The 66285-nt window shown below is 32.0% G+C and overlaps 2 protein-coding genes across 2 annotated transcripts; one reads left to right on the top strand and one right to left on the bottom strand.

Moving 5' to 3' along the window:
- The first annotated feature begins 11085 nt into the window (after positions 1-11085).
- Positions 11086-13745, top strand: LOC109815312 (glucan endo-1,3-beta-glucosidase 14). Its single transcript, XM_020380003.3, has 3 exons — positions 11086-11354; positions 11604-12661; positions 13111-13745. The coding sequence occupies exons 1-3, from the start codon at positions 11282-11284 to the stop codon at positions 13186-13188; spliced, it is 1209 nt and encodes a 402-aa protein (XP_020235592.1). The 5' UTR covers positions 11086-11281; the 3' UTR covers positions 13189-13745.
- Positions 13746-28700: 14955 nt separating this feature from the next.
- Positions 28701-30790, bottom strand: LOC109815305 (gibberellin 2-beta-dioxygenase). Its single transcript, XM_020379987.3, has 3 exons — positions 30240-30790; positions 29541-29895; positions 28701-29185 (listed from the first exon to the last, which is right to left on the bottom strand). The coding sequence occupies exons 1-3, from the start codon at positions 30638-30640 to the stop codon at positions 28934-28936; spliced, it is 1008 nt and encodes a 335-aa protein (XP_020235576.2). The 5' UTR covers positions 30641-30790; the 3' UTR covers positions 28701-28933.
- Positions 30791-66285: the final 35495 nt, after the last annotated feature.

Below are 66285 nucleotides of genomic sequence, written 5' to 3'. Positions count from 1 at the left end.
CTACGCACACGAAACAGCCTTAGAAATTGCAAACCTCAAACTCAGTAATCTACTCGGTAATCGCTGAAATCATCGCGAGCGACGTTGTTCTCGACCCTCTCGGCGATTCTTTCCTCTTTGTATTTGAGTCCCTCTTCAAGAGCGAGGCCGCCAAGGGCTCCAGCAACAGTGCCGACAACGAGTTTGAGGTGGATCTTGACGTGGGGACGGCTGGAGGGGCGGGAGAGGGGGAACTTGCAGAGGCGGGAGGAGTCGTGGAGGTCTTTGAGGGGGAGGCGGAGGGTGGCCACGAGGGGTTTCAGGGTGTTGGAGGGTTTGGAGTGAAGGAGGAGGGTGTGCTTGAGGCGAAGGTCAGAACCAAAGAGAGGGAGTGAAGTTAGGGTGTTTTGGACGGAGTCAAAATAGGCACCAAATTGATAACATATACCTACGTGTGTAGTAAGTTTTTTACGTCGGACACCACGAGGTCCGACGTAAAATTTGAAATCTACGTCGGGTCTCACTAAAATCCGACATAGATATCAAATTTTACGTCAGACCTCGTGGTGTCTGTCGTAAAAAACTTGATTATAATTTCAAAAATGTCACTGCATTTTTTTTACGTCGGATTTTTCTTTGTCCGACAAGAATACAGTGACGTAAATTCCATATTTTGTACTAATATACAAAAAGTGTCCCTATAAGTATAATATATTTAGGTATATATCTATTTGACATATAATTACACACAATTTTAACAACATATTTTGTGTGTCATTATAATTTATACTTACATTTTTTAACAATATACCAACATATGTTATGTTTATTATGTAGGTAATAGTAGTTTTTAGTGACATTTATTGTATCACTATAGGATGTGTGTTACTATACGGCAATTTCCTTGTAGTGCGAGTACGGGAGCGAGGACAGGGCACATATTAACATCCATGTCCCCGCCTCCATCCCCGATTTTAACAATCAGGAAAAATTTGAACCCGAACCTGAACTCGGTCAATACAAGTTTTTCTCATTCAAATCAGGGCGGGTTTGAGCGGGTGTTCATGGGCCGAATTAGAATGTGATGTTTACAAATACGTAGTGATCAATTATCTTTAAAGATTTCATTTTCTTTTTTCTTTCTATTGACAATAGAAAATTTCATTCCTATGCCTAAAATTCGTACTTCTCTCTACGCTTATTCCTTTGAGAAAAAAATCATGAAAAATGCGGATAGTGAGAGCTAGCCATTTTTTTTTCTTCTTTTAATTACGATAATTGAGTGCGTTAGTGTTCATTTAGTTCATATACTGAAACATGAAATTGGAATTATGATGTTATAAAGCATTTTTTTCCCGATATTAGTATAAAAAAGACTTTTAATTAACATTAGCAATTTGCCTAAGTTTATGTATAATTAAAATAGTATTTTTTTTTTTACAGAAATTAATGTAGTATGTTAAACGGTAATATAATTTTGCAATATTGAGATAAATATTTTAATTGATTTCTATAGTGATCAATTTAAAACGTATTTTCTAAATTGGTTATTTAGCCACCAATGTAGAATTTTATCCTTCTTTTACAATTTTTCGAGACTTTTGACAATACATTTTAGATTGATTACTCTACGACTTATGTAAAGAAGATTTTTTTAGATTAATTCTTTATACAACTAATTTATAAAATTTATATTTTCTAAATTAGTTGTTCTTTGAATCATTAGGAAAATATTTTCTATAATAGATTTTTGATTTTTATACAATAGATCTAGAAAGTACACTGTGTGTTATATTCATTGACTAACATAATGTTTTTCATTAACAAAATTTTTCATTTATTATTTTAACTACATATTAAAAGTTAAAGACTAAGTTTTTGAACCACTAAATTATATTCAAGAGAATAATCTCTCACAACAAATATTTTTTTATACATATGAACTATAGATCACATTCTGATCACATGCTTAAAGATCGATAAAGTAATTTATTAACTATACTACACTTTGTTGGTAATTAAAATTAATTTAAATGTACACTTTGGTTGTTTTCTTAGTTTACATATATATATATATATATATATATATATATATATATATATATATATATTTAATTAAACTCCATTCATGTGAACAATCATAAATCAAATGCATTTTTTTAAGATTTTACTACTGTTTGAACTTTCCAAATTGTCATCTAGCTTAAATGTGGTATCACAAAAATTTGTAATATTTTAGCATCTCGTTGATTGATGAATGATTAGATATAAAGTACAAACAAAGAATACACGATGCATGAATATTCTCTTCACCAAGACTATTAATTTCCATTATATTGCTTTTAACGTCGGTGACGATTCTCTCTTTCTAATGATTTTCTTTATCAGATCTCTAGAATAGTAGAATATATATCGTCTGAAACTATATTGGATCTGTAAGATGTTATACCTTTCGTCAATGTTTCCTCGATATGCAAATAAGAAATATGGGCATAAATCATTCTTAATGAGAATTATTAACAAAATGGTAGTTCCACAATCATTAAGAAATTGTGCAGAATCTAGACTAATAAAAAATCATTTAGTGACTCAAAATTTTTTATAAAAAATAATATTTGTTCGTATATAATATTACTGTTTAGAGAAAGAAGCACTTTTCACATTCTAATTCATTTTGACATTTTTTTTTATCATGTACAATATTTGAAAGAAAAATGTCCGATCACTATGTAACTCGAATTTATCCACTTGATAAGTGTTTCATTAGGTAGTAATTGTAAATATATACCATTATTAATTAGATTTACTCTCTCTTGATCGAAACTATCAAGATCCTTCGAACTTAAGATCAATACTATCTCAACTGTACCACTACCAGTAAGATTAATTTACTCTTTTTGACTGAATTATAATTAAGAAGAAAAAACACTTATATATGCTAATTGAGGGAATTCGTTAACCTTATTTGATTTTATTTAAAATATAAGTATTTTAAAATATTTTTATTAGAACTTATTAACTTAATATCGAGAATAATTTTGTTTTATTAATTAAAGGAATCTCAACTAATTAAAAGATTTTTTTTTTTAAAGATGATATCAATAGTTTTATATTATACCATAAAGTTATCTTTGTTCATGACTAATATTGATTATTCTATATTTTTTTAACAATAAATGATTGTTAAAATGCTTATTAAAAAATTAAACTGTGGTAAGAATATTAGGCTCAATCTAGTGGTGGAAGTTTAGGTAGTTTGTATATGGTTATTGATAATTCAAACCTTTCACATATTGTACGAATAAAATAATTAAATTATGGTAAGAATATTTTTATTTTAATTTTTATATGACATATTCATATACAAAATTGTGATTATCTTTTTCTAATAGACATGTGTTTAGAGGTTTTTTTAAACATGGTGGATGCTTTAGGTGAAAATGGAAGCTTTTATTAGTCACAAGGACCTCCAATGAGAAATTGAATCTACAAACACTTGCAAAGATATTAGAGTGTTTAAAATGGTTGAGCTAAATTAAACTACTTGTTAACTAATTAAAAGAACTATAAAATCTACACTAAATTATAAAAGTAATTCATCTAAATTGAATTAAATATAAAATAGTTTAGAAAAACTAAACTATTTTTTAATTTAGTAAACTCTAGTTTTAAAAGTTCAAATTATACTATAATTTAAACTAAATTAATCTTTTTTTATTATAAATTTAACTAAATTACATTATAAAAAATATTTTTATTAAAAGTTAACTCTTATTCCCAAATTATATATATACTAATAAACTAAAATATGTCTAACGCAATTTAATTTAAAAAATTAAAATTCTCCGAGTGATAACTCAACCAAAATTAATTTCTTATCAAAACACAAAGTCAAAATATTTTAAACTCACATATGATATCACTAATCGATGTTCCATCTACTTAACTATACTTTATATTTAATTAAACTATTTTTTATTCTAAATCAAATATTTTTCTTGTGATTTGAATTGAATAAAATTATTTTTTATAATAATTTAATTTTTAAAATCGAAATTATGTTCAATTTAGTTTTTATAAAACATAGTTGAGTATTTTTTTTATAATCTAGTTCAATTTAGTTTTTTAGTAGTTTAGTTTAAAATAATTTTTGAATGACCCTATCAACATGTAAGAATTTTATTTCAACTTAATTAATCATTTTGAGTTATAAATATGTAGCTATGTTAAATATTTAGAGGAAAAAATGTGACTTCTAAAAATATCATTTTTCTTTTTATATTTAACTAAAAATAATAAAGACAACAGTAAAAATGAGTCATACGTAGACAAAATATATTAAAATAAAAAAAAAACATGATTTAATTAAAACTACCATAAGAATTTTCTAAAGTGTTAAATAATCTGTTTTATAATCAATGTATTTTAAGAGAAAATTTAATTTTAATACATTGTTTACAGTCAAATTAATTAAAATTATCATAAATACAATTTATCAAATAATTATTAAAATTTAATATTTTAATTATTCATGTTAATGTATAATTGTATAATTGCATTAGTTTTTTTTTGTTAAACATATTTTTTTATTTATAATAAAAATCATTCTTGGGTAGATTAAATACAACAATTATATAAAAGTCATTATAAAAAAAATCACAACTAAAGTACAGTAAATTACATTTTATAGTAGTTTAATTTTTAAATTAAACTTAAAATATAGTTTAATTTAATTTTTATAAAAATAATTTAATTTCAGTTTTCAAAATAATTTTATAAACATCCCTAATAAACAATCTGACATCCCAAGTCAATGAATATAAAAAATGTGTAAAATAAGCATTAATTAGTTGCATATTTGTAGAATAAAAAACATTTTATATTTGAACTTTTATCATGGATAAAGGCCACATACCACGTGGCAAGCTTTAAAAAATGGGTACATAACAATGGCTCCCTAAAAGGGATCTAGTACAACATGAAATACTAAAAGACCTATCAAACTTTATAAAAATTAATCATGAAAAATAATTTAACACAATTTTTATATAATAAAATCATGCAAAATCTAGCATATAAGAATATTTCTCCACTGAAAAGGCAAATAATCAATATCTATTAGCCAAAGGCAATATCTAAAAGCGCGTTTAACAAATGAATATAGAAATCAATCCATAATTAAAATGAAATGTATCCAACATTCAAACTATAATAGTTTATACTAATTTTTTTAAAAAAAAAACCTCAACAATTAATAAATTCATCTTTAAACCAAATCTGTTTAAATGGTCCTCACACAAATCCATTCCTTAATTGATAATAACAAGAAGGATTGTTATACCATCACGAATCAAAAGTGGAGAACATCATCGGGACCAATTTATAAACTTTATAAACTCATATTAGCCATAAAAAATAGAGCACTCATTTGATCTTCTTTCACCACCCTTCATAATGCACTTATATATCCTCCAACATGTTGTCCAACAATTTTCTTCAACCTCTTGAGAAGGAAATCTTTCACAATATGGGTAGATATATACTCTAATATATGTATCATTCTTATAATAAATCCAATAAAAACATAGTAATATATATATATATATATATATATATATATATATATATATATTAAAAAATGTTACATACGGTAACATATAAAATATATCATTATAAATACAATATATAATTATAAATAATTTTAATATTAATTTTGAATAAAATTTAATAATATATTTTATAAGTTATTATATTTTATATTTATTATTTTTTTAATAATAAAAATAATTTTTAGTGATAAGTATTATATAACAATTTTTTTTATAATAATTTTAAAAGTAAAGGGATCGGTAATTCACTAATGGTTGTTGCTAACATAAGAATTTCATATTACTTTATCCACAAAGGACACATATTGCCTACATACAGTAATTGAATATCGCTAACAAATTGTAAATGCGCACGCTGAGACTTGGACCGCTAGATCCCTTAGATATGTGCAAAAGAATTACGACCACTATAACAAAATATATATATTTAAAATATTGAATAAGATTATATATATATATATATATATATATATATATATATATATATATATATTTATAATATAATTAATAAATTTAATTTAATCAAAGACTCACTAGTTTAGCTTGTGATCCAATATCGCAATCATGTCAATGACCAGTCTAATTTTCATAATATTAATTAAAATAAAAATCATAACATAAATAATTCAACTAAAAGAATAATATTATAACACATACAGTATCTTCATATCACTGAAAATAAATTTTATTTACTTCTATAGGACTCTAGTAATAGTTCCCTAGTAAAATGTTAAAATTAAATAGTCTACAATATCAATTAATATAAAAAAGGTAAAATTCAGCCATTATTTTCTTTTTCATTTAGTTGATCAATAAAAAATTATGATTAAAATAGATCATACCACATCAAATAGTTGAAGTAAAGGTATAAATCCAAGTTTGGTCTATTAGGCTGGCCTGAATAGTCTCAAATAAGGTAGCATTGAACTTGGAAAATGACTCAGATGAAAATGTAACTTTTTTTCCCTAATCCTACATGATAAAAAATACATTAAACTAACACGATAAAATGATTTGGATAAGACTATATTATATCATGTTAACATAACAAAGAAGAACTTAAAAACAAGATATAATTTTCCTATCCTGTCATACACATCTTCGCCATCACATGAACCCTTAATATACTTTTTTTGTGGGTCCTTTAATATTATATAAGATTTAAGAATTTTTTTAATATTTTTTATTCAAAGAAAAAACTTAATTTGAGTTTTTAATTTATTTTATGTGGTTCCATAATGCACCCTACTATTTTACATATTTTTTTAATTTAAAATCATTTTGTTAAAAATCATTTTTTATTATTAAGAACACATTGTCATCTACGTTAGAATGCTCAAATAATACAAATTGTATAGAAATATTCTTGTATATAATAACTCAATTATAAGAATTTTTATTGGAGATGTCCCAATTGTAATTGCAAAGATTCGGAAACCTTTGATGTAGCAAATGAAAATTTATGCCTACATGGGTCTGTTTTTAAAACCTTGCTATCATTTTATTAAATTATGTTATTAGTAAGGAGTATTTAATTATTTTTTTAACGAAATCTCTATTGAAGAATCTAATTGATTACTATCCTTCCAACTATATCTTTGCATTTACAAAACTTGAACTCAAAAGTTTATTTAAGGAAACTAAGTTCGGTACCACTCAAATAAAAAATTAAAAAATTAATGTTTTTCGAGTACATTTCAAATTCACTACCTTGCTATCATCTAATTAAAGATGTTGTTAGGGTGCCTTTAATGATTGAGAGGTTTTGGTGTCTTTTCTAACGTGTACTGTAACGCTTAATTTATATAATATTGAATATATTTTTCTCTTAATATAATATATAATATTGAATATATTTTTTCTATATGATATTATCACAATTATATCATTAATAATATTTTTCACAAGGACAAAAAAGATTTTGTGAACTTATTACATTACATATTATTCTAAAAATATTTACAATAATGTACTATTTTATACATTATTCATTTCTTCCACTTCTATTACAATATTTACAATGATAATGAAAATAAATTTACAATTGAATTAACATGATTGACGGGAAAAAAAAATTATAATAAGTCCATTAAACAGTCTTCACATTCCAATTCCCTCCACGGAAGACAACAGTAATAACAAGGACCTGGAATTGCAGGTAGATCCATCTATTTTGTAATATATTTAATTTAAAAAAATAAAGAAAATAATGAGTGAGAACAAATATCCAATAAATACAAATAATTAAATAGAATGTACAGAATTATCAATATTAAACACACACACACACACACATATATATATATATATATATATATATATATATATATATATATATATTGAATTTTCATGTTACAATAAAATTTGAATTATACTTGTAGTGACTAGTCAGGATAAATGAACATCATCATAATATCAACCAACAAAATAATATTTCACCTTAACCAACAAGAGAATATTTCACCTTCATTCCTTACTCATTTAAAATTTTAAATTCTCAAGGTCAAACTTCCAACTACAAATTAATTCAAACTTTATTTTCTATGGTCATAGAATAATATTTATCTTCATAAACACATGAAGAAATAACAAGACAAGTTAAAGAGACTTTAACAAAACTATATTATAGTTAATCAAAAAATAATATTTATGTAAAAGGAATATATTAAGAATACCAATCACGTAAATGAAAAATGATAATCATTATAAAATAATTAAACAACATAAACTATGAATACCTTATTAATTATTATAGGTAAAAATGATCATAGGTTAAGCAAATAAATGAAGTTAGGGACACTTCACAAAGTAGATAAAAAAATAACATAGATAAATAAACATAATATTATATAACATTTTAAAGAGATAAAGTTCTCCTCCCTTTAGAATGTCGACTTTATCAATTGCGTAAAAATTTCACAATCCTCTTCCTGCTCATTTTTTTTTCTCTCTCCCTCTTTCTTTTTTTCTTTCTTTCTCTCTCTCTCTCTCTTTCTTTCTCTCTCTCTCATTTAAATTTTCACCTCCGTTTGTTTTCATTTTCTACAGCCCCCTCCTCCTATTTATAAAAGTCTGGAGTGGCCATTCTGAACTCTAAATGGTCCGTTTTGGACTCATTCGATATGTGAAAATTTTACATCCAGAACGGCCCGTTTTCAACACTAGAACGACCCGTTCTGGGGTTGAATTTAACTCACAATGACGTTGTTTGGAACGGTCGTTCCCAAGTAGAGTTTTTAGGCCTTTTTAATAGTTTTGAACAGCACATTCCACTTTCGGGAACGGCTCGTTCTGGGGCCTGGGCCTTTAAAACACTCTTAGAATTTTATGCAAAAATAATTTTTATAAATATTTATTATTTAATTAACATACTCATAATTAAAAACCTCTAAAATTTCTATAAAACCCCTTTAATTAATTTAAAATAACTATAAGAAAATAATCTTCATAAATATAAAAATAAATAATAATTAACTATTGTATTAATAAAATTTTTGGGATGTTACATGTAGCAATAAAATAAATACATATCATTTAACGAAGTTACATTAATATTTTAAAAAAAATTATTTTTATTTAAAATTTTATATTATTTATGTTTAACTCCTTATTTATGATGTTTTAAAATAAAAAAAATAATTATTGGTTTAAAATTGTTGAATTTGTTGAGGTTGCAGTTTTTCAATCAAATATGTTTTATGCGATTTTTCGATCAAAAGGTGAGGAGAATGGGTGTAATTTTTTGATCCCAGTTTTTCGAAAGGGCATGGAGTGCGGGTGCAATTTTCGATCAAAGGGCACGATTTTTATTTTTATTTTTATGAAAGGATGTTGTAGCAATTTGTCGATCAAAGGATTTTGTACGTTGTTAACGTTAAAACTCTACAATTATTTTGTCCTATTTTTCGTTCTATTCAAACTTTGTGTTTTTTGTTCTGTGATTTTATCAGGTGATGACATCGAAGTTTTTGCCTTCACTATCACCATTAAAGTGCACCAAAAACGCATCACCAACACAATACTCAATTATGCCTTGGAAATTTGCTCCTAGTTCAACCTCATCCTGCATTTTCCCAAAAATTTCTTCACGCCATGGATAGAATTTATTTAGTTCAAATCTCCTCCATAAAATTAAAAGGAAAAATTAATATAATTATTTAGGGACTAAATTAAAAATATAATAACTTAATATTAAAATATAAAATGACGACACAAATCAAAATTAATGACGTAACATGATTATATAAAAGTCTTTCAAATAATGTTAGATATCGTAAAAATTCTCTTATTAATAAAATAATTTAAACTTTGTGTTCACCAATATATCATTTGAGCACAAGTTATTTTAATAATATGATAATAATTTAATTAAATAATATGAATATTAACTTTATTTATTAATCAAAATAAAGTTTAAAATAACAAACAATGCTAAAAAATGATTGCTCAAATTATATTTTTTAATCAAAGATCAAAATTTGATTCTTGTATTGAATATAAAGTCGTGATCAGAGATAACAAAATAATGAATATGAAGTCGTGATTAAATAATATGAATATTAGCTTTATTTATTAATTAAAATAAAGTTTAAAATAATAAAATAATACTAAAAATTGATTGTTCAAATTATGTTTTTTAATCAAAGATCTTGATTCTTGAATATGAAATCGTGATTAGAGACAATATTTTATTTTTAATAAAGTCAATCAGAGAAAAATGAATTATATATATATTTTTTTTAAAAGCAACAAAATAGTTAGACCCCTAAAAAACTTTACTAACTAAAAGTATAGTTTGTGAAATATTGGGTATACCTACATTTCTCAAACGATACTTTCGGTTAAACTAATATAAGCTAATTCTCGAAAGATCAACAAGACTTGCAACACTACAGCCACGTACAAAGAATTAATGTCACCAAATCTAATTAAAATACTAAATGGATTTCTGAAGTCAGACACACGATCTATGCTTTAGTTTGAAAATGGTACATTTTACATGGATATGTGATTAAAATGACACATTTTACACCGATGAGTGATTGTATACTGCGCAGAAAAGGAGCCATATGCATAAAATTGCTCAAAATTTTCATTATACAAGGCATCTCCATGTCAAAAAGGGTCACTTCCAGCAGACCTATTATTGCCTTTTTCCCACAAAAGCACTACATCTGCACGGCTCCTCAGAGTGGCGTATTAAAAAATATGTACACATAATAATAATAGTAATATAAGTCTGTATAATACAGAATCTCTCATGATTAAGGTGGTTTAAATTTCACCTTACCTAAAATTTTGGGATCCTGCAATGTCTTGGCTCAAAGGCTCTAATATTTAACCAACCAGTGGGATTTCTCTTTGCTTTTGTGAGAAGAAAGTGGCTAAAGGGTATTGAGGTCAAAGGGAAATTTGGAAGTTGACGTAGGTTGGAAAGAGACAACCTTGTCCAAAAGACTCGGCGTTAAGAATATATAAATAAGGAAACCATGCCAAACGGAAAAAGCCCCCCCAAGAGTAATAGCAAATGCAATACTGCTAAGGCAAGCTAACGAACCAAACACAAATCCTCTCATTTACCTTGTCTCTCTCTGCCTCCAAAATATTCAAACAAGAAAAGAAAGGAATTACACTGCACATAATAATACCCCTATATCTATTCTACAATCTCAGATTCTCTTCCTTGGTCTCAAATGCTCACAATGGCAACATTCATCACAAAAATTGCCATCATCTATGCTTTTCTCGCAATTTTTCTCTCTGCAGGTTCCCTGTTTGTTCTGTTTTGTTTTTGCATACTATTTATGTTTTTATAATATTTAGCTAGCTACAAGGTTTTAAAATAGCCACTGCAATTTTGGTAGTCACAATTGCAATTGCATTTGTCAGCAATTTCTTGCCATATCAAGGATCGTGACTATCGCAACCACGTTTAAAACCTTGGCTAGTTCTAACAACTTGAACAATATAAGTAGTACTAAGTACTAACACATTTCATTGATCGTGCAATTACAGATATTGGAGTTTTTCAAGGTGTTGAATCATTTGGAATCAACTATGGGCAAGTGGCTAACAATTTACCTCAGCCAGACAAAGTCCTTGAATTGTTGAGCACCCTTAAACTCACAAAGACAAGAATCTATGACACCAACCCTGAGATTCTGAGTGCTTTTGCCAACTCAAACATTGAAATCATTGTGACAGTGGAGAATGAAATACTAAGCCAGTTAGATGATCCTCAACAAGCACTTCAATGGGTGAACAGCCGCATCATACCCTACCTACCCGGGACAAAGATCACAGGTGTTCAGGTTGGGAATGAGGTCTTCACTGATGATGACACGACTCTCATTCAGCACCTTGTACCAGCAGTGGTGAACATTCATAATGCTCTAGCTCAGTTAGGCTACTCAAACATCAAGGTTTCAACACCTAGTTCCCTAGCAGTGCTTGATCAATCTTACCCTCCTTCAGCTGGTAGTTTCAAAAGTGAGATCTCAGGGATCATGTACCAGTTTTTGAACTTCTTGTCAAGCTCCAAGTCCCCCTTTTGGATCAATGCCTACCCCTACTTTGCTTACAAGGATGACCCTAATACCATTCCTTTGCAGTATGTGCTGTTTAATCCTAATGCAGGAATGGTTGACCCTTACACCAACCTCCACTATGATAACATGCTTTATGCTATGGTTGATGCTGTTTCATTTGCCATTGCTAAGATGGGGTTCAAAGGGATAGAGGTTAGGGTCTCTGAGACTGGTTGGCCTTCAAAGGGTGATGCTGATGAGGTTGGTGCCACACCAATGAATGCTGCAACTTACAACAGGAACTTGCTGAGAAGGCAAATGGCAAATGAAGGGACACCTCTGAATCCTAGAATGAGGCTGGAAGTGTACTTGTTTGCTTTGTTCAATGAAGACTTGAAGCCTGGACCAACCTCAGAGAGAAACTATGGTCTCTTTCGGCCAGATGAATCCATGACTTACAATGTGGGTTTGTCTGCTCTTGCAACCTCGTCAGCATCAACCTCCTCCTCTTCGATTTCTCTTGCTTCCTCTGGCGCTAAGATTAAGGTAAAACCATAGATTGTAAAGTTATTTTTCATCATTATATTAGTTGCTTAGCTTATAGTGCAAAACTTATGTCATAGAGAGAGAACATGTGGGAATAATAGATCCTCTCTATTGTTGGAATAAAAACTTGAATCGTAATCTAACTGTTTATTCTTTTCAACTTCAACTTTAAAACATAAATATATTGAAGGGTTAGGATCTCGTGAAACAGCAATGTCACTGTAGATGATATATTATGAAAAGTGGAAACATGCATATAGGGATATATGTGTAATTTCCAAATTGACCAACTTATAATTAACCAATTGTACATTTTATTGAAAAGCTTTCTACTATTCTATCTTGTAATTTTTATGTAGGTAGTTGGTGCATATCTTCTAATTGAATCAAATTATTTTCTTTGATCCTTTTTGTTCCTTCAATTTAAATCAAAATTTACATTGAAATAGGTAGCAGCACCATGGGAATGCAAAAGCTTGGTGAACTTGATGTTTGTATATGTGCTGATTTCAACCCTATATGGGTGAAGAATATCCCTATAGTACTGTGGAATTCATGTCAAAATCCCCATTCAGTACAGTTGGGATTTTACTTCCTGAAAGGAGATCCACCACTTAAACAAAGGCATTCATTATGGAATCTCAAGTTTGAACATTAAAGGTACCCTATTTTGCAGAAAATAGAGACCAACACAAATTCCACACAATTGGGCAGTAAAATCATAAAAAATACAGCATAGGAAGAAAGGAATTGAAGTGGAAGAATGGAAGATTACCCAACGTTTAATCAAGTGGCTGTGCTTACGTCCACTTACCCCACCATTAGTCAGTAGTCACATTCTAGCAACTAGCCATGTGGCGGTGATGGGAAACTGAGCTTATTTTAGGTAGACAAGGGACAAAAGCCATCTCATTCTTTCAATGCAAGATGTTGCACAAGAATAAATTATAGTTTCAATTTAATTGCTTTGATTATGTAAAGTTAATTTTACTTTCCTTTGTTTCCTCGACAAGATTATGTTACTAAAAAATGACAAGTGAAGAATCTTTTATTGGCCTTACTTAAGCCAACTTTACATGTTTAAGATGGTTGTATCATGATAATTGTTGTTATGTTTACTATGTCACATGTTATCAAATTATTATTAGATAATTTATAAAAACAATTTTATTCAATACATATTTGATTTTTGGTTTGAAGAATGTATTAAAAATGTCACATATAATAAATCAAAATAGAATATATAAGTAAAAACAATCTTGGCTTTACAAACTGATATTGTCAGATAAAATTAAGTTAAAATCAAATTTATATTTTTAAAATGGTATATAATAATCGATGTTGAGTTTATTGTATCATTTGAAATAGCTATTAGATTATTTGTAGATGTTCATTCATATTATTTGACTAAATGAAGAATGCATATTCGATATCTAATCTCAAACACTAATGCAATTAAAATAAATTTTCATATTTTTAAAAATTGAGAATTAAATAATGGACAGGTTTCCAACTTTTACTTTTAACGGACGTAGCATACAAGTAGACATAACCAAAAGTAAAAAATTCCTAACTTTTAATTTCATTAATGTAAAGCATATATAACCAAAAGAGTTAGTCCTTGAATTATATAGAGGCTAGCCGTCTCTGCGGCTCTACCGCTTGCAATATGCATCACCTTATTGGTTGTTAAGAATGCTCTTCATTTGGGAAGGTGGAGTCCATGACCGTTTCTATTTGTACATGATTTTATAATTATAATATGTCCCAAGATTATTTGTTTTTTTTGGTATATTTTAAAAGAGGTACATTTTCTAAGATTATGATTCCTTCTCTCTTTTGCCGCTTTTACGATCTTGAGTATGCTATAGTATAAAGTTTAATAAAAAAATTGTTGAAAATCTAAATATAATACGCAAAGATAAGGGTTTGTTTGTTTCTATTATCCTCTAGACGACAATGGGGCGGTCATGCTTTATTCTCTCTGCCAAATAGGCATCAGCATAGGGTCATTGCCCCTCCTTTCCCAAAGGTGCCTTTATCAATGGTTTATTTGTTTAATTAAAATATTCCTTTTCCTTTAGACCTTCTATTTTTCTTCTCTTAATTAAAGAGGGATAATCAAACCTCAGCCATATGAGAAAGTGATGGGATTGGTCTAGCTCTTTGACATCATCTAACGTGGTTCACATGAACCCCTCAAATTTAGTATTTCTTCTTTTCATTTGGAGGCATAACAAAGAATCCACCAAGAATATTTGTGTTCTCGTATTATATATGGAGTTGATCGAACATTCTGATTTGAAACTGCGTCCTTCAGACATGTGATGTGGCAACATTTTGGCCTTCTACCGGTTGGATTAAAGTATTATAAGACGTATCCCAAATAAGGGTCCCATGGCATAGAACTTAAGCATGTGAAGTGCTCGTCTATTATTGATGACCCTGAAAAACTTTTATCCTTGTAATCTTAAGGCTATGCTATTTCATAGTCTCTTTCTTTTGCCAGGTTGCTAACCCATCCATTCATACTCAACAAATAACTCATAAATGATTTTGTCTATTTTCTGTGTTCGGGATATGTTTTCTATTATTTATGATCTTTTGAATTGTAGTATTATACAACGCTAGATCAATCTATCACCTTTTGGAACTTCAACATGGCCCTGCTGAAATTTTAGGGCGCAATGGTGATAAATGTCATAATCATTTTAAAACTAGATACGTGTAGTAGCTTTCAAATATATTGACTTATCGAAAATGGATAATGTGGGAACCTTTTTCATTCTTTTCCTTATCGAAAATGTGCAATTAACCTTGTTTTCAGCGTCTCAACCACCTTTAACATATTTTTGGTTCACATGTATCAAGTATCCATAATTTGATTTTTTAAGTACTTTATAATTTATAACTTTTTAATTATTTTTTTATTTTTAATTTTCATTAATTTATCTATTTTTTCACTCTTTTTAATTAACTAATCATTTTACTTATCGATGTCATTTCCTGATTCTCATTATAAAAACACTTTTATGTCATTTTTACATTTAATATTTAGTTTATCAATTAAATTTAGTAAATACTTTTAATTTAATTAATTAGCTTATAACTTTTTAACTTTTAGCTTATAACTTATAAGTTTTTAATTATTTTAAAAGTTTTCAATTAATTTATAAACTAGTTTTATAAAACACACTTAATGTATACCCTTTCCATGTATACATAATCAATCCACTTGGTAAACAAAACTGGGATAACATAATGAGAGAAAAAAAAAACCGTTTTCTTTCATAATATAATTTGAAGGACAAAAATAATTCACTCTAAAGTAATATTTAATAATACATAAATGTGATAGTTTGTTTTTATGTACACAAATTTTTATCTTTATAATCACTTTCAAACCACTCTCTCATACTATCGTTTTCATTCTTTTCTTATACTTTTCGGAGATCTTCAACTAATCACCCATCCCATTATTTTTTTTATTTTTAAAATAATAGAAGCATGTAATATCTCTCCTCCACTAGTCATCATAAAGTACACATTAGACAAGAATGACCACAAAATAGGCATGTTTTCAGAAGAAGAGAAGAAAAAACAACTATTTACTTCAAGAGGGAGATTAGTAATTGGAAAGAGAGAAATAAAAATGAAAAAAAAACTTTTTTAACAAATGCACTTAAAAAGAAAAAGAATTAGGCATGTATTTAGTAAATAAGGGATGCAATTAGTCAAATCCTAATTTTATTTTTGGTTTTGCACCGATATTCTTAGGTATTTTAGACTAATATGATTTAGTCGAAAGATAAATAAAATTTAATAAAAAATTATTTTTATCAAAAATGGAACTCGAATATTTGTCCCCTAGTCCCTGGTTTGCCAAAGTCTAATTAAAACTGATGAATTGATTTCAAACATTGAATTCATTTTATTCCTATCCAACCTCGTGGGCTTTGTGTTGGTTTTTGAAGGGCCCATCTTAGCAAAACTTGCTTGAAGCCCAACCCAAAAACTAAACAAGGGTGAGAAACAGAAAGACAGTCACCAAGTGTTCCATGCGAGAGCGAGAGTGAAAGGAACGTTGTCGAGATGAGTCTTCGCCATATGGAGGTGGTTTTGCATGATTTCAATGCGAGACTGAGGTTGTCATGCACTTTTGCTATGTACTTTCAGAAGCTTCTTGTTTAAGTGTTCCATACTTCCATGTTCTTCTCTTCTCCCTATGTATACGCTGCTTCAGTCACATTGAACACACAATTCAACTTAAACAAGAATAATATTTACTAATCAGAGGTATATTTAGTCCAATATACCACTGATTACTAAATATATTGCTGCTTTTGTTTTGGAGTCACATTAGTGCAAGAATTACTGTCAGAAGGCACATATACACAATTTTTGTGTTACGAACAAGTTGTATAAGTTTCTAAGGTTGCTTTCATGTTTAGGGTTTATTTTTAAGGTTGCTTTCATGTGCCATTTCAAGATACAACGGCGATCAGGTTATCATTAGTCTATATACATTATTACCATGGGTTAAGATTCTATAGGTTTAACTCACAAAGGGATAACTACAATATTACTCTAATTCTTCTGCCCCTAAAATAGATCATAATGGTTATAAAAGGTTTACATATTGTTTCGGCTAATTCAACTTCTAATTTAAATCAAAAGATAAATATATTTCTTCTAAAAAGAGTTGAATTAGATAACAAAAACACAAGTTCAAACAAAATACATTCAAAATATAATAGGTAAATTAAAGTGAAACGTATATTCTAAAATGCATAATATTTTAACTTAGGTTTATTTTTTATTATCACACACACATATATTTACATACATATATATATATATATATATATATATATATATATATATATTAATTATGATATTTATCTCCCAAAAGTGCAAGCCCAAACAAATTTAGTACTAAAAGTCCATGAATAACCTAAAGTAAATACTCCAAATAAATTTTTAATGCAAATAAATCGATATTAATTGGTACAGATAGTAATGACTTGTCTCTCTTAGTTAGTATGTAGGGTTCGAAGTCGGGATATTTCATACTAATACCAAATTTATAAAAAAAACAATACAAATAATGCTTCATATAGGGATGACAATGGGGTTCCATGGGGCGGGTAATAGTAAACCCGTCCCTGCCTCGTTAGATAAAAATTGGCCCCATACCCACCCTTCGCGCAGGTATCTATTAAGCGGATATCCATGAATTTCTTGAATACCCATGGATATCCATAGATATTTATAAATTTTTTAAGAAATTAAAGAATTTATATTACAAATAATTTTAAGTTTATATTTAATGTAATTGAAATATTAAAAATAAAAATTCAATGTTAATTTTGAACTTTTATTTAACGTTAATTTTGTTGAAATAATAATAAAAATGCAAGATAATCAATAACTTAAAATAAATCAATCTCACAAGTAAGTTAAAGTCTCATCACAAAGCTACAATAATTCAATCTCATAATTTCAAACGAAAGTAAACAACTTAAAATACATAAATTTTATTGGTCCTATAAAAGATAAAATATTAATCAAATTATATCCAACATAATTCTATAACATGTTTAACACATGTTGGTAACTTCATCAACCTCGCTTTTGTAAGAAAAAAAATGAGAGAGTGTAGTTTTAGGGTTATGTGATACAAGGATAATTAGGATATTTAAGAAATATTATTAAACGGGTACCCGCGGGTATGGATATCATCATACCCACCCCCGCCCGTGTATAAACGGGTAAAAAATTATCCGTCTCCATTATCCGCGGGTATCCAATTAGCCTATCCATTTATTATCCGTAGCGGATTTTACCCGTAGATACCGCGGGTACGGGTATTTTTTCCATCCCTAGCTTCATATTAATATCATAATTAAAAAAATTAATGCAAAATAAGCTAAATTGATTCTCTCTAAAATAGACCCAAAAGATTAGGGAAATTACGAAAACATTATAAACATGATATTAAGTAAAATAAAAAGGAAGCAAACATTTGAGGCTAGGATTCACACTAACAAGGCTAATTTATAGATTTTTTTTTACTATTTTATTATTATTTGAAATTAAAAAGGACAAGTACAGCATTATCAACACACATCATGCGTATTTTTGCGAAAATTCATTGGATTTGAGTCCAATTGTCTACCTTATTGATTTATCAAATATTTTATGAGCACTATGCTAACATAAAAACGATCCTTATATAATATTTTATTTATTATTTCATAATTTATCTCTTCCGAAAGAAAAAAAAAAGTATATTTAAAAGTTAAAAACATATTTTAAATTATTAATTAAAAAAAATAAACAATTGATATTATAATAAAGTAAAACACATGTATGCTAATTCAGAAATACTAAAAACACACTCTCAAAAACACTATTTTAAGATATTATATTTGATTGGTTAAAATTTATTAAAAATATATATAATTTGATGAATTTTACATGCTATTTAATGACAATTTTTTACTTAAATTCTATTTAATGACTTTCTTTATTAATTTTATGATTTTAATTAATTTTAAATAATAAAAAAATGTGTTAGAGACTGTATTACTAATATATATTTTCTAATTAATTATATGTTAAAATTTTACTATTTGATTAAAATTTTTAGTTCTATCACATGTATTTCTCAATCTATTAGGTCATAAACTAATATGCTCCATACTGTGATCGAATTATATAATTTTTTTTTCTAAAGAAATAGTTCAGGTAAGAATTATAAACTCTTTACCTTTTAAAGTTTATTATTTTCACTTGATAGCACTTAATTAATTATTAATTATTATTTTTTAACATTTTTATACTTTTTACCCCATTCTCCATCTTACATTATTTTTTTCCTTGTTACATCATCCATCACGTCTATAGCCTTTTATTTCTACTTTTCTTCCTTACCAAAGTGTAGACACTTGGAAGAGATGTGAAACCAGTTTTTCTGAACTGAGGCAAGCTTGTGTGTCAGTTTGTCAAGCTTGTAGAGTTCAATGAACTTGGTATAATAAAGTGAATTTTTTACGTAAATAATTTTTTTTTTAAAAAAATTTACTAAAATAACATCTGTGCAACATTATTTACCCAACTAGAACCAATCACTGTTGATGCTCAGAATTCGGTTCTCCAGGAACCGAATTTTGAACTTCAATATATATATATATATATATATTTTTACAACTCAAAATTTGGTTCCTGTGGAACTGAATTCTCAGTTGTTCTAAATTTTTTTTTTTTGTGTTTGTGGCTCATTTTGGGCGAATGCTGGAAGTGGAATGGGTCGTTCCGGAAGTAGAACGACCCGTTCTGCTTAAACACTTAGAGCGCTTTTTTTTAAATTAGAACGGGCCATTCCAATTTTAAAAAAGGCACTCTAAGTGTTTAAGCAGAACGACCGTTCTGCTTCGTTCCACTTCTAAAACTTGCACAAACTAAGCCACAAACACAAAAAAAAAAAGAAATTTAAAACAACTCAGAATTTGGTTCCCTGGAAGCCGAATTCTGAGTTGTAAAAAAAATATATATATATTGAAGCTCAGAATTCGGTTCCTGGGAAACCAAATTCTGAGCATGAACAACGATTGATTCTAATTGGGTAAATAATGTTGCACAGATGTTACTTTTATAATTTTTTTAAAAAAAATATTATTTATGTAAAAAATTCATAATAAAGTGGCAGGAAATATATAGTGATTTTCAAAGTGTTACTACACATTATTTATAAATATATATGGTTCAGTGACTTGGCTTTTGGATGAGATTTATCGGTTACTACTACTGTTGTGGATAAAATTGCAGAAGGAATCGATGAAATTCGACCTCACTTTGCAAGTACTCTCCGCTGGCATCATTTGGTTGGTCTGCGCAAAAAGTAAGGTGCCAAATATTATTAGCCCTATTCAGTGAGGCGTACCAAAGATCTTGTCCTTCAAATTAATCGCCGACCATTTGTTGAAGATTAAGATCGATTCAAAACTTAGTTACCACAAAGACTTTTTTCTTCTTCTTCGGATCTCTATTCCATTTGCTGCTCTTCTTTTCTTTACCTTTTCTATTCCAACTTGTCCCCGAGGATCTGCCTGCTCGTCATGCTCAATAATATCATTATCCAAAGTAAATTTTCAAATTATTTATTTTTCATTTTTTCATAACTAAAAATGGCTAGAAAACAAAAGAGTTTATCCCTTTAAAGAAAATATATATTTGTCACAGTGCTCAAATGAACTAAAATTTATTTATTAAATATTCAAAACAAAAATTTTGATAACTCATAATAATTTGATATTAATACCACTTCTTTATCATTATTATAATAGTATCTTAATTACTATTATAATTATTATTATTATTATTATCAATGTTGTCCTTAAAAAGAGTGAAATAAAATAAAATAAAATAGGAGGTATGAATTGGATATTTATGATTGCATATAGAGACAACACAAGTCATCTGTAATAGAAAAAAGGGGGGAGAGGAGGGGCCATGGCAGGCCCCGTAGCTAGGTTCCTGTGCATGTGTCTCAATGCCAGTTGATAAATGGAAAAACACGCAGTTAGTAGTATTTATTTATTTTCTGTTCTTTCATATTCCAAACAGATAAGACACACGCAAAGACCACTTATAATTCATTGCATACACTCATGTCTTGGTCCTGTCCGACAATATAATACACTTTTTCTTTTCTTTTCTTTTAATTTTCCATGCATATTATTATTTACCATACATATATATGTGCTTCTGGTACCGGTGCCAAATTAAGCCAAACAAGATACCTAACATACAACCACAAGATCGAACTGTTATTGGTGAATAATAATTATTGTATGTCTGTTAGCAGTTGTTCAGGATGCATGATCGATGATTTTTTCTTTTAATTAAGCGTACGTGTCGTCAAAAGAATACATGCATTCACATATGGTGTCTGATCAACCAAGTTAATCCGTACTATAGTGAAATTAACATATACATGTTTAGATCTTATTATCGGGAGTTAATAGATCTAGTTATGTGAACGTAAAATAAGTATTATGGAGAAATAAGAATAAGAAATAAAAGAGTAACACCAAAAATCTTACACAAAATTTGTTATTTTTCTAAGGTAGATGCACAAACCAATAACCTAAAATACTGAACACATTAGATAATTTTCATTTAGACATGTGATGACATTGATTTTAAGAATTTATCTGTAAAATACGCGTAAGTCTTCTAGGATACAATAGGATCTTTTCTCAAAAATAAAAATATTTTCAAATCTTATTTTTCACATACACGGAAGAAGGCAACAAATCAACAAATTTGAACTATAACAAACTCATAAGGCTGATTCTCATGTGCGTGAACCCAACACTCTTTGCTTGCTCATTTGAAAATGTTACGAACACTTTGATATAAAGAGTCAAATCTTGGATGGTTCAAGCAATGTAAGACTGCTTCTTTTGAAATAAAACATGCATATATGCTACAAAAGTCTTCTTAATATGAGTAAGGAAAAATCACGAGACCTAGTCTAATAAAAAAATATTTTATTGTAAAAGTAGGGAAATAAATAATTTTTTTCTTAGGAAGTAGAATATTGACATTAAAAGTATGGCAAGAAACACATCAAAGTTTGAGGAGTGGAAGTATGCATGTAAAAAAAATTGTAAAAAAGAATATTTGAAAATTTTAATAGAGAGGAAGATTATTTTAAAATCAATCTAAAATTTTTAATTATAAATGAAGAGAAATGAATGAAGAATATGAATATGCATAAATGAAGTGTTATTTCATCTCTTATAAATAGGGAGACTTATAAAGTGGTGAAATTTTATTCCATCTAATCTATTTTAGAATTTTCAAAGAAAGAGAGAAGTACAACGGAAAAGTTTTTTATTCTTCTTTGAGAGAAAGAGACAAAGATATTTCTACTACACTTGATAAGAATTAGGAGGCAATCATCTAAAAAGAAGAATGAATTTCTTTGAGTGATCCTCTTGAAAATGAAAAATTATTTGTAATTATATTTTTATAGTAGAAATCTTTCTAGTGAATTAGATCTCATAATTTTTCCTCATTCACATTGAGAAGATTTTTTTACCTAAAATTTTTTATTTTTCTTCAACTCTTTATTTTTATATATGTTTATGTATAACATCTATTTTGCATTCATATAAGTAAGTATTGGATCTATTAATTCCCAACACTTATGTTACATAAATATATATATAATTCATATAAAGAAATAATATAAATCGTTTATGAAAATATATACTAAAACATCAATAAGGAGCATATAATATATCGTTAGTTAGTTTAGCACTCAGATTATATCTTTCTTTTTCCTAAAAAAAAAATTAATATATCTTTTTCTTTTTTTAAGGGTGTAGTGTTTAAAAATGAGTTTAAAATATATGTATGTATGAAATGTTAGAATTTATGATTTAGGGTTTATGTTATATTAACGTACATCAAGTGTACAAATGGTAATTATTGCACTTCAGCCATGTACTCATTTTTTTTTCCTTTATTCTTTTTTAAATTTTTTTCCTTTATGGTTTCCATCATCATCTCATAACGACTTATTAGGTTTGGCTAGTGACTTCATTTCTTATTTCTGAAACTCTTGTCACTCACGATCATGTACGTATATGCTGTTGAGTACTGTTAGCTATAGCGAATAAAATATAGTAAGACTTTCTGATTATTAAGTTTATTTATAACTGATACATATCTAAATGAGTCATGATGAATATATTTAGAGCTGACCTGCTTATATTTAAGTTTTGGGAATCAAATTTATTCTTAAACCTGTGTCGTAAGATCAATACACTTAATGTTTATGTACTTTTAATCGAATCAAATGAAACTCTGAAAATTCCAAAAAGGAAAAGAAAATTACTTGACAAGCCTATGAAAACATGAATAACAAAACGAATAACATTGTCAATATAATTACGAATGGCAACCGACTATGCTTTTAGGTGATGCCTTTACACCATTCTACGGCTAAAATATTAAACGTAATGATCTCACTTTGTATAAGAATATTAATATCTAGTTAAATTAAATAAACATCATTCTGACTCCTGTGAAGAATATTCTATGATACATATATATATATATATATATATATATATATATATATATATATATATATATATATATATATATATATATATATATATATATATTCTTGTCGGGGATAGAACCAATTTAGTGGAGTTTTAGAAATAAAATAACTTATTATGCATTTTAAATAATCTTATACATGGTTGACCTTCGACAAATATAGAATAAGAAAGATGGAAAATAATACATTACTTCACGATCCACCATTACATCTGTCTATAGAGATATGGATAATGCTTTCTCACTTTGCTTTTAAATCATAAACCACTTTAAATTTTGTAACCGAATTAAATTAGAACATGAAGTACTAAAGAGAATTCTATAAGAACAAAACGAAAACAATATTTGTAGTTGAAATACAAACCGCGGCAAATGACGATCAATTTAAGTGAAGCGTTTACATGCAATAATCTTTTTTTTCTATGTAGTTTAGACTTTTTGTACATTACAAAAATTGTTTCATACAATAATATACAAAAAGATAATATACAAAAAGTGTCACTATAGGTATAATATATATAAGTATATACTTATTCGACATATAGCTACATATAATTTTAGTATTTATTTTGAATAAGATTTAACAACATATTTTGTGTATCATTATAGTCTATACTTACATTTTTTAACAATATACCAACATATATCATATTTATTGTGTGGATAAAAGTAATTTTTAGTGACACGTATTATGTTACTATAGGATGTGTATCACTATATGACAATTTTCTTGTAGTGATAAGAATATTAAATATTTTGGTCTTCTAATATCCTTCTTTGCCGCTAAGAATATTATACTTTTGAAAATTAAACATCGATTTCTTTCTGTCTATGTTTTTTCCTTAAAAAAAGTAGTACATGCAAGAACCCAATTTATTTCTTTTATTATGGAGTTAGGCAGTAATATTCGTGTTGATCAGGAGCTAGATTATTTAGCTGTAATACTAATTATAGTTGGTGTGGGAAGTAGAACCTGGCTCTAGAGTTTTCGTTACTTAACATAGAAGCTTTTATAAATATCATCACCTCCATCACAAAACATGTTCGGTTTTTCAGTAAATACATATTTTATTTTAAAGTGAAATTTACCGAATCATCCTAAATATTTTAAAGCTAATTTAAGTTGTTTTCTTTCTAAATGTACCCTTGATTTGAGAAGTATAAAAAGTAAAAAAGAAATATACTGTGAGAATATGGTTTTCATACGCTCTGATCTCTATGTTAGAAGCTTCTATCAAACTTTCTAGTTTTTTGTGAAAAGCATGAACTCGATCATTTTCACATTCTGTCGAAAAGGAAATTAAAGAAATCAACGATCTCTGCTCCGCATGAAGGAAACCGTAGAAATTAAGAAGCAAAAAGTAAACATAAAGAACTTTATTAGATACCACCCTTGCACTCCGCGGCATCCACTCCCCCACATAATCTAAACATAGATATCTTCTCTTCTGTCATGTGTGGAATTTTTTATTGAAATAAATCTTTTTTTAAAAAAGTTTATCAAAACAACACCTGTTCCAATTTATTTAAGAAATAGCACCGTTTACTGTTCACACTCAGAATTCGGTTTTCCAGGAACCAAATTCTGAACTTCAATTTATTTTTTGTTGTTTTTATTGCTCAGAATTCGGTTCCCGGGAAACCGAATTCTAAGTAGTATTTAAACTTTTTTTCCCTTTTCTGTTTGTAGTTCAGGTTGTGTGTTCATGTTGCAACTAGAACTACCCGTTCTCCAAGCAGAACGAGTCGTTCTGCTTGCACGGGTAGTCTGTTAATTTTGAAACTGGAACGTCCAAGCAGAACAACTCATTTTCATTCATTCGTCATGTGTGTATTTTTTGCATCTGGAACGGCCCATTCTAAAAGGAGAATGGGCCGTTCTACAAGGTTAGAACGGGCCATTCCGGATCCAGTTTTACACATGCTCAGATCAAAAACGCAAAAAAAAAAATTAATAGCTCAAAATTCAGTTCCCTGAAACCGAATTCTTAATGTGAACAGTGAAATGTGTCACTTAGGTAAATAAAGTGTTACACGCTCGAGCTGTTCTTTCGTTTCAATTTTCAGCATGTTACAAGAGATATTAAATTCAGTTTCTTCAACAGGTTCCTGATTTCAAATTTTATGAATAAAAAAAAGTGTTAGGTAAAAAGTTTCATTAAACATAATCGGTCTAATTTTTTAGTAAAATATTTCGTACCAATATAACATAATTATAAAAAAAATGTTTATAAAATATTTTTAAAAATTAAGAATAAGTTTTCTTTAAGTTTCACAAATTTTTTTTATAGGGAGGAAAGATTATTAATTAAGAAAATAATTATATTTGAATCTAGAACCTAAGTTTCTACATTTAACACAATATTTTTATTAAACAATTTTAGTTTTTTACTAAACATGCTAAAAACACTTGATAAATTAAATGATTGAGACCGATAATGATTGAACTAAATCCCTTGAGTAAATTTTCAATATCAAAATCAACCCATCACGAATTGTCAAAAATTAATCATGCAATACAACCAACACAGTTAATGATTATGTATATAGAAAACACTTTGTTAGCAGAAATGGAGTTTACTTTAGTTCTATACCGGGAAACTTATTCTTTAACAACCAATTTGGAAAATACTTTGGTTCACACGGGAAGGAAAAAACCCTCTTTCTTGTAGCTACCTTTATGTCTTGCACTTTCTTTGCGATAAAATTAAAATAACTTGCTAGCTTTAAGCTAGTCTTACACATCTTTGTGAAAAAAATATATATAAGCAAATTAATTGGTTTTACTTTTATTCTGCATTTGATATACACAATTTGTTTGTTTTAAAAATATACAAAAGATCACATATTCAAAAAAAAAAAAAAAAAAGTTGAACCAGATTTTTATGGATAATACACTGCGTGAAGTTGTTAGTCAGAAGTCAATAATTATTTTTGGTAATGTATAAACAAAAATAAATATTGTTATTAAATGCATGCAGGCTTTGTCTCATTACACTATATATTCCCTAATACTTCTCTAAGAGAACCTTAACCCTATTACTTAAACCTTAATTTATTTATTTTTCACATTTTATAAATGCATTATGTTTAAGGTAATTTAATGCAGAAATAGTGTCATGTTATTAAATATTTTATAATTTTAGTTATATATAATAAAAATTTGTCCCGTATATTACACATATTAAAATATTAATTTTATATATTTAAAATAAAAAGAAATATTTTAAATTAATAAAAAAATTAATTATATCAATTGCGTTCTCAAGGAATTATGATTACAATACCTATAGATATAAGATTTGTTCCGATAATTTTCTTTATAAGCAGTTTTAGGAAAAAATAGTAATAAATAGAAAATTCGAAATAATTTTTTTCATAAGATAAAATTAGCTTATTTTTAAGTTAATTTTTCTTTTAGAAACTAATAGAAAATAGTTTCTACAAATTAATTTACACTTAAGTTAATTTTAATTTTTTTACAGCAGTTAATTTTAACTTATAAACAAAATTATTTTATTATTTTTCCCTTAAAATGGTTATAAAACAAATTATCTTACTTGATTCAATAGCTACTAATATTTGTTAAAAGACATAATCTTCTCGACATATTTCACTCAAGATTTTCAACACTTAATAATTCCAACATGTCAACAATGTTTCTTCACTTACATGTTTTTTTTTTCCATTATATATATATATATATATATATATATATATATATATATATATTCAAACCGTGAAATTATATTGTCCAGAAAACTCGGTACCTTCAACTTAAAAGCGTAGAAACTTGATGATTGTCAACATTATAAGTTTCTTTGAGTGGGTTAAACAAATATAACTATCTCAAAAATAGTGTTTTCAATTTCAATACTTTAAAAAACAATCTAAATGATCACCGACACCAACATGAGGTATATATAAAGACTGAAAAAGGAGGGGGTCGGAAGAAAATGGTGGGTAAGATTTATCAAACGCGAACATCAATTAGATTTTCAAAATAAATCAGAAACTAGAGGCTTTTATATATGCCAATGGAAGAAATATATGTACGTTCAACACGAAGTTAAAATCATATATTTACTAATAAAATAAATGAAACCCTAAACCTAAACCAAAACATTTTCATTAAAATAATGATTTGCATGACAGTTCTTGCTAGCTCAAATATAAAAATTATGATAGTCATAAAGACATACTAACCTATGACCGAAATGAAATCTCATCCAGCTTTATCTATGTGCCAAGACTAATTAACTATTTTTTTTTTTTTCACAACGCAATATAAAATTATGCTTCGATTATTAAAAGCCAATAATTTGTGTATTGCTTTCCTTCAAATTCCGTGATGCTGGTTCTTTTTGAATTATCTAAAAATGACCACATCTTTTTTTACATCCCCTCTCTTTCAAAGTTTCAGCCACTTAGTCGACGAAGATTATTTTTAAAATAATTTTTTATATAAATATTGTTCCTTTATTTTTCGAATTTAAACTGTGAAGCATAAATATTAAATAATGAGAGAAGATAGATAGTGGCCGAAAGCAAGCCAGCAAGGTGCATCTACACTGCAGAGTTGAGTGGTTTGTCGAATGCGCGTTGGATGGGGTACGAGATCTTGCTCTTCACGAGGTATGCGTCAAAGTGGTAAAGGTGGAAAACCCAAAGTACGAGAATGTGCCCATCATCATGCCTTTAACCTCTATGTACTATTTATATCTTCTGCTCATTTTTGTTTTTATAATCTTTTTAATTAATATTTATTTTTAATCAATACTATTAGTATTATGCATAGTGGGACATATTTATAAAATATCATTAAAACAAGATATTGCTTGAAATTATATGTTTTGACAAAAAAGAAAGGGTTATATATATAATACGTGTAACACAATAAGTGTAACTAGAGTTTGGTTGCATTGACAGTGGAAAGGGTAGTAGTGACGGTTACATTTCAATCAAACCAGAAAAAAGGAGGAGGATAAAAGGAAGAACAAGATAAACAACCTATTCATTTTCTATATATGTCATGTAGACTAGAGTCAAGTGTTGGGAAGCTAGAGACGCAGAGCTAAAGTAAAGTGGCCCTAATAGCACGTGGTGAAATTGAGTAGAATTTTGACACGGTTAATGAGCAGCAGGTTTCTCAAAAGGGCCAAGCCTATTATCAGCTAGCCTTGAAGTGTACGCAGCCTTCTTGTATTCCCACCATGTGAACTCTTTGTACAAACTCTCCTCTCCTTTTAACATGAGAGAAGGTAAAGGTGCTATCTTTTCACTCAAGGGTGGTCCTCCAAAGTAGATCATCGACAACCTTGACTTGGTTGTGTCAGCCAAGACTCTATGCTTTACACTTTTAAACCTCCCATTAGTCATTACCTGCATCAGTTTCCATCCATTAGATCATTTCCTAACAAAACACACCCCCATATCAAAATGTCTGTCGGAATGTCTTATCTAGTTTTCTTTACCAAGGATAAGACTCTCTTTTACCGACACGTCATGCACGTGATTCAAACAGTTGAAGTCAAAACACACACACACACCCAACAACCCAAGAACATTTCTTTTTCCTATTATCCTATCCTATTCATCAGCAGTCATATTTTCCTCCTAAAAATAAATAAATAAAACCCATCTCATAAAAACTATTTTTTTACACTAGCATATAAAAAATGAGGTCGCGGAATAGTAGTATCTGATGAAAATGTTTGGGTGAAGGCATTAATGGTACCTGCAGAGTGTCACCAACATTGATGAAAAAGGAGGTCTGATCAGGTGGGACTGAAACCCAAGTGCCATCTGCGAGACAGATTTGCAGGCCTGATGTGCTGTTAGATCTCAAGACAGAAATTATCTGTGGGTCTGTGTGCTCCCCAAACCCAACCAAATTCCTTCCGTTCAATGCTTGCACTTCAGGACATGGAGGGTAATGGTTGAGCCTGAAACAAGAATCACTCTTCTCATCCTCCAGCAACCTGCTCAGCACATTCCTCTGCGCCACCCCCAATCCCAGCCCCTCAGCCATCATTTCCAGCACCACGTAGCACATGTTCTTCACCGCTCTTATATACTCCTCCACCGCCACCCTGAAAATTAATCACATGTCAAAACTTCTTTACTTTCCTTTAGATTAAGACAAGTGTAGCAAATGAGTGGAGGAGTATCATAATGGAAAAAAATAAAAAAAAAAATAGTTAAGAAAAAAGAACAGCTGAAAGATTTTCGACAGAAAATAGTCATAAACAAAACTGATAGATAAATACTCGATAGAAACTAATCATTGAAAAATGATAGATACTATATCCTAATAACAAAAAGATAAGTTAAGTAAAAAAATTAAAACAAATTAAGCATAAGGCTTGTATAATGCGGAAGTTTGTATAGTTGATAAACAGTTTGGAACAGGGGAAAACAGGGGACTCTGTTTTACCTGAAGTTTTGTGGGTTTTCTTTGAAAATGAAGAGGGACTTGGGGGAGATGACGTCGGGGTTGGTGTTGAGAAGGAGGTATTCGAGCCAGCCGACATCGCCGTTTGGGCCAATCCTCTTGCTACCGTAGCCAAAAGGGTCGGGTGGGCCAGCTCTGTCTTTGTCGGACTGAGGTTTTTTGAAGAATTTGAGGGTCTCGTGTTCCAGATTGGCCATGAGGTCGAATGGAACGCCGTGGTTGACGAGCTTGAAGAAGCCGTAGTCTTTGCAAGCGTTGACTATGAGGGTCTTGGCATCGGGGTGGGTGAGGTCGACCACAGGAATCCCCGTGAAGAGGGGCGTGGGCTTGCATGGTTGGAGGAGGAGAAAGTGGTCTAATGCTGGCTGAGACAGAACAACCATGGTAACAAGTAACAACGTGAATTGGTAGTATGAGAAAAGAGAAGAAGAAGAAGAAGAAAGAGAGGTGAGGGTGGTGGGGTTTTAACGGGAAATGGAAATGTTAATGCATGAATGAATGAATGAGAGAGGGAAGCGTTACGAACTATATATAGACTCACCCTTGGCCTTTGCATTTATAGTATCGACTATCGAGAGAGAGAGAGAGAAAGGGTCTAACTCTCCAAACGTGCTTTTCAAATTTTATTATTTTTTTTTTACATGCCTCAATTTCTTTTTTTTTTCTTTTTTAAATAATAAATCCATGTGTATTGCTTTTGTAAAAAAAGTTAACTTCTAAGGATATTTCTTCCCTTCCCACCTCGCTTTTCACTAAGCAATGGATATTGGATACCCATCTTCATTCTAATCCATTACATTTTTTTCGTGTCAGCCACGTATTTCTTACTCTCAGTCACATACACTGCTTGTGTTTTTAAGCCTACAACCGACATATATACATAGAAAGACAAATCTTATATGATCAATTTCTTTTTATGTTAAAATGTCACTATTTTTTTAATTAATAAAATACATATTGTAGCAATTGTAATAATAATAATAATAATTAAAGTAATTAAAACAAGTATATATTATGATATATCGATCGTTTACAGTATTGAAACTTTGCAGATTTTATTTTAAATAATATGATAGTGTATTTATTAAATTTTATGGAATGCTTTTTTAATTACTGCAATTAATCAGAAGGTGATTTTTTTTAAGTTCATAAATATATATTTACATTAACCATAGTAACAAAAATTAGAATGATTTATTTAAAAGTCTAATTGGTGATGAAAGGAATTTCAATGGAGGGTAAACGAAGAATTATAAATTTTATCTTGAGAAAGAGGGATTTTCTTGTTTAGTTCAGAAGGAAATCAGAAAGATTTTAAAAATTAATTTACTTTTATGTCTTTATAATTTTAAAATTAAAAATATAAATATGAATATTTTATATATTACACTAAAAAATATTTAAATTTCTTTCCTTTTTCTTTCAAAATTTTTAATATTGGAGAGGAGTTAAAATAAAATTAGAAAAAAAAAATTGTTTTCTTCTCCTTTTAAAAATTGAATCAAACAAGAAAATTTTATAAAAAATTATTCTCCTACAATCAAATTCTGTAAAAGTTATAAGATATATACAAATTTGATTTACAATTAATTAATAATATAAATTCATTTTGATTGAAATTTATAGTGAATTTAAATATATATATATATATATATATATATATATATATATATATATATATATATATATATATATATATATATATATAAACTTCCATGATTTGAGTTTAATGAAACGAAAATTCATGTCGTTAACTCATCTACAAATATTTATGTATATGTTAATTATATTGTTATTTTAATTTTCATTGTTTCTTTGTAAAATAATCGTTTGTTAACATTTATTTATTTATTTTATTCAGTTTTAATGGAACGATAAACACAGATACATTGATCCTATTAGTTTTTTTTTAAAGTAAGATTTTATCTTTTCTTAATTTTTAATATATTTTATATGATACATAATATCTTTAGACTTATTATAAGTACCAATTTTTTCTTCTTCTAATTATAAACAACAATAAACAATTTTCAAATATTTATAAATAAAAATTTTTATACTTTTAATTTATCATTAACTATATTTCTTATACATTCACTTATTTTTTATATAATAGGTTCCCAATAAAGGGTATTTTAGAATAAAATTTAAATTTATAATAAAAATAAATAAAAATAATTAATTTAATTATTTTTCTTAATCAATCTTATTATCCTATGTTGTTTACAATCAAAACTTGAGATAGTATTGAAAGTTTGTTTATTAACGGGATTTTACGGTATATAACTTTTAAGTTTTGACGATTGATATAAAAATAATAATAAATTGGAGGAGTGGTTTTATTTTCCTATAATAAGATATGAAGATTTTCACTATATTAGTGAAAAAGTACATTTGACAAAGTACACTTATAATTATTAATTATAAAGTTAATAATTGAAATTTATGATAAAATTAAATTTTTACGAAATAAAATCTAAAATTATTTATAATATCATTAACTTATAGTTATTATTGTTCTAAAGTGCAATCCCTTAGGTTTGTTTATTTATTTAGACGAATTTTTTTTAGAAGGTCCATTGTAATTTATTATACAACCACGCAAATAGTACTATTGTAGCCAAGCACAATACATAGTAAATTCTTACAAATTGAGAATATTCTTTAGTCTTAAAGTGAAATGAATACCTCTAATTAACTATTTGAGCACATAAAATGGCAATCCTATTTTCAGTAGGGTTTGAAAAAAAAAAAAAAACTTTTGAAAGTATTTAATACTCGAATCTGTTGAAAAATAGTGATGATAGCTTTACAATTTGGTATAGTTGATGAGTAAATAAAAAATAGAGATGATAACTTTGAGTTAAGTTTTTTTTTTTTTTTTGCATAATCATTATTCTCAATTCAAGAATTAAATAGTATAATTTTACTTAATGCATTTCGCTGCTGAGATGGTGGACAGATTGGACGTAGTACTTAAAAGTTAAAACTAAAAAATAACTAATTATTATCAGATAAATGATATTGATATTTAAAATTGTTGTTGTTGAAATAATTTTATTCAATGAAAATTATTATTTTAGTATATTATAAAATCATGCATGTATATTGATAAAATAGTATATTATACTAACACTACAATATTATGATAATATATATATATATATATATATATATATATATATATTTATTTCTATAAAATGTCTTATTTGCTATAATAGACAATATACTAACAATTTAATTTGATCAGATAATGATTTTATACCATTAGAATCTAATTCAATAAATCAATTCATTATTATTTGCTAAAGCGAAATAAATCATCAATTCAAGAATATTCCTAATTAATAAGTGCCAGGAAATCGAATTTGAACCGCAATTAGAAACATCAAATAGTAATATTCTTCTTTTAAAAAGATATATAAAGTTTGACACACATAATTAGTTACATAATTTTGTGTGTATAAAAAGTGAATAATTTTTACATATAATTACGATTCTTTAACTAATAATGTTTTCTTATTTTCAAAAATAAATGAACAACACAAACAATTATCTTGTAGAAGAGAAGAATTTCTTTGAAATTAATATCTAATTCAAATTTTATTTATCATAAATATATATAAATTAAATTTTAATATTTAAATTAATTATTAATAAATAAAAATATTCTTGTGATATAATATAAATTATTTATCATAAATCTAAAATATAATTTATATATTTAAAAATATCTATTTATTTAAATTATAAATTATGTATATATATATATATATATATATATATATATATATATTCAAACATAGTATTATTTATATGCACAATTTATTATAGATTTTACTCATATATAACTAGCAAAAAAAAAAATCCGTGCCTCCATGAATAAAATAATAAATAAATGAGTAGCTATTATTTTTAAAGAGTACAATATTATATATATATATATATATATATATATATATATATATATATATATATATATTCTTATTTTATCTTTAAATATATATTAGACGAAAAAAGAAATATAATTATCTATGAAAAAGTGAACATCAAAATGAAGTATCCTTTATATGTTGTTATAGATAAAGGTTTAAATATAATTTTTATTCCTATAATTTTTAATTTTGATTTCTGTAATTTTTGTTGTTGTTGTTTTCATTCCTAACTTTTTATAACATTTAAAAAATAATCATTTTTGTTAATTATTATTAAAAGAATCTTACATGCATGGTAAATAAAATACATATGATATTCAATATATTTCACTTCATTATTGTTACGTAGTTAAATTGATTTTAAATTTTATTTAGAAATTTTTAAAATGTACTTCACTATACCCAAACCTTCACCTTCACCCTCATGATTACACTTCTTCTTTCTGATTCAATTTTAACACTAAAAATCTTAAATCCCTCAATCTAAATCCTAATTTCTCGATGAGGAACAATTTCTCAAAATTCACAATTTCGATAATAGCGTTGAGTTCACCTTCAATAACTACCACCTTTATGACGCTGTTATTGATCGTCACCTCACCATTGAGAAGTTCAACCTCTTGATTGGATACTTCCTCATAAGAGCTCATGCGTTGAAAGAGTGTTATCCACTTTGCTAGTGTCATTATCAAAGTTACCTCTTTTAAAACCGAGAAGAACTATATTGATTGAGTACTCAAGATCATCAAGATTGTTGTCACTTACCACGACCGTCACAACAATGATAAGTGAGACACTTCATTAAAAAAGGGAGGTCAGTGGTCCAACTTTGCCACTAACAACAATCATGATGCGACTTTTCACCGGGTCCGAAAGAGTGTGTGAAAAATATGATGAGATAACATTAATAAAGTACGTTTTAAAGTTGTCTAAAAAAATTAAAATTAATTTATCTATGTGACAATAATGAAATATAACATAATGAATATAATAAGTATTCTATTTGTCACACGAGATTTTTTTTTAATGAAAGTTGACAATAAGAATTATTTATGAAATATTATAAAAATCAGGATGAAACAATAAAAAAAAAATATTATAAGGATTAAGAGTGAAACAAAAATAAACTACAAAAACAAAAGTTATATTTAAATCTATAATAAAATTTAACATGTGCATCGCATATTTCTAAAATACTAATTTATATATATAATAAACTTTGCATTTCTAAACTTTTTTTTTTATACTTTTTCCACCAAATTGTTTTTTTAATCAATAATTAACATTATAACCACAGCAATTGATGAATATCAAACTCAAATTCTATTGTATATACCCCAATTCCTCTTCCATCTGAATAATGCTTTTGGAAACGTCTACGGATTTTTATTTTACTTTTATGGGAAAGAATATATGAAAATTAGCTTTCGCAATTAGTGTATGGATGCGATATATATATAGCTTCCGAGATTTATAAGAATAGCTTACAAATTATTTATGTTTTATTCGTGGCGCCATGATTAAAAATATATGGCTAGCCTCTAAATAAAATGTCTTCATTGAATATTCTCTTTATAGTCTCTACATTATATATATAATAATAATAATGATAATAATAATAAGTTTGTTGTTTTTATAAGCACTACTTAATTAAAAGTCATACTAAAGTTGGTATTTACATATTATCTTAAATTTAAATTTTATTGGTGTCATTATAATTCTTTTGAGTAAAAAAGAAGTCATATTAAACATATTATGTAATTGACCAACAGGTAAATTTACATTGACAGTGCAATTGCATGTATCAATTAAAATATTTTTGATTTAGTCTATTTTTAAATATCTTACGAACCTTTCAACGCGAACAGTTAGATATGAAACATCTGTTTTCTTGTCGATGTTATATCTGAAGAAAAACACTGCTGAAAAAACGAAGCAGTTGGGCAAAAGTCAAAAAACAAAGACAAAAATAATATATTATGTTTTTCTAAAAGTTAAAGAAACCTGCCGAAACTTCAATTGGCTAATAATTAAAATTTATCCTATGGGGGGAGTCATAATCTAAGTTAGAAACGTAGCCATATGGAGGAAGGAAAAAGTCTTAAGTATTTAATGTGCATAAAAAATGACCAATTGTATAACAACTGGATTCAATTTATGTACACATTCTTAAACTAATAAAGCATTTCTTAATTTCATCACAACCCTCATTTTTTATCGAGTTCTCTCCGTGTGTCATATTCATGCGAGTTATTAGTGTCCTAGACATATAAGTAAGTTTATTTAAATTAATATGTCTATACATAAGTTTATTATCATTAAATTTATATGACATAAACAATCCTATCCTTTAAAAAGATTGTAATTATATATATATATATATATATATATATATATATATATGCTAATATTTTGTCTGTACAATAGTTAAGTTTATATATAAATATTGTATAAGTTAAATATTTATTATATAATTTAAATTTATAATAAATTATACATATAAATAAATGTTATATTTAAATATACATTTTTAAATATATAAATTATAGTATAAGTTTATGAAAAAGAATTTATATTGTAACATAACATTATTTTTATTTATAAATAACTTGTTTTAAAATATTAAATTTAGTTTTATATTCAAAATTTGTATAATTAGATATTTTTAAATATATAAATTATATTTTAAATTTATGATAAATTATATTATATTATAATATAAAATTATTTTAATTATTAATAATTTATTTTAACATAGTAAAATTTAATTCTTAAATTATTATGATAAAATAAAAACTAAATTGATAAAAAGTTAAAAAAATTCATAAAATCTCTCTTTATCGATGTTTTTTAGAAAACATTCTCACATAAATTAGTTCATGTGTAATATATCAGATTTAAATATATATAAATATATAATTCACACATTAATGCTTGTCCATATGTCAATAAAATAAGTTACAAAACAATAAACCGTGACTGTCTCTTCAAAGACTAAAAATTTAAGTACAGTCCAGTACGTACGGCTCCTACAATTACAAACGGAAACAAGAGAAAGAAGAACGTGAGAAGAACCGAAGAACGGCCAAAGGAACAAAAGTCATAAAAACTAAGAGCGTGTTTGTACGTGGAAAACCACGTTTAACGTGGAAACTATTAATAATAGCTTTCACGTTAAACGTAATTTTTCACGTTTCCAACGTGCATACAAACACGCTATAAAAAGAATAAAGGACTCAAACAGACATATAAAAAAATAGAACAATAATAGTGTTAACAATCATCCCTCTAACATTTTTATTATTATTAATTAAAATTTATTAAGAATAAAAAATTATTCTCTAATGACATAATTTCCCAAATTTAATCATTTTTAATAAATTTTAATCATAAAAAATGTTAAAAAATGTCATTTATTGATAAATGTTGGAATTCATGTGTGAAGAAAGTTTCACATCAATTAGAGTTTGACATATTGAGTAGTGTATAATTGAGAAAGATCTACCAATCTAATGCATGTCTTAATGTTTTGATTTAGATGTGGTGTTAAACTCACTTGTGTGATTTATTCACTACCTATTAGACATTGGTAAAGTGCTCATCTTGCAAAACTCCTCAACCCAACAAAAATAGTATCTAAGTCGATGGTTCAAACAAGTGACTAGCAATTGACTCAAACAAGTATTGGCTAATAGAATTAGTAGTGGGTCTAAGAGTGGAATCCCTATTGGGCAATAAAATTAATAAGAGATATGTGAGATCATCCCTAACATTGAAAATCTTTTGGGAATGTAGAGTGCTTACAATGATGTAAGTAAGTCACTATTAAATACTCGTGAACGAAAAGGACTTCTGTTTAAGGAGGGAGCATGATCATTTGAAAGACATTCACACTTGAGGGAGAGTGATGGAGTTCAAGTGTGAATAGAGTTTCACATTGGTTAGAATTGAACATGTTAAATAATATATAAATGAGAAAGACCCACCAACATAATGCCTTAAGATTTTTTGGTTATTAAAGATCTCATTCTTAAATTTATTGTCAAATCTATTGGTCAAGACTTGTTCAAGCTGGTCACCAGTCACTTGGTCGAACCATCAACTCCAATACCACTTTGTTGGGTAAGGGAGTTTTACATGTGGAGCACTTCACCAATGCATGTATAATGGGCGTAAGTCAGTTTGACATTACATCATTCGGACAATGGAAGAGACAGGAGATCAAAGAGTAGGATCATCTCTTGCATTTGAAAGTAGTATATAAATAAGAAAAATTCACCAATCTAATGACTTAAGATTTGAAATTATGATATAGTATCAAGATTATTATGTAATTTATTTAATACCCATTAATGAATTGTTCCCATAAAAAACTCCCCAACCCGACAAGAACTAATAAAATCACTCATAATTTATATATGATAATTTGATTCTTTGATAATGTTTGTCACAAGAATTTGATTTCCAACTATATATAGTGAGAAAATTTTAGAAACAAAATTTACCACAATAATCTCTATATAATGAAAGAAATAATTTTTTTTATTATCGGTTGAAAGATATTTTCAATAAAAAAAGTTTGGATGGGGCAAAAAAACCAAACAGTGAAGGAGCCTACGTGTACCTGTTTTTAATTTTCTTGTACCAATTCCTATCTGGAGTAAACTAATGTAAAAATCCCTATTCATTCTTTGCAGTCTCGGTATACGATCAAGCAAGACAAGTTTTCTTGGATTTATTACAGCATAAGTACATCGTTCATAATACTCGATAACAAGGCTGACCTTTCAAAGAACTAGCTTCGAATAAATAAGTTAAGAAAATGTCTCATTCATAAAGACAAATGGGCTGAAACAAAGATAATTTGTTTCGAACAACACAACAAAAAATGCGTTTGACCAAAAACTATTGTGTTACGGATCTTTCGCTTTACAGTAAAAACAATTAACTTGGTGTAAGACGAACATTAATCATAAGGGGTTTGAAGAGGGAGGACAAAATTGAGAGAAAAAGTTTTTTCTTTTATATGAAATTTGTAATATGTCAACTCTAAGCTCAAAGACTTTTATTTTATACAACCTAACTTCTCTAACAAACTAACCGTGTAGTAAAGTAATTACTTCTTACTATGTATACATGATTCCTTTTAAAAAAAATTATTCCACATTTCATACCTTATATTTTTAAAATCAAATAATTTTGTTCTACCGTTAATTTAACACCTAAAATTTAATAGAAAATGTTGACATATTTCTGATTGACACTTCTTATAAGTGATTTGTACCGTTGTTAATCAATTTTGTATGTGATTTATCACATTAGGTATTTTATATTTAATATAAGAAAATTATAATATAATGACACGTATTTTATAATAATACAAAATTATTATTAAAAATTATTTTTACTTTACATAAAATATAATATATGTTGGTGTACTGACCGTACCGCGAAGTCGAGCTCCAAGCTCGGCCCCACAGTGCAAGATGATCTCGGGCACGCGTCATAGGACGTCAGCTCGGCATTAAGGTGAATCACAACTGATTCCCGAGGATCTCGCCCATACGAGATCCATTATCTAATCACTGATTACCGAAGATCTCGCCCCAGACGAGATCCGCTATCATATCTTATCTCAGGCCTAGAGCCCAAAGCAAACCTAATTCACTCCAAGGTACGTGCATTACATATACGAGACTATCACTCATACAAACCCTAACTTTAGCATCGGAGTCTCTTTTGCAGGTACCACCCCCATCTTGGAGCACCAGCGTACCCGTGAAGGAGGCTCACCAATCGTACTTGGAAGATCGTCCCTACGATAAATTCCGGTAAGAACATTTGGCGCCCACCATGGGGCCGATCGAGACAACTCTTATCGGCCACCCGTATGGTACTCACCAGAAGCCACAACAGACGTGCAACAGAGGACGCTGAACACTCAGTCACCATGGACAGCGACGCTGCAACCTTGAGAAGGCTGATCGACCAAGTCGAACAGATGCGCCAGCAGCATGACACTGACCTGCGCAACATGCGTGCCAAACACGAAGCCGACCTAGCAGCAATGCAGACAACCAATGTAGCAGACCTCGCAACGCTGCGTGAAGAAAACGAGCGCATTCGCGCCCAACTCCCTCGACGCCCCTCTGATCGCCCTCCTCACGGGAGCAACATCCATGAAGACGAGGCACACTCGGCCTCTCAATCCCGGACTGCGACTAGGGCACCAACGTCGCAACCCGCCACGCACCGATCTCATGCATCGACGCACAAGCCAGGCCCAGACGCCAGCATAGCACCCTCACATGCCACGGAAGGCCGCGAATCCTTCCGCCGACATCCCTTTGTGGACGGCATCATGGAGACTCCACTCCCCCGAGGATGGAAGCCTCTCCATCTCGACCGCTATGACGGCACGACGGACCCCGATGAGCACATTGACCTATACACAACCCAGGTAAACCTCTACACTAACAGTGATGCTATCCTGTGTAGGGTTTTTTCGACCTCGCTCGAAGGGGCCGCACTCCACTAGTACACCCAGCTACCTGCCGAGTCCATCGACAGCTTTGGTACCTTAATCTGCCGGTTCACGGCGCAGTACGCCACCAGCCGACCTCACCACACAACCTCCACTGCATTGGCCAACCTCAGGCAGAGTGATGATGAACCTCTACGGGCCTTCATGGAGCGCTTCTCCAGCATCTCAGTGAGGATCCGAAACTTAAACCCCGAAGTCGCCCTTCACTCCATGCCTATGGCCCTCAAAGCTGGCCCCTTTGTCGACAGCCTCTGCCGAGACCCCCTACCACGACATGGATGAACTTCGCGCTCGCGCGGCCGGATACATCCAGATGGAGGAGCACTCCGCCTTTCGTGACCAGGTCCGCGGGAAAGCCCCAACAAAGCCGGAACAGGGGCATAAGGATAAAATCAAAGTCAACAATGACAGCCAATTCAAGAAGTCGACTAGGGCAAACAAAGGGGGGAGATACGACTTCTACACTCCCCTGAACGCACCTAGGGTACACATCCTGGAGGAAGCCAGCAATAATAACCTGCTCGCCCTTCCACCACCGGGTCACACTCCCAGCAGCATCGACAAGTCCAAACACTGCCGGTACCACAGGAACCATGGTCACACCATGGAGGAATGTCGTACACTCCAGGACCGCATTGAAGAGCTCATCCAAGCAGGTCACCTCGGCCAGTATGTCCAGCGCCAACAGAGTAACAGAGGTGGCTATGGAGGCCGAGGACGCGGTAGAGGTCGAGGTTTAGGAGCCCGCACTGACTCACACCCGGGTTCCCAACAAAATGCTAGTGGCGTAGTACAAGCCGAGATAAGCCAAGAGACAGAGTCGGCTCCCTTACGGGGAGTAATCAACACGATTGCAGGTGGTTTTGCGGGAGGAGGCGCCAGCAGCTCGGCCCGAAGAAGACACCTGCAGAGCATCAACTGCGTCCACTCTACCACCTCGGCCCCGCACCAAAGCTCACCACCGATCTCCTTCTCCGACAAAGACTACGCCGGCGTCAACCCTAACCAGGACGACCCCATGGTCATCATTGTGGAGATAGCCAACTGGAAAGTGCAGAAATCACTCATCGACCAGGGAAGCTCGACTAACGTCCTGTACTGGCCAACGTTCCTCAAACTAGACGTCCCTCACTCTCTCATCCAACCTCACACGGAGCCCCTAGTCAGCTTTGCAGGAGAGCGAGTTCACACCCGGGGATACGTAGACTTGCTGACAACTTTCGGAACGCCACCAGATACAAGGTGGGTCATGGTCCGGTACCTCCTCATGGAAGCCAACACTTCCTACAACTTCATCATCGGGAGGCCAACCTTGAACCAACTCGGAGCGGTAGTGTCAACCCCACACCTCACCATGAAGTTCCCGGGCAAGGACGGTAAAGTCATCTCCGTCAAAGCTAATCAGCAAACAGCTCGGTAATGCTACGCCGAGAGCCTGAAGACTTCCTCGTCGAGCAAGCAAAGCAAGGGGAATCCCCCCACCATAGCTCCTTAAGTTTTTAAGTCTCTCTTCTTCTTCCAGTATGAACAAAGTTGTGCACTCTTTTCCCGCCTCAGCCTTTGACTGAGAGGGTTTTTAACGAGGCACACAAGCACCATAAATAAAACTACTCCTTTCGCTCATCTCATATTCTTATTTTCCTGATTATCTAAAGGACGAAAACGAACTCTAACTGTGCAAACGCTGAAATCCGAGGTCGAGTACGAACCTCGATGCTTCCGTTAAAGGTCGAGTTCAAACCTTAATTAAATAATCTATCTCAAACCTGAGGTCGAATACGAACCTTGACGCTCTCGTTAAAGGTCGAGTTCGAACCTTAATTAAATAGCATATCTCAAATTTGAGGTCGATTCCGAACCTCGACATTTCCGAGGTCGAGTACGAACCCCGACACTTTCTTTAAAGGTCGATTCAGAACCTTAATCAAATAGCAAATCCGAGGTCGAGTACGAACCTCGATGCTTCCGTTAAAGGTCGAGTTCGAACCTTAATTAAATAATCTATCTCAAACTTGAGGTCGAGTACGAACCTTGACGCTCTTACTAAAGGTCGAGTTCGAATCTTAATTAAATAACATATCTCAAATTTGAGGTGGGGTCCGAACCTCGACATTTCCGAGGTCGAGTACGAACCTCGGCGCTTTCTTTAAAGGTCGTTTCAGAACCTTAATCAAATCACTTCACTCGAATTCGAGGTCGAATACGAACCTCGACGCTCTTGTCAAGGGTCGAGTTCGAACCTTAATAACTTATTCGGAGGTCGAGTCCGAACCACATATCCAAGATCGAGTTCGAACCTCGATGAAACACGCACCACCCTAAATCTAAGGTCGAGTACGAACCTCGACACTATTGTTAAAAGCTGAGTACGAGCTGTATACCTAAGGACGAGTTCGAACCGTGACGAAACATACCTGACCCTAAACTTAAGGGCGGATACGAACAACCTATCCAATTCACTACACTCCGGTTTGAGGTCGGCTCAGAACCTCGGCGCCAATAAATCAAGGTCATCGAACCTTCACAGAAACCCTCACCCGAACAGAAGTCCGAGGTCGAGCCCGAACCTCCCTTAGCATATGAGGTCGAAAACGAACCACAGCATCCGGATGCGAAGTCGAATACGAACCTCGCCAAAAAATTTGTTTTATTCGAAACCGAGGTCGAGTATGAACCTCGATGTCCCCGCTTAAAAGTCGAGTTCGAACCTTAGCTAAATCATTCTGCTCAAACCTAAGATCAAACCCGAACCTCACCAAAGCCTAAGGTCGGATACGAACCCCGACACTTTCAAGGTCAAACCCGAACCTTAATAAAATCGGTCAAATCCGAACCACAATAAAATCAGTTGCTCAAAATCGAAGTGTAAGGGCGAATATGAGCCTCGACACTCCCGATAAAGGTCGAGTCCGAACCTAACCAAATCGTCTAACTCAAATCCAAGGTCGAATACGAGCCTCAACACATTTACTTAAGGTCGAGTCCAAACCACTAACCTGAGGACAACTTTGAACCCTAGCAAAGCACACCCCACTCTCAATACCGGGGTCGAATTCAAACCCCGGCACGACCGACTTAAGGTCGAACTCTGACCTCGACCCCAGTCTAGGGTCATTTATGAACTTTCACAACAATTACTTAGTCAAAATTCGAGGTCGAATACGAATCTTAACACATTCATTTACGGCCGGGTTCGAACTCCCACGAAAAGTCCTACTAAACAAAAAACTAAGGCCGACCTCGAACCTCGACTTCACCAACTCAAGGTAGAAGTATCACCATATACAAAAGCATATAACAGACACCAAACATGTGCCGCAAACAACGCGAGCAGCCAAAATTGAACGCAAATACGGACAAGATAGAGCAAAATATATATATATATATATATATATATATATATATATATATATATATACAAACAAAGTTCTCAAAATTCAGTACATCAATTCAGGCCAAAGAAAAATAAACCTAGCTATTACAAAGGCGGCTTAGGCTGAAGCACCCCCACTAGAACTATCATCGGCATCGTCCTCGTTGACTAGCCTCCCAAAGCGGACGACTTTCTCCACATGCATGGAAGAAAAGTCGAATCCAGGAGCAAGAAGCCGAGCCTGACGAGCAGCCTTTTGGAAGCCCCTCTTGTGCTCAACCACAACGGAGCGTTCGACCTCCGCGAGCCTCTTGTTCGTGGCCGCCTTCCCCGCCCCCAGCTCCGCGAGCTCCGCCTTTAAGGTGGCAATTTCGTCCTCACGGCCACCAAGAATGACCTCGCTACGGAGGCGCTCCTCAGCCGCCGTCGCCAACTCTCCCTTAAGGGAGGTCACAACGTCCTCTAGAGCCCGCACTTGGCCACGAGAAGAGGTCACCTCATCCTCCAAGGTGCGAGCACGGCCTCGAGAGAAGGCGACGAGCTCCTGCAGCTCCCCCACCTGAGAGGCATAAGCCTCATTGGATCGCAACGCAATCTCAGGAGACTTCTGCACCCGTAAGGTCGCCACGCGCAGAGCGAAGCTCAGCCTCGCGCCGCTTTGCCTCATCAAGGGCTGCGCTAAGAGCTTTATTCTCTTCCCTCAGAATCTTGTTTGCCTCCTTCCAGGGTTGAAGTCGGCCCCTCAACTTGGCCAGATCCTCTTGCTGCTTGACCAAATCCTCCCGCTGTTGGCCCCACTTGGGCTTCCAATGACTCAATATGCCCATAACCCTCTCCAGAAGGACCTGGGCCGCATCAAAACTCTCTTCGGGATCGGCCCCGTCTATCAACCCCTGGTCCTCGGAGCTCAACGAAACCTGAGGGTAGAACTTCTCCCCAGTCACCCCCGCGCTCCACAGCGAATCCATGTCGGCGGAGGCGCTCACGTGGTCCAGCCGCACTTTGGAAAGACCCTTCCCGAAATGATGAGTCAGATATCGGCTCCGAGAAGCCTCCTGCGACAGGCCAAGAGGCGGCGCCAAAGCGGCAGCCGCAGACGAAGGAACCTCATGACTAGGGCCTCCTCCATGGGCCTCAGTAGCGACGGAAGCCGGCGTCCCCTGCTCGGCATCCAGAAAGTCCACAATGGGGACCCCCGACCTTTCCTGCGAAAATCAACCCCATGTCAAAAATAAACAAGGTGACATACGGGGAACCACAAAATCAAGCAAACAAACGCCACCTACCTCAGTAGCTTGGGCGACCCGCTCGGTAGCCTGCGTCGCCGCCTCAAGGGCATTTCCTGCCTGCAAAAAACGACCTCAGGTCAAGCAATCAGAAAGCATAATAAAAGTATTAACGAAAAACCCCAGAAACAAGATACTCACCACCTCGGCAACTCGAGCAACTCGCTCAGCAGCCTGGTCTCCCACCTCGGCAGCAATCACGTCGACCTGCGAAAAGATACACTCCGCCTCAATAAACCAAACAAAGTCAGCGCAAAAGACGCGCATAAAGAGAAATGACGCTCACCTCGGCGGCCTGCACAGTAGGCTCAGCAGTCTGAGCTACCTCCTCAGAGGCCACCTGGGGCGGTGGACTCTCAGTGAGATCCACCGCATCAGCATTAGCGGCCTTGGAGGTCACCTCCTCGGCACCTGGAGGGACCGAGGTTCCCCCGGCCTCTTTCCCCCCCCCCTCTTTCTCTTCCGACTAGCCTTCAGGGGGGTAACATCCTCCTCCGGAGGATCGAGAACCTCGAGCTCGGCAACGTTGTAGCGGTGCTTAAGCTCGCGCCACAAGTTTTTCTCCATAATGCCTGCAAACAAAAATGGAAACACATCAACAAAAGAAAATGACACGAACCCTAGCAAACCACCAAAACACGAAGTACTCACTCTCTAAGCCCCTCTCCCTGTAGGGCGAATTCAACGAGCTTGCAATCCAACGGGCGAGGGAGCGCGGCAAGGTTTTCGATGGCGGCTGCCTCTGAAGCCGTCACCTCCAGGTTACCCAAACCATGAAACCTAGACGGCTTGGAACACCAGTAAAATGGAAACTTCGGCAAGCCACCGAAGTGGAACACCTCATCCTCCAAGGGGTCAATACCCACAAGGGCAACCCGGAAGAACTCCTGTTTGAAGTTTTTATATGATTGGGAGTAGAGAGTAAACAAACCCCCATCCCTACTCCCATTCAAAGACAAAATACCATAAGGCGGAGCGCCTAGCTTCAGTTGATAAAAATGAAGAAAGACGCGAAGAGACACCTCTATCCCCAGCACTGTACACAGGACTTGAAAAGCCCTCAAAAAACCCCAACTATTGGGGTGCAACTGGCAAGGAGCCGAGTTGATGAAGTTAAAAAATCGCACTTAAATCGGGTGAAGGGAAGGCAGACACCTAAATCCCTAAAAAAGCTTAGGTACATATAGAAATGGGGAGGGTCAGTAGACTTCCCCATGTACACGCCCTCATCGGCCCGACAAGGCTCAAGCCGAATCATATGGGAGATAGAAGGGTCACAAACCCTACACGACCTAGAGATCCTATTAACATCAAGAAAGGTCTGAAAGACGCTTTGGACCCCTGCCATCTCACACTTGACCCAGTCATAACCAGGAATGCCTGACTCCGGGCCCCGGGGCGGATCCCTCTTTTCGGCGGTAGCCTTCCCGCCAGCCACCGCCTTACCACGCGCCTTACCCCGAGAAGGCGTAGAAGAACCAGCACCACTCCTCCCAGCCATGAAAAAGAAAAGAAAGACTCGAAGAAAAACCGAGAAGAAGAGAAAAGAAGACAGTAAAAAGGAAGTACCTGGTACTCCTCTTCAGAAAATAACCCTAACAACGAAGGGGTTACCAGAAACGGTGACTGAAACGGAGACGGAGAACGGACGAAAGCGAGAGCAACGACGTGCACAAGAAGCCACAAGAATGGAAAAGAGCAAAGTGAAAAAGGCCAAGAGGCGCGAGTGAAAGAAAAGAAAAAACTCTCCCCCAGAATTTCAAAACGGTCACGACACGTGTCACCCAAGGGACACGCCTGACCACGCATTAAATGAGACCCATTATGACAGAGGAAGCCATCATTGCATAACCGTCATGACCACTAACGCGCCGACCTCGCGTTTCGAAATACGAAACGACTTTTGCACGCGTGGCATCTTGACAGGCGGACATACGCGAAGGGTCACTTCCCCCTGGCGAGCTCGGACTTAACTCCTCGACCTACGGTCTTCGGAGCTCGGGGGGCTAGTGTACTGACCGTACCGCGAAGCCGAGCTCCAAGCTCGGCACCACAGTGCAAGATGATCTCGGGCACACGTCATACGACGTTAGCTCGGCATTCAGGTGAATCACAATTGATTCCCGAGGATCTCGCCCATACGAGATCCATTATCTAATCACTGATTACCGAAGATCTCGCCCCAGACGAGATCCGCTATCATATCTGTACCGTCTAGGTAAAAATCCGACTGATCTCTACTCGGTCGATACACGACTAAGTTACCAGGCCACAAGCCCTCTCGCCTTATCGGCTCAGGGCTGGAAGGCTTGTGTACCATCTAGGTAAAAATCCGACTAGTGTACCATCTAGGTAAAAATCCGACTAGTGTACCATCTAGGTAAAAACCCGACTAGTGTACCATCTAGGTAAAAACCCGACTAGTGTACCATCCAGGTAAAAATCCGACTTAACTAATCCTCACTCATTGCGCGGCCTCGTAGCAAGAACGGTTGAGGAAATCCCTATGTTCTCGGGGCCCATAAGGCCCATGGACGACGAAGTATAAAACCTAAAATCCTAAGGCTAAGAAGGCAGATTACACTTTTGAATGCTCTGGCTTTGAGGCTTGACCTAGGCAGAAACCCTAGCGCACCTCGTGGCCGGAACAATATCTTATCTCAGGCCCAGAGCCCAAAGCAAACCTAATTCACTCCAAGGTACGTGCATTACATATACGAGACTATCACTCATACAAACCCTAACTTTAGCATCGGAGTCTCTTTTGCAGGTACCACCCCCATCTTGGAGCACCAGCGTACCCGTGAAGGAAGCTCACCAATCTTACTTGGAAGATCGTCCCTACAACAAATTCCGGTAGTTGGTATATTGATACATAAAATATGTTGTTCAATCTCATTTAAAATTAATACTAAAGTTATGTATAGATACATGTCAAATAAATATATGTTTATATACATTATACTTATAATGACACTTTTTATATGTAATTATATGTAACATTTTTTGTAATTACTTGATGATAAAGTGTTGGCTTTATTCACATGCTAAATTAATTAAGTTGTTAATTGATTTTGTATGTGCACCACCATATTGGATATTTAATTTATATTCAATGTGAATGAATTATCTTTATTTGCAAAAATATCACCGTACTAGCTATTAAAGCAATTATAACACAACTGATTTAATAGTATGATGTCATAGACTTTTTTACATTAGTGGTTAATTAATTTTGAAAATGAAGTGGATGAAATGTGCACTAAAATTTTAGAGGGGTCAAAATTACATATTCATAAAATTATAGACCAAAAATGGGTTTAAGTCTTTTCTATATTCTAGTTTTTAGATTTGCATTCCACATATTATTTTTGTAATTAAAAAAAATTCTCAACCATCTCAATTATCAAACTATTTTTGATATTTTTATATTTTTATTTTGTAATCACGTTATTAATACAAAGTTTTCAAATCTTAAACCTTATTCAAGAGGAACATTCTAGTACCACTCGAACCAACAATTAATTTGTTGGTTTTATACATTATTTGCTTAATTGTCTAACTCTCCCTCTACCCTCTTTTATTTCTTTCTCTAAATTAAATTTAAATAGCTCTTTTAATGAAACTATTAATTTTTAAAATACTTTTTTCAAAAATTTAGTCTATAAACATAGTTCACACAATATTTCAAAATTGATAATTAAGGATTAATCTTCCTTCACAAGATGTGGCTAAAATTCAAAATAATTTTACATCATAATTTAAATTATTTCTTATAAATTTAAAATATAATTTATATATTTAAGAATGATTATTTTTTTAAAATTATAATTACCATATAATGTATATATTAAATATATTTATTTATTTAATGTATAAATGTAAAATTTATCATATATGTACTTAAATTAAAGTACTATATTCACACACAAAAAACCAAAATACTATTATATATATATACAGAGAGAGATCCACTTACTTCAAGAGTAAATCTACTTAAACTTACTTCACTAAATAACTCATATTTTACATTAAATTTTAATGATCTAACTTTTAAATGAAAATTTTTTAATGCATATGTCAAGTCTACAAATTTTTAAGAAATTTAAAAATTATTTGATACTTTATTTTATTAATTTAAATTAACAGATAATCATAAAAATATTTTATATGTTGATTTGAATTTATATAACAAAAGTATCAAATAGTTTTCAAATTTTTTAAAAACTCTCAAACTTGATTTATGCATTAAAAACTTTTAATTTAATAATTATATCATTAAAATTTGATATAGAGCATGAATTATTGTATGTATTATCTTTACAAGTTAAAATAGGGGTACAAATGAGTCGGATCAAGTTCAGACTATTCTAGTACAGTCTCAAACCAATAAAACTTAATTGGGTTGAATTGAGTTGAGTTTTTGTAAATTTTTTAAGTGAGTCAACCCAACTACAATTGGGTGGGTCATCGAGTTGAGTAAATAAAAATAAATATATTTTAAAAATTAAAACAAATAAAATCACAAAAAAATACTTAATTCAAATTTTAATATATGATTTAAATTACAAAAAATATACAACAATCATACATTAGAAATCATAAATATTTCAAACAAACAAACATTATGTTATGATGTAACAAATTTGAATATTATATAACAAGTAAATTAAATTATTCTTCTTACTCATGTCTTCTTTAATTTAGTCAATCAATTCATTACTAAAATATTCAGTAAAAAAAAAGTTAAATTAAATACAAAAGAGTATATTATATTAATATACATGAAACACAAGTCATGTCATTGATAAATATATGAAAAAAGTCAATAGTTTTTCCTACCCGTTCTACCCTCAAAAATGCAGCAACAAAAAATCACAACAAAGAAATATATTATGTGTTATATTGTGTATAATATTTTTAATTTAATTTAATAATTTATTATAAGTTAAATGTAGTCGAATTGGTTCGAATTCACCAAATAACAATTTCTTTATCTCATTATTCAACACAATTATAATTAGATATCATAAAAATTATCAAACTCAACTCAACCTGATATAAGAAATTAATATAATTGGGTTGATTTAAATACATATTTAAAGTTAAATTTTTACCCACTTACCCCTAATTTAAAATTTATAGATTTGTCAAAAGTCATTGGAGACTTAGTTTTGACCTAAGTCAGACTAGTACAACAATAGATATATAATATGTGATCGATAAATTATAGTGCTAAACTTGTCCATTCCTTTAATAATAAATCCCAAAACATGTACATCGGTAGCTATATATCAAACTCAAAACGTTAAACAGTGTAGGCAACGATGGACACCTTGTGTTTGTGCAGGCCATTTGTTTGCGTAATGTTTCAGTACTTGTCCCTATACATATGTATATACACACCCAAACATGACAAGCAAATGAAAATAAACGAAAATTTTGCTTGGTCAAAGAAGAAAATGTGGTGTGAACATTACATTCCTTGATTTGCCTAAATTTAAAGGCGTGAAGACAAAAGCTTGAGGAAGATGGCAATCACTTTCTGGATCTAATGACAGTGATACTTGTGACAAGTGCATCATTGTTTTGCATACTGTTTTTCTTCCCCGTTTGAACAGCACACCTATTTTGCCCGTGCGGATTTGGATTAAGACCTTTCGAGTTAATTTCAGTCTCAAGTTAGCAATTCTCCAGTGCCCAAACTAATTACGTTTGATTTGATGTAACTGAAAAAACAGTAGCACCACTTTGACGACCACAATTCCACTTTCAGGATGAGTACTTTAGTTTAGGAGTTACAATTCAATTTGAGTGCTGATTATCTTCCATCCCAATAATGAGGTGGATTGTGAGTTTGATAGATGTGATATGTGATGGAAAAATAAAATATATATGAATAATTATAATTTTTATATTTAATTTTGTTCAGTCTAATAATATTTTTTTAGTATTTTATTATTTGAAAGTCATATTTAAACTCATTATTTAATGCGAGTAATTTGATTCTTTTACACTGTTGTGTTTGGTAATAAAGATCGATCAAGATAGAACTTGAAAAAAGTAAAGAGAGTAGGTGAGAAGTGGAAAAAGTAAGAAAAATATAAAGTTAAAATTGGATTTGTTTGACCAGAAAGAAGTAGAAAAATTTAAAGGAAAGATTAATTTTTTATTAGTTTATATTGGATTAAATATATAAGTTAAAATGATATTATAAATTAGTTTATAAAAATATCCTTGTTAGCATTTACGTGATACATACAAACACAAGGATAAAAGTGTAAAATAACACATAATTCTTCCAAATCTTCTCCTACCACTAGATAACAAAAAATTGATGGGTCCCAAAAAAAATTATAATACCCTCTCTTCCTTGTTTTTCATTGCTCCCAAACGTTACATAAAACCCAAGATATATGTAATTCTTCACAAGTCTTTGAGACTCCTCTTTGTAGGGGTGTTCAAAGAACTATATTAAACTAAACTATTGTAAAAATTAAATTAAACTATAAAAAATTAAACTAATTTTTATAAAAATTAAACTAAACTATATTTTAAGTTTTAATTTTAAAAACTAAACTATTATAAAAAGTAGTTTAGTGCACTATAGTTTTAAATAAATAATTAATTTATAGGATTAAAAAATAATTTTTATTTATTAATTGAATAAACATTTATATATTTTTCGTAATTAATATTCTTTCAATATTTTTAACATAAATATTATAAAAATTAAAAAAATGTATAATATATATATATACAAACTTATGTCTTTATTATTCAAATAATTTTATTTTTGATGCTAAAAAATATTATTATTTTAATAAAAATAATTTACAGATATTTCCTATAAATATTTTTATGAAAAATAATCTACAAGAAATTTTTACAAATTTTGTAAAATTTTAATTATCATAGAAAAAAATTTCCATGATCAAAATTTACAAAAAATATTGTAAGAATTTTATTTTGTTCCTTATAAATTTTCTTGCAAAAATAAATTTGCAAGTAATGTTTACTAAATGGTAGAAAAATTTTGCAGGTAACTTTTCCTGCGGATTTTCCTGTCAATTTTAATATGCAAGAAAAATCAAAAAATATTTAAATTTATAAGTTTAATATTTTAAAAAAAATTCAAGTCCCACATCAATTGAAAATAAAACAATTAAAGAATATATAAGTTGGGGCAACACTTACCTTATAAGTTGATTTGTATGGTTGAGTGTTAGGCTTATAATCTACAATCTTAGAATTTAAAAGATTATATATCACATGTTGGGGGCGTGAAAACAAATGCTTCGGATAAATTCATTGTGATCATTAGTAATTTCTTTAATTTTTTTGGTAAAAAATATTCTTGCAGAATTTCTTGCAAAAAAATTCACAGGAAACTTTCTTGCGATTTTTTTTTGCAGGAAACCTTCATGCGATTTTTTTTTGCAAGAAATTTCGCTGAAAAATTTCTTGCAAATTTTAAAATTCGCAAAAACATATTATCCACAAAGTTATTACCTGTAGATAAAATTTCACAAAAAAATTTGTAGGAACAACGTTTCCTGCAAATTTTTATGAAAAATTCGCAGGAAAAATCGCATGTAATAAAAAAAATTATAGTAGTGTTAATTCATAATTAATATCAATGATTTGGTAGCTCAATTTAAAAATTTTGATTTTAAATTTGTGTTTTTTTTAATGTAGTTCAATTTAGTTTATAGTTAATAATAGTTTTATTTAGTTGATATTATAGTTTAGTTCAAACTCCTAGAACTATAGTGCACTAAAATAGATAATAGTTTAGTTTAGTTTAGTCAATATTTATTTTAGTTCAATTTAGTTTGATGAACTATTTATTATAGTTTAGTTTAGTTTTCTTCTAGTTTAGTTCAATTTAACAATTTGAACACCCCTACCTCCTTGTGGTGTTCGCGGTTCCATTTTTAACTAAAAAGTCATTCGAATTAAATAATAAAAATACATGAAATTTAATTTGGTTCAATTTTTATTTTTTATAATATCTAAATTGAACTGAATAAATAGTTCGCAATTTAGTTTCGTTCGATTTTTGTGATTTTTTTTATACATTTTTTTTTGTAAATAATTATAATTACATAACATTACACAAGGTCACAAACCATCAAATAATATTACATTGAAAGACCAACAAGAATGTAGAAAAGTTGTTTGTCCAAATATAAAAAATTTCACATATCTATTACAAGGAACATAATAAACACATAAAAGAATAGGAACTACAAAATTGTTTTCATATATAGATAGCATTGTTGTGAACTTGTGATTATAGAGAAAATGATAAATTACCTCCATAGTGATGCCAATGTTGTGCACTTGTGATTATTTCCAATATCCACACAGTGGAACTAACTCCTATTAGCTATGTGCTATTCTCCAATACTCACACATTAGAAAGAAAGAGCTTTTAACAAAAGAAAAAGAAAAGACTCAAAAGAGAGAGACTATCACTCTCAGAGGATAACGTTGGAGCAAAAGCAAACAGAGAGAGAAGCAAACAAAGAGGCAGCGACAGGTGAAGGGATGGCAATGGGGCCCCATGGGGGCGGGTAATAGTAAACCCGCCCCCGCCCCGCTAAATGAAAATTGGCCCCATACCCACCCCATATCCGTGCGGGTATCCATTAAGCGGGTATCCATGAATTTCTTGAATACCCACAGATATCCATGGATATTTATAAATTTTTTAAGAAATTAAAAAAATTATATTACAAATAATTTTAAGTTTATATTTAATGTCATTAAAATATTAAAAATAAAATTTTAATGTTAATTTTGAATTTATATTTAACGTTAATTTTGTTAAAATAATAATAAAAATGCAATATAATCAATAACTTAAAATACATCAATCTGACAAGTAAGTTAAAGTCTCATCACAAAGTTACAATAATTCAATCTCATAATTCCAAACGAAAGTAAACAACTTAATGTACATAAATCTTATTGGTCCAATCAAAGCTAGAAAATTAATCAAATTAAATCTAACATAATTGTATAACATGCTTAACACATGTTAGTAACTTCATCAACCTCACTAGCTTATGTAAGAAAATAAGATGAGAGAGTGTAGTTTTAAGACTATGTGGTATAAGGATAATTAAGATATTTAAGAAATAATATTAAACGGGTATCCGCGGGTATGGATATCATCATACCCGCCCCCGCCCCATTTATAAACGGGTAAAAAATTATCCATCTCCATTATCTACGGGTACCCAATTAGCCTATCAATTTATTATCCGTAGCGAATTTTATCTGCAGATACTCGCGAATGCGAGTATTTTTGCCATCCCTAGGTGAAGGTGCAGAGGCCCGGGGGAGAGAATGGCGGAGGAGGACACTTAAATTAGAGGGAGAGAACGACGAACGAACAAAGGAGGGCACTTAAATTAGAGAGAGGAGACACCGGTAGAGAAGACTTCCAATTTGGGAATGAGAGTGAAAGACCTAGAGTTTAACCTACACTCATGCACGCAGACACAACCATGGACAACACTGCAGTTCAGTTGATTTCGGTTCGATTTCAACTAACTAAATCGAAAACAAAACCTAATCGCTTGGTTATCTGAAAAATACATTCAAAAAATCTATACTTTATTAGATTTTTCAATTTTCATTTTTTTTATCGGTTATCGATTTTCTTTTCGGTGCAGTTTGATTTTGAACAACCCTAAACCCTACCCCTCCCCTCTCACAATAATTACTTCTCCCAAACGAAATGTACGTTAAGGAGTAAAACTTTCATAGTACTTTATTTTAGTAGTTCTAATTTTTTTATATATATTGTTATTTCTTCTACCTATTAAATATAGAAATTATTAATTATTTAAGCTTTTGAAATAGTAAATATATTCACTTTTACATTTGATTTTTTATGTGAGTGTAGAAAATTTTTATAATCTATCTCATCATAAAATTTCTTAAATAGTAAAAAATTTTAATAACTAAAGATTAAAACATGATACATGGTATGAAATAATAATTTAATATAATACTTTAAATATATTATAATATAAAAAATATTTTTATAAAATTTCATAAATTATAAAAAAAAAAAATTAACTCGAGAGCTAAATTACAATAATATAAAAATAATAATTTTACTGTATTAAGAGTCAACTTTATTTTAATAGTCCTAAAAAAATTGACTGAAACTATTAGTTTAATAGGTATAAATAAGGCACATTTAATGAAAGTTAAAGTTTAGAAATCAAAGGACCACAAGGATAACTTAATTACAAATTAAACAGGAAGAAGGAAAAGATTATATAGAAAGTAAAAATTTAAAAGATATCACATTTTCTGATTGTTAATAAACACACACAACCAGTTCCAATAAGTTTCTTCATAAATATTTTTAGAAGAGAAAAGTAGAAGAAGGAAAAAAATTGAAATAAGTTTTTTACAAATTAAAATTAGTTTATACAAAAGTTAAAAATAAATTTTTAAAAAAATTAATTAGATAAAGCTTTTATAAATAAATTTATGCAGCAACTAATTTTAACTTACAGAAAAATTGATCTCATTTATTCTTCCTATTTCTCCTCCTAAAAATACTTCTGGGAAAGTTTACTTTAAATAGTACATTGAGAAATGGATGAATATGTAGATAGTGCTCCTTTCTTATTAAACTTTAAATATAACCATGTATAATTAATGTTATTTTAAGAAAATAATTAATTAGAAATCATATTCTCAATTAATTAATTAATGAAATATAAATAATATTTTGAATTATTTTAACATACGTTGCTAATTATCAGTTAATCAAATAAGTTTCTTAAAATATTTAAATTAGATTGAATATTTTTCTTTCATGATTTTTCAATAGTTTAAATCTCTTTTGAAATTGATATTATGATTCAAATATTTAAATTAGATTGAATATTTTTCTTTTATAAGTTAACATTAATTTTTTTTCATAAATTAAAAATTAAATAGCTTTTAATAATTTTTTATTATTATCATTCCTGATATTATACAAAAGTTTATTAAACAAACTATTTGATGGAAGAGATTAGGAGAAGTGGAAGATGTAGCTTCTCCTTAGCTCTCCTTATGCACGGATCTTCAATCAAGGAGCTAGGACCGAGAACTTGAACACCTTTAGAAGAGGAATACGTGAGGATTAGAAGCTCTAATCCATTGACGGAAGCATCCAAGCACAATTCTCAAGGGATTGCACACTTCAAAGAGTAGGAAGCTAGGTTTCCTAAGGGAATTGAAGGCACTCTCTTAAGGCTTTCTCTCTTGGATGATTTCGGTGACTCTTGAGGGAATTTGGCTGAAAACAAGTTCAGAAAATTCTCATATATTCAAAAGTGTATTACAAGTTGTAGGAAGTTGCATTTATAGGACAAAACTAGAGCTACTTGGCGGCACCTTGAGTGAACAAAAGTGGCGCCAAGTTTGAATTTCAAATTTGAATTTGAAATTCAAACTTTGGCCACCTCACTTAATCACACGGATGCTACCTCCATTTAGGTGTCATTTGGAAGTGATTTGAGGTGAATTTGGAGCTCACATGGCCGGACCCATCCCATGCAAACCATGTGACTCAAATTCAACTCAAATTACTTCTAAATGATGTCTAAATGAAACCTAATTCTCCTATTAATGTTTTCTTCATATAATCCTATTCTAATGACCGAAATACATTGGTCTAATGAATACAATGAATAGAAAAAAATATAAGAAGAAGAATGAGCCCAATATTGGGTATCAAAAGCCCAAAGCCCAAGAAGCCCAAAATTAAGCCCAAAACACCTAAACCCTAATCTATGGTCAAAATACAAGACCAACATGAAAATAGATTCCTATACTAAGAAAGTACAATTAGACATGGTGTATAAAAAACATATAAAAATAGCTATAACAAAATATGACCCATGAAAAGTTCAACTTGGGCCTTCCCAGGCCCATCAGGCCCATTGGGCCCTGACTGGCCCAAACCTTCATGTCTAGCCAACTCCTCTTGGCTCCTTCAATATGTCACCTCTTGCCTTCCTAGGCATGATTCCATCACTATTGGTGACGTTGGTTGCAGTGGAGAAAGAAGAGGCCAAAGTTCAAATCTCATCTCTAAATTTTTTTACTATTTTCTAAATATTTAGTTGTACTTCAAAGATAAAATGCACAATTTTTGAAAGCTAGAGAAGAAAAAAAATGGATAGCCAACGATATTAGATTTAAATTTGTGACATTATACATGTTTATGGTCCAAATATGCGAAGCAAATTGTAGACACATAATTTGTAAAATTTCGAAAGCTAGGGAAAAAAATGCAATTAAACATTTTAGTTTAGAAACTGTTTACGGTGGATTTCGTTTTATGGATCCTTTTTATTCGAACTAGCACTACAACGGTTTCAATTTAGGTATGTAATTTAAGGTCCGAGAGTGTAAGAAGACAATTTAATAATCTCTACTTTCCAGATATTAGAAGACAATTTAATAATTTCCGCTTTCCAGATATTCATCAACGATTATTAAGAATCAGTGTTCATGCACGTAGATGCTTAAATAAACAGAATGAACAACAAATATAATTCCTAGACAAATCATGGTTCATACTTTTCAAGCATTACAACATCATCAGAAATGTACGTGAATGAAAATGAAGTGATTATAAGGAACACTAAACTAAACTAATCCTACTCTAGAAAAGAAAAAAGAAGAGTGGTCAAGAAGCAACCATACCCAAACACGATTCCATGCACGAAAGCCATAGCGCAGGCAGAGAGTGCTTCAGAGTGTAGTTTTAGTATGAAGTTTTCCGACCTTGTGACAATGCAGGCCTCTTGATTTTGTAGAGTGAATCAATGACGGTTAACTCACTCAAACGTTCGTGCACGTAGGCCACTATGAGATAACTGCTACCCACTATGCTCATTATGTGGCTTCTAAAGTGTAACTTCTCAACCGTTCTTCGCGTATACTAACTTCTTGACTTGGACGTTAACTGTCATTGTATGATCATAAACACCTACACAACTTCACCAAATCTCGAACATTGTTCAACTTGAAATAATTGTCTTCGATCTCGAATTCGCTGTTATTAGCAGGAGTTGATCTCAATATTTTTCGAGAAGTTTTATATATATGCTTCAAAAAGTTTTCGACTATATTTCTAGCACGAATACATAAAACTCCTAATACGTTCCAGATAGGTGTTCATCCTCCTCCCTCTTTCGATTAGCTTCATAAGCATGTCTTTCGATTTCCCTGACTTTCGAGTAGTCTCAACAAATGCCCCCCTAGGAATTCAATCTTGATGTGTACATCAGCCAGAAAGATTGAGTTCCTATCGAAGGTTGTTATTGACGTTTGGATAGTGTGTCGTTATATTTCTTCGATTAAAATCTATCCCTGTCTCATTTAATGCTAATGACCGTTTGATGGGAAATTGATTACCCTAACGGCACGTGCTCACTCTGTTCCAAAAATTTGTCGTTGGAGAAAATATCTTTTGGCGGCTGTTACGGATATTCAAATTAAACGTTTGGATTTGTTTGCCAAGCCCCTTTGCCTTAAGCCCACCAAAACGTTCAAAACCCTGTTTTTACCTTAGGGTTAAACTATTTTCACCATTGTCTTCCTTCGCGCCCAAGTCTTCCTACTTATCGCTCCCTCTTTTGCTCTGATTCTTGATCTTCTTCTCTCAAACTCCTTGCTTGCGTTTATCAATGGCCTCCTCTGCTGCATCATCTTCTGCTGTCGTAGCATCGATAGTCTCTCCGGTATTGGCCTCTGCCTCCTCTCCAACCATGGCTTCTGCGTCTTCCCCCACTGTGGCTTCTACATCGTCCCCCACGCTGGCTACTACGACATCTCCTGCTGCAACGGCGACTGCAACCTCTACTCAGTCTATTCCGTTGTTGATAAGCAATGCGCAAGTGCGTACTGTCCCTGAGAGTAATGAAACCTTTGTTCCCATTCCTGGCATGGAGGAAGCCAGCCTCAAGATTTACAATTCTCAGGTACTTCTTCCCTTCTCTCTTGAGAACGGTAATATGCATGCTTTCTTAGGGCCATTTGTTGGTCAAAATAAGAAAAAATTTGGCAATACCCTGTTACCTGAGGATTCATCTACTTTACCCTTTATTCATTCGTCAAAGATAGATCTTTCTTTGTTTAAAGACACCACCAAGATTTTTAGAGCCTTTCCTCCCGTAAAAAATAGACATTTAGAATGGTTGCTACGTGTGGAAAAGGAGATGAGTTCGTCATGGGTCGAGACTGGTATCTTTGAGTTTATTCAGCTGGCAAAATTCGACTTACACCTATTCGACCCACAGATGCTTTTGTCTGCGATCTTTTTCTGGAACAGAGAGACGCGAGCTTTTGAGTTTCCCTGCGGGTTCGTTGGCCCCACATTATTGGACATTGCTGCAATAACTGGTTTAACCCCTTTAGGAGACCGATTCCACCCTGATGTCTTCGAGGATGAAATTTCGATGAACGAGCTTTCTATCACATGGGATAAGAAGACATATCTGGCCTTCATTAATGCCCACGTAGAGCAACCTGGGACCCCTGTTTCCCCTTCTGAACATATTGCTTTTTTAATGTACTGGTTGTCTGCTTGCGTTTTTTGCACTCCTTCACTGCAGGTTCCCAAATACTATTTCACTCTCGCTCAAGCCTTACATCTAAAGAAGAAAATTTGTTTGAGTAAGCTCTTGCTGGCCTCCTTATATGCCTGTCTCGACGAAGCTTCGGAGGGCCTCTTTCGAGAAACTGGCCCTCGAAATCTCTCTAGACCATTGTGGCTGCTTCAGTTATGGCTTAATGCTATTTTCGAAAACAAACTATCTCTAACTTCCGCTTACTCTCCTTCTTGTGACCTCGAAGGTGCTCGACTAACCACCTTAACCCCTCGAAAGCGATCAGTTGATAACTTTGCCACGTATATTGCTGCCATTCTTAGCTTCACTGACGAAGATCTAGCTCCTTTTATTCGACCTACCTTGACGGGTCCATCATGGCTTCGACAAAATAATCAAGCTTGGAATATCGCATTAGCTTTTGTCGAGATATGGGCTGGATTTCTATCCTGGGACGTGATTATGTCCGGTATGAGGCAAAAAGATGTTAGGATTTATCCCTACCAGCCTCAACTGTTTGCTCGCCAATTTGGTCATTGTCAGATGAAGCCTCTTCCCTTACGGAGAAAAGAAAGTATTGACTATGACCTCTGTGTCGACACGGGAAACTATGAGGAAGTTTTACAGTTTATTCTTCGACCTGACAAGGAACTTCGACTCACCCCATGCCGTTTCTCCCCTTCTTTCTTAGTTTCAAGATGTTACCTTCGTTGGTGGTGTACATATCACGTAGATAAACTTCTTAATTTTGATGCAATCTTAAAAAAGCTAATTAACTCTCCTCTCTCTTGTTCACAGGGGCCCAAGCAATCAGGTACTTTCAAGAATCAAACTATAATTTATCAATTCAAACAATTTTTTAAGGTTTGTTATCGACCTGACAACGTGCATCGAACCATCTTTGACGCTTCGGTTTCATTATCGAAAATGGTACAAAGGAACATCCGCTCAAACAAGGTAATAAACCCTCGAGGTAAAACTGATTTCGAAAAATTTTGTCCAAAATACATACCTCCTCTTCCAAATGCTCTTTTTGGTTTAGTTAAACATTTATCTCACCCTCCTTGGGTGAAGACACTCGACCCGTTTTACCTTGAGCGCAAAGAGATTCCTGTAAAGAATCGAGTTACCTATGCGAGATGTTCCGTGTATGATTTTCCTCGACGCAAATGGTGGCCACTATGTTGGGTCAATAACATTAACCCTTCTCCTGGTAAATAACTTTAGCCGAAGCCCTTTCTCGAATTTAGATTTGTACTTATCTCATCTTCCTCTTCCAAATTTCTTTTTTATTTTCAGCTGCCATTCCTCAACGTGTTCCACAACATGTTGAGAAGACTTCCAATTGGGAGAGTGATGATGACGAGGATGATGCCAAAGAGTCATCCAAAAAGGGTCGAAAAAGAAAGACCGCTGCTGAGAAGGTTTCCTTACGCTCCAAGGAACAAATCTCTTCGATTTCACTCTTTATCGAGATTCTTATGGTATTTTACTTTCCCTTTTTGGACTCTTGCTTTGCAGAGTATCGAAACCTCCAAGAAACGAAAAGTGGGCTCAGACAGTACTAAAACTGTAAGTAAACTAAACTACCCAAATACCAATGCTACTTTGTTGTCTGCATTTCTTAACAATAAAATTGTTCTCACTTTCAGGTCTCGACCACAAAAAAGCCAGATAAAGGGAAAGGAAAGATGGTCGTTTCTCTTTCCAAGAAACCCCAGAAGCCTCCGACTGTGAAGCTTCTTCAAGATGCTATGAAGTCGGTCACAAAGGTGATTTAATTTTCTTCGATTTCTTTTTTCCATACCTTCGACTTCCCTAACACCTTCGCTTATTGTAGGATGTTGAAGTCATCCAACTTGATTCCTCTCGCGACGTGTCGAGAGATGTACCCCCTGTTACTGAGGCAACCCAACAGGTTCACTTTTTCTAACTTTAGATCTTATAATCTTTCCTTTAGCCCTCTGAACACAATGTTGATGTGCAGTTGACCACGCCTCAGTTGAATGTTGCTGAGATTGCTTCCGTGGTGGCTTCGATTGAAGTCCCTCCCCAAGTCGAAGGGAATAAGGTTGCTGAATCTGGACCCTTGACAACTCCGAAGAACATACAAGATTCTGATCAAGGTGAACCCTCTTTCGAGTTGCAACCCCCCTTGAGTCCGAACATGGGTATATGCCTTATCAACCATACTTGTTGGTAGTTTCCTTTTCGAAATTTATGTTTATGTGTTTTTCCTTTATATAGGTTCTACCGAGTCTCCCAGGCCTTTTACCACTTCCCCTTCGACCCAAGGCGGCGCTACTTCCTCTGTTCAAGGTCTTTCGTCCATTCCCTCTCCTGACTTGGATTTGATGAGCTTCTTCAACGATGAAGACGAAGATATTAACAGTATCTTCGAGGTCTTGGATAATTGGACAAGTGGTCCTTCAGAGTCAGAGAAGGACAAAGACAAAACCGTCGAGCAAGTTTCTGATGCTCCATCTTATCAACCTCTACTTCATGCTTTTTGATCGAAGGCGTATGTCGAAGATCTCGATCAGGCCTTCCTCATTCCTGAGTTCAAGATAGAGGTTGAATAGATGATGGAGGATCTATTGTCTTACCCGAATCTTCCTCCTGAAGTCCATTCTGAGCTGCAAGAATTTGTCCAACCCTTCAGCCTCGCATGGGACCTTCGATCTCAATGGTCCAACGGCGGAGATGGTTTCTTCTTTGCAACAACTACAACAAGAAGAGAAGGATATAGAAACCACAATCAAGTCTCTGCAACATGAGTTAGATAAGGCTCGTTCAAAGAAGGATGCCATTAAAGTCCAAAGCCACGAGATCAAGCAGCGCCAAACAAGTCTCAAAGAGGAGGGGAAGGTCATATCCTCCCGACTCGCGAAAACCTTGGAACAGAAGAAACACTTGGAGGCTCAGTGTTCTTCTCGAAGGAAAAGTTTGGACGAGGCTTACAAAGCTTTCAAGGATTTTAAGTCCAAATTCTGTAATAACTAGATTCTTTTCTGCTTTTCGACTCCTTTTAATTTATGTTTGGCTCGTGTTGAACAATTATTATTCTATCCTCTTATGAAAATGCTTCAAGTATCTCCCATTCATGACTTTGCTCGCACTCGAATTACTTATTTCTTTAATCACGTATGCGTTTTTTGAATATACTTGTTCTACTACAAAAAGACCTTCCCAATTATATGACCACTTCCCCAAGTATCGAGACTTTTGATCCACAGGAAGAATCACTTTCAACACTAAGTCTCCGACTCGAAATGTTGTGTTTTAACTTTCTTGTTGTATGATTTCTCGACTCTTTCCTTCTGTTGAACAATATTTTGCAACGCAATTAACCTTTCTTCCTCCAAGGAACTCAACTCATCATACATTAGATTCCAATAATCATCAATAGGTAATTCATTTTGTTTCTGTATATGAATTGATTGTAAATTAATATCAATAGGAAGAATAGCCTCATGCCCATACACTAATTTATATGGGGTAGTTTGTGTAGCATCTCTCGGAGAGTTTCTATAAGCCCATAGTATTTGAAAAAGAGTTTCATGCCAACTTCGAGGCCTATTTGATACATGTTTTTTAATTAGCCCGATCACTACTTTGTTAGCTGCCTCGACTTGACCATTTGCTTGTGCATAATATGGTGTTGAAGCTATTAACTTAATTACTCTCGATTCCGCATATTGAGCGACTTTTTGACCCGTGAAGACTGTGCCTTGGTCAGTGGTAATTGTTTGAGGAATCCCAAACCTTGTAATAATGTGATCTTCGACGAAATCAATTATGTCTTTTTGCTCGACTTCTTTTAAAGGAATAGCTTCAACCCATTTTGTAAAGTAATCTATGGCAAACAAAATATATTTGTGATTTTTCGAGGAAGGTGGGTGTATTTGTCCGATTAAATCCATTGCCCAACCTCGAAATGGCCAAGGTTTGATGATCGAATGCAACTCACTTGTTGGTACCTTTTGTATTGGTCAATGTTTTTGACACTCTTCACAACTTTTTGCGAATTCAATACAATCCTTAATCACAGTTGGCCAATACAAGCCTTTCCTCGACAAAACCCATTTCATCTTCTTTCCAGCCTGATGTGCTTCACAAATGCCTTCATGTATCTCTGCCATGGCTATATAACTCTCATGACTTCCAAGGCACCTGAATAGGATTCCATCGAAACCTCTTTTATATAATTCATTGTCCAGCAATACATAATTGAGGGCTTGGAGTTTGATCTTTCTTTCGACCTTTAGATTAGGATTTTGCAAATATTCGATTAATTCGCTTCTTCAGGCTCGTTGATTCGAGGAACCAATATTCAGAATTTCTCGATGATCTATCAATTCACTTTCTATATGCAATAGGTGCTCCAAACACTCTTTACTTACTTTATACCTTGAGACTGTTTGGGCTAACTTATTTGCAATGACATTTGAGCCTCGAGGAATATGTTGTAATTCAACTTCATCAAAAATATTAAGCAATTGTACAACTCGAGTTTTAAATTCAATTAACTTCTCATTTAAACATTTATACTCTTGTGTTAATTGTTTGATGACTAATTGTGAATCTCCCCGAATTAATACATTTCAAGCACCCAATTCTACGAGCATTTCGAGTCCCGTTATTAGTGCTTGATACTCAGTTTCATTGTTCGAGTACCTCTTGTTCGTTTTAAAGGATAATTTCGTCGGGAACCCTTCTGGGGATACGATTAAAATCCCTATTCCAGCGCCTAACTCGTGTTTCGAGCCATCGAAATATAATTGCCAAGGTTTTGTGGTTAAGTAAATAACTTCCTTTGTCTCTTTCGAGTGGTCAGCGAGAAAATCTGCAATTATTTGACCTTTAGTTTCTTTTAACGGTTCGAAAGTTAACGAATATTCAGTTAATGCAAGTGCCCATTTACCAACTCGAGAATGTAAAACAGGTTTACACAACATATACTTAATCACATTACTTCGACAAAATATTACAACATCACGAGTCTTAATATAGTACTTCAACTTTGTACAAGCAACATAAAGACTTAAACATAATTTCTCTAAAGGGGAATATCTAATTTCTGCCCCTACTAACATTCGACTTAAATAATAAATGACTCTCTCGATGCCATTATCATCATCTTGCGCCAGCATGCCCGTAACAGTCGAATCGCTAGCCGAAATATACAACTTCAGTTGTTTCCCTTTAAAGAGTGGTGCAAGCACTGGAGGATGAGCCAGATAAACTTTAATTTCCTCGAACGCTTTCTGGTGCTCTTCATTCCATCAAAATTCTTGCTCCTTTTTTAAACATAACAGAGGAGAGAACACTTTAGTTTTACTAGACAAATTCGAGATAAATCTTCTCAAAAAATTTACTTTACCTAAGAGAGATTAAAGTTCCTTCTTGTTCGATGGAGGTTTAGTCTCCATGATAGCTTTCGTCTTATTTCGATTAACTTCAATTCCTTTCTGGTGTATGACGAACCCCAGAAATTCTCCTGCTGTAACACCAAAAGCACATTTTAGAGGATTCATTTTCAAACCATGTTTTCTCATTCTCTCAAAAGATAATTTTAAATGGTTTAGGTGGTCCTCTTTTTGCTGTGACCCAACAATTATATCATTGATATATACTTGTACAAACTTACCAATTAAATCATGGAATATTAAATTCATTGCCCTATGATAAGTAGCACCTGCGTTTTTTAATCCAAACGGCATCATCACCCATTCATAGACGCCTAGAGCACCTGGACATCGAAAAGCAGTTTTCGATACATCATTAGCTGCAATATAAATTTGGTTATATCCAGAATAACCATCGAGCAAAGTCATAATTTCATTACCTGCAGCGGCGTCTATCATAGTTTCTGTTATGGGCATAGGATACTCATCTTTGGGAGTTGCCATATTAAGATCTCGAAAATCAATGCATACTCTGAGTTTCCCGTTTTTCTTCATAACTGGCACTATATTCGAGATCCACTCGGGATATCTTGAAGTTCTGATGAACTTTGCTTTCAGTAATCTCTCAATTTCTCCCTTGATTTTTTCAACTACTTCAGGAGCAAATCTTCGAGGACTTTGCTTCACCTGTTTCTTTCCTGGGATCATGGGTAGCCTATGCTCTACCAACTCTCGATCTAATCCTGGCATTTCATCATAATCCCATGCAAAGCAATCTTTGTATTCATGCAAAACTTGAATTATTTCCTCCTTTAACTTCCCTTGCAATAAGTACTTGCTGAT

The sequence above is a fragment of the Cajanus cajan genome, chromosome 1 (genome assembly GCF_000230855.2).
Source record: "Cajanus cajan strain Asha chromosome 1, NIPB_CcT2T_4, whole genome shotgun sequence".
NCBI lineage: Eukaryota > Viridiplantae > Streptophyta > Magnoliopsida > Fabales > Fabaceae > Cajanus > Cajanus cajan.
The sequence above is the reverse complement of the archived record's forward strand: the minus strand, read 5'-3'. Positions and strand labels throughout refer to the sequence as shown.

What these genes read in the sequence shown, in the direction of transcription:
- LOC109815312 (XM_020380003.3), top strand. Translation starts at nt 11,282, where the DNA reads ATGCTCACAATGGCAACATTCATCACAAAAATTGCCATCATCTATGCT. An exon ending in CGCAATTTTTCTCTCTGCAG is followed by an intron (nt 11,355 to 11,603) that starts GTTCCCTGTTTG and finishes GTGCAATTACAG; the next exon opens with ATATTGGAGTTTTTCAAGGT. An exon ending in CCTCTGGCGCTAAGATTAAG is followed by an intron (nt 12,662 to 13,110) that starts GTAAAACCATAG and finishes ACATTGAAATAG; the next exon opens with GTAGCAGCACCATGGGAATG.
- LOC109815305 (XM_020379987.3), bottom strand. Translation starts at nt 30,640, where the DNA reads ATGGTTGTTCTGTCTCAGCCAGCATTAGACCACTTTCTCCTCCTCCAA. An exon ending in GAAAACCCACAAAACTTCAG is followed by an intron (nt 29,896 to 30,239) that starts GTAAAACAGAGT and finishes ATTAATTTTCAG; the next exon opens with GGTGGCGGTGGAGGAGTATA. An exon ending in ATGTTGGTGACACTCTGCAG is followed by an intron (nt 29,186 to 29,540) that starts GTACCATTAATG and finishes AAACTGATGCAG; the next exon opens with GTAATGACTAATGGGAGGTT.